Source organism: Cryptomeria japonica, chromosome 11, assembly GCF_030272615.1.
Source record: "Cryptomeria japonica chromosome 11, Sugi_1.0, whole genome shotgun sequence".
In the NCBI taxonomy this organism is placed as follows: domain Eukaryota; kingdom Viridiplantae; phylum Streptophyta; class Pinopsida; order Cupressales; family Cupressaceae; genus Cryptomeria; species Cryptomeria japonica.
The window spans coordinates 246,536,517-246,608,605 of NC_081415.1; the positions used below are offsets into that span (position 1 = coordinate 246,536,517).

The following is a 72,089-nucleotide window of genomic DNA, read 5'->3' on the forward strand; positions in this document are numbered from 1 at the left end:
AGTCGCATGATTCCTACAAAATCACTTCTTCTAATCCTCACTTAGCCTAATTAATTCTTCTAAAATCATGATTATCATTATTCCTCAATTTTAAATTCATCCACTCATCCTCTCTTCTCGTGTCACATCCTCCTAACTTTCCCACTTGTACTTTAATCACTCATTAAGCCACTTAATCAATCCCCGTAATCATTTGCACATCCCTAATCACCTTGATCCTTTCAAATAAATTCAAATTCCTTGGATCTCCCCAAGAACCCTCTTCCCAAGGAATTTTTAATTCCTTTATCCATTTAGTCTTCCCACATATCCTCTTATTTTGAAATTTTTAATTCCTTCTTCCTTCCCCCAAGGAATTTAATATTCCTTTTTCTCTTCCCAATGTACTTGGGTGCTCTTCCCCATGTACCTTGAGAGGTGTGGAGATAAGAAATGCCTTTATGACATATCTCTTGAATCTCACACCTTGTCCTCCCAATCCATGTGCTCCCTCTCAAATCGATCTCAACCCTTCATTCCAAAATCAATCCCGACCCTCCATTTTGGCCTCCTCCAATCTATAAATTGGAATCTCCTCTCCTGACAATCATTCACTTTTCATACATTCTTATGTTGTCCATTTCATCCCTCGATCCACTTCTCATCTAATCTTATGTTGTGAATTTGGAATCCAAAATCATCCATCACACCATCATAATGCCCAAATATTCTCCCATCTAGTCCATATCCATCATCATTCAAATACAATACAAATCCAACCAATCTTGTTGTGTGTGGAGAGAAATCCACATCCCAATTAAGGAGCTAATCCAAGCAAGTTAAGGAGGGGCACATCCTTGGCTTCACCAATAGCTCAATTGGAGGAACAAGAGAGAACTCTCTCTTACAAGGTATAAGAAGCTTGTTTTATACTTTATTTGGTTTTTTATATTTGTTTGGGTTTAAACTAACCATCTAACCTTGCATTGGTTTTCCCTTGCTTCAATCTTCTTTGATTTGACATCTACCATGGTGATGATTTTGGGGAATGGATACCTCTAAATCCTTTATTCTTAGGAAAAAAAGGGGTATCAACATAGGCTTCTACTTTCCTAGTAGGTGTCAAAACAAATTTGTGTATGAATGTGATCCTTTGTTTTTAGTAGTTGGTATAATTTAGCTTCTAATTTCACAAATTTTTAAGTTTTTATTTTTTAAAGGATTTTTATAAAAAAAAATTAGACACTTCTATTTTAATTCAGTATTATAAGTATAATTTTGAATTCACTTTCAAATTGTAGGTGTAGAATTGATATCACTTTTTTCAAATAAAATTTCATTTTGGTACTTAAGTAAATTTGCTTTCAATTGGTCATTTTCTATTGACTTAAGCACAAAATATCCAAATTTTACATTAACGTATTGTACAAAAGGACAAAGTCATTATTTGTTAGAGACGATTGATTTGCATTGACATTCACTCATCATTAGATCACTAAAAACATAACATCAACATTTATATGTATAAAAAGGATAAAATAAGGCACATACATTTCTACTTGACATGCATTTTGACATATTCCAAGTCATTGAATTGATCAAGGGGCTTGAATAATGTATAAGGAGGGAAGCTAGTTGACTTATCTTCCTTAAAACAAGCTCCAACAGTCCTTCTAAGCACCACCATCCTTAGATATCAAAGGTGGATGTGATTCTAGAGATCTGAAGTGGAAGATCAAAGCTATAAATGAAATTCAAATTTGTAATGCAAGATTGAAGTTGTAATTGTGAAGTTTAGAATTGTTGGTGTAGGATTCAACTAGAGCAAATTGCACATTATTTCTCAATATTTGGAGCTCCATAATTCCATGTCTCATTGTAAAACAATGAATCCAATCAATGACCATTAGTTGCCATATAGCATCCTCCTATTACATTTGAAGTTAAGTACAAATCATCCTCTTTGTTGATTTTATAGCACATTTTATTACCACTTATAGACTTACCTACTCATCTAGGTTGATCATTTATTAATTTCTTTCGTTACTTAATTAACCTAGATAGTTATTATAGAAATGCATATTTTATTTCCTTTCATTTTGGTAAACTTGTCTAATATTACACACCCTAGGTTTTGGATTTAGAGTTTGATTCTCTAATTTTATTTTTAAACTTGTGTTTTATAATTTATCTAATTCTACATCACTACCATTTAGGGATTTGTTTCTTGATTGCATATCAAGGTCTCATCTTGCTTCCTATTTCCTATTTAGGAGAAGTCATATATTGAAAACTAACATGACTTTGAGTCAAGTTGAAGATTGTGTGGTTGGGAATTTGAACACAACTACTTTTTTAAAATGAGAAATAAATCTATGATTATGATGCTACATGAATGAAATTGATAAGAAAAATATAGCTCTAGATACAAAAATGTTTTCTTTTGATCTTGCCAATTAGGATAAATGATGTTAATTCATCTACTTTGATTGATATTCTTCACAACTTGTTTTTTAATAGTCTTTATGGAATGGAAGTACTTAAAGGTATATAAAAAAAGGTAAATTCATCAATTCTTATAAATGTTGTATATCATAACACTCCTTCGAATAATATTCTTCCATTTTTCCTCCTAGCCCTTCCTTCTACTTTTGGCATGTCATATTTGTAAGAAAGCATATCAACAAGATATATCTTTTAATACAAAATAAATCCAGATCATAATCAAAAGTTTAGAGAATTCAATGTTGGTAATGATGAAGTTATGGTTCATCTGAGGAAAGAAAGGTTCCTTGTGGGGACATATAATAAGTTAAAAATAAAAAAAATTGAACATGCAAGATTGTAAAGAAACATGAGTGAGGGTATGTATATGAGGTGGGGTTACCAATTGGAATTAACATATCACCTATGCTCAACATTTTTTATTTGATAGAGTATCATGAAGGAGACATTGAAGAGGGACCAATAAAATCACAATGGAGTATTCTAGCATCTACTCTTAAGAAGGAAGAGATAGAAGAAGTCTTCGATAGTCATGTGAGTAAAAGTACAAGAAACAAGTAGTATGAAAAATATTTGTTCAACTAGAAGGGAATTCCTATAGAATATTCATCATGGTTGTCTAAGATAAAGGTTGACCATCTTGGTTTTTCTCCAAGATCAAAGATGTGACAATGTCACTTCTTAAATCACCCTAGGTGTTTGATGCAAGAGCATCTTGTGGTGTAAGGGTAATCTTGCATCACTCAAAATGAATAGTATTTTACATTTACTTTTTAGGGTTCTTTAGTGATTTTGGAGCCCATGATAACACTTACAATGTGTAGGATAATTAGAAGTTGAAAAGGCTAAAAAATATCACAAGTGTTCTTTTTAGTAATTTAACATATATGGCCATGTATAGACCTAAAAAAATTGTCCCAAATAACAAAATAAAAAATTAAAGTGAATGGTGAAAGAATCATCTCAATATCATGTACCATTTAGGAGATATTGAAGTTTTTGTCTAAAGAAATTTCTTCTATTAAGTTTCAAACTCAAATTTGAAGCCCTTAAAAGCCTTGTAAAAGCTCAAAAAGTGGACAAATGATTAATATCATTTTTATGTTGTAGGTATCTTCATGAGTTTTCCAATGATATATTATAATAGCAAATAAAATGCCCAAGTCAAAAGTTATGGCTCCCAAAACTTGTGCTACCAAAATTCAAATTTTAAATGAAAAAAAATATTATTGGGCAGGAAAATGAATAGATGGACTTCTGGGCCCAAAAATGGGGTTACACTTTTTAGAATATTCTAAGGCGGTTGTTGGTGCCAAATAAAAAGGTAAACGAGGAGTTACATAAGATAGCTCCATTGCTTTAGATTGTGGTTCCAAATTGTAGAGTTTTCTTAGAGAGTTGATTTTTATTGTAATGGATTAAGCTTGTGTGGTTATAGAATTGAAATTTTTAAATCTACAATTCCATTTTATTAGATGTGTTGTGTCATTTCCTAGAAAGTGTTTAAAATTGGTTATAAATTCTTCCATAATCTCCCATTCTTTAGTCAGTAGATGTTCTTCCATAGATTTGATTCAATCAATTATAATTTGACTTCTTTAAATCTTTCAAGCATTGTGCAAAAAAATTATATTTAAATTTCCTTATACCAACCAAGTTTTACTAGATTTTGATTTCCAAAATATTTCATCCCTTGCTAAAACCTTTAAAATTTGTGTCGTGAATTATTTTTCTAAGAAATAACAAGTCTAAAACATGTCAAAAGAATTGAATTTTTGGTTCACATATTCTAATTCTTATTTTATTCCTCTCTTCTCGTCAAATGTTTTTTCGAAAAAATGATTGTTCTACTCCGTTAATTGATTTTTAAAATAACCCTTTGCTTTAGAAGTATGTCATCTTGGACCCCTTTCTAAGTGCTTCCCTCCACCAATAATTAATTTCCTTAAAAAAAAATCCTCATAAACCACATATGTTACAACTTGAATGTGCATCTATAGGGTAGTTTATCCTCCATGATCACAAGATCCACTACAAAATGGTTATAGGCAAAAGTCAATGAATGTGCAATTCCAATAAATGAGGAGACTAAATCCAGTTGGTTGAATATAAGAACAAATGTAATATTTTATAAATATTGGTGAATTTCAATATCCTATTATTCCAAGTATATTACCATTCTTCAGTATCACATCCAAAACATTAGATTCTCTAATAAGAAACTTTTTGAACTCTAAGGATGAATTTTCCAGTTCATTCATGGATTTCTTTCCCCCCCTCATTTACATGCCCTATAATGCATACAAATATGCACATCTATATATCAACTATATACAAGTTTAGATATTTCCACTTTCCATTTATTTTTTTATTTGTATTTTATATTTTTTTTAACTTTATACAAATACATACAAATTTATGTAAGTATACATAAGTGCATATAAATGTATGTACGTATATAAAAGAAAGAAAAATAGATTGTTACACATAAGAAAAATGTTTTAAAAGATTGCAAAAAAATAATGATAAATAAATAGAAAGTAGAAAGGCCTGAACCAATAAAATGGAATGCAAGTGTGTATTTATTAACTTGATATATAGATATGCATATTTATATATATTTGGGATAATTATTCTTATATATACAAATTTCATAAATTATTAGATTGGTTTAAATCCACTTCTCTTTATATCTACTAGTTTGCATATCGCTTTGTGATTTCTAGTTACTTTTGTGATCCACTTTATTTATATCATTGTTAACCTTTTCTTTATTTTTAGGCTTGATACTTTTATATTTTGTGTATCTATGTATGTTGATGGTTTTTTTTGCACTGAAAAACTTAGGTAAAATAAACTAAGTATCTTACCTCTCTTAAAAGGAAATCAAATTTGAAAAATCAAATGTGATTATCCAAGGTTCTTTTAACGAGGTCTTCACTATGATAAGATAATTCAATGATTATGTGATTATACTATTTTCATAAGAGGCCTTAGGTTAATTAAATGGAAAACTAGTAAGGGCTTTGTATTATTTTTATTAAATAGTATGAGAACTTTAAGAAATTTTATAGATTTAGAATCTAAAAGTGATAATTATCATCAAATTTTGCAATTATAATTGATGTTTTTTTCTAAACTACTCATGATTTAAAAAGGACTTCAAAAGTAAAGAGTTAGAGAGAGAAACATTTAGAAACCCTAAGAGCAATTGCATAAAAAATTCAATGATATAATTATATAAATTCCTCAAAGAAACTAATTCATAGTTCACCAAAATATTCATAGCTACACAAAAATGGTAAATTATTCAATGGAGATAAAAAAATATATATATAGATTGTAAAAGTTCATTGAAATACTCATATATGGCATAAATTTAACATTCATAATTGAACATAAAACATAGTCATGGTTCAAACTTACCATACAACATGACTCACAATTAGTAGGTCACTAATTATGAAACCGAGAATTCATCAAATATCCTTAATCATTTCATCATCATTGCAACTAAAATTTATTTAATAGTAGAATAAGGAACCATGTGAACAATTTGAAATAGTGATAAAACACCAAAATTGATGTTTGTCTTTGCATTAATTTAAGAGTGTGATTACAACAATTTTAATTGACCTTTCTAAATGAGAATGTAATATTTTATAGGAAAGTACAACAAACCTAGGGTGCAAGGAATTTTGTTACAGATCATCCTTAGAAAAGACAATTGTTACAATCATAGCAGCACTTTGAAATGAATGAACTACTCCCAATCGACATAATTTTGGCACAAACTTTGATTTACATTTAAAAAATTGAATCAATAATAAAGCATTAAAATAGATCATCACTAGTTATACTCCTACCCTGTACTTTTTCTTTTTGATAATTCTTCATAAATGAAACAATTACTAGAGAAATGCTTTCAAGTTTAGGGTGTGGAGCAATACGAACTCTAAAATAGTATGTTTCCTAATCATTGATAAGATCATTTTAAAACCTTTCCCAATAATTTTTTATTTCTTTAAAACCTTCTATGGCCAATAGAAATACAACATCATCCAAATCACTTGTAAATATGCTTTATTTCCATATAAATGCAGTTTCCAATAATCTTTATATATTAATATCAAATTCCACATCCTTATAAATGATCACTCTAGTTAGAATACTTAAAAATTCAACACAAATCTTTAGGACACCATCAATATGATCCTTCAATATTAGAACTTCCCGTTCTACTTGGTACACAATTTTCTTTCGTACCTCATTACATGCATCTAATAATGAGGTTCTTTCATCTTATTTACTCAAAATATGTGTTCACCAATATTTCATTAGAGAGGGATGCTAACTTAATACCAAGACAAGTTGTTGGCTAATTTAAGACCAAGTCAAACAAATCATTATTTGACCAACGCAACCAAGACGCTATACTTGGTTGATTAATACCAAGTCAAGTATTGTGTCCCATCACCCTAACTTCATCAAGGCTTCTAATTTTACAAAAAACACAACATAAAACTTTTCATTAACACAATCCTCGAATAATTCATTCACATTTTTCTTTAAACTTAGAAAATCCTTCTACACTTGACTGCCTCGGTAATCACCTGGTTTCCTTGATCATCTAGTCATGCAAATCAAAGAGGCTTGGTCATAAATGATAAAATCTACTCACTAAGCCATTATTTGTGAAGAAATCTTCATTTTCGAGATTTTTTCCTTAACATGATCTCCTACAACCGATTTGATGGGCTTACCAAAGAAAACAATGGATCTTTCAAAATCATTTAAGTAGTGGATAGGAGTCCTACAATTCAACTCTAGAGTGGAGTTGGAGGTGTTTTCAAATTTAATCACATCCAAATATGACCTATCCAAGCAAGTTGCCTTAGAAGGGAAGACTTGGAGTAATACCCACCCTTTCAAAATTCCCCTTTTGTTAAAATTCACATACTTCTAAGGATCATGCCACCCAATAAAGGAGGCAAATACTTGTTTGACTAGGGCCACAAATTGACACCTAACATCCTAGTAAAGGGGACAAAATATCCTTATCGAAGTGGAGTTTTTTTTCTTTTGAGGTTAGGATCAATACCTAACCCAGAAACCCATCTTATCCCTAAAATGAAGAATAGAATGCCCTCAAATCATTTATAATTTCACAAACACTAGACACAATATCATCTAGAAAGGAGAATCTATTATTAAAAAAACCTTATGCTAACAAATTACAAAAAGTTTGTCATCTCTTACAAAATTGTAAATGCATTTATAATATTAAAATAACATTACTTTTATATATTTATTTTGTAGGCAAGTTACAAATATTATTTTAGAATAAAAATATTTATAAATATGTGTTATTTTAGAATAATATTCATACCTTCCTTACATATATAAAGCACCTATTCATATCTCTATTTATGCTATGTTCAGTATTTTAAAAGAATAAAATTGTTTGATCCATATAAATTACTTATAATGTAGTTATATCAACCCGATCTCGTACAGCCACGAAGTGCACCATTGGCTATTACCACAAAAATCAGAAAGTTATATATATAGATAAAGAAAATATTTTTCATGGCTGCCATTGCAGGAAGGCTTTTCGCTCTCGACTGTTCTTTGCAATCTGGACAATTAGCAGTCTACGCGAAGCTACTGGATCACCAATTCAATGGATATACTCTTTAATATACCCAATATAAATAGTAATGGCTGCCCTCATGATCACCAAACACAACTCACTCATGGCTTCCACAATGTCAATGACCATCTCTCATACAGGCTTAATTTTTCCCAAGGAGACTCTGGGCTCAAAATTCGCGCCTAAATGTAAGCATTTTACAGTGCAAGCCCTCCAAGAAAATAGGCCACCTGAGGTCAATACCAGCAAGAGGAATTTCCTGAGATTGGCTGTGGGTTCTGTGGGACTGGGATTATCTGCTGCCCAAAAAGCCAAGGCAGAGGAGTCTTCTACAATATCATACTCAAGATTTCTGGACTATTTAGATAAAGATCGAGTGAGAAAAATGGACATTTTCGAGAATGGAACAGTGGGTATAGTGGAATTAGTGTCTCCTGAGCTGGGGAATCGGGTACAGAGAGTCAGAGTGCAATTGCCCGGGACGAGCCCTGAATTAATCAGAAAACTGAAGGAAAAGAATATTAATTTTGCTGCCCACCCATTGCAGGAAGACATGCGGGATTTCATCCTTAATCTATTGGGCAACTTATCCTTTCCTTTAATCTTAATTGGTACTTTGTTGATATTCTCTAGGTCTCAGAGTGGTCTAGGTGGCCCCGGAGGACCAGGGTTTCCTTTGGGGTTAGGACAGTCTAAGGCAAAATTTCAGTTGGAGCCCAATACTGGTGTAACTTTTGATGATGTTGCTGGGGTTGATGAGGCCAAGCAGGATTTTAAGGAGATTGTAGAATTTTTGAAAAGGCCTGAGAAGTTTACTGCAGTGGGAGCAAGGATCCCAAAGGGGGTTTTGTTAGTGGGTCCTCCTGGAACTGGTAAAACCTTGCTGGCAAAGGCTATAGCTGGCGAAGCAGGCGTTCCCTTCTTGTCAATTTCTGGGTCGGAGTTTATAGAGATGTTTGTAGGAATAGGGGCTTCTAGGGTTCGTGACCTGTTCAAGAAGGCCAAGGAGAATGCCCCTTGTATTATATTTATTGATGAGCTTGATTCTGTGGGAAGACAGAGAGGGACTGGAATTGGTGGAGGAAATGATGAGAGGGAGCAGACCTTGAATCAGCTACTTACTGAAATGGATGGATTTGAAGGGAACACTGGAGTTATAGTCATTGCTGCCACCAATAGAGTTGATGTCCTCGATGCAGCCTTGCTTCGTCCTGGCAGGTTCGACAGACAGGTACTCTTACTACCATATTTCAAAAAAAGCCTCCAAACTAAAACCTTATTTGTTAAAATAGTTGTTTTTTTGGGAGTCTTATGGTAAATATAGTTCTGATAATTGAAAAGCAGTATTTTATATGCTATGGACTTTGGTGAATCTGCTAGATGTTGAAGTCGTCTTTCAATGTTTAGAACCACGAGTTAAATTCAGAAAACATTGACAGGCCTTTAGCTTCTGTAAAAATTACTATTTCAGTATTCGAAAGATTGCTTTTAGAATCAACTATCCATGTTTTTTAATCGACATATCCAATCACATTAGGTGATCCGTCATGAGGAAGAGGATATTGACATATGTTTAATGAGGGACAAGTTATTTCAGAGAACAGGGCAAGTCTTTAGGTTCTTTTATTGTTGCATTCCACAATTTTGACATCTTTTGAGATGAGTGGATTTGAATTTTGTTCTCAACATAGAACTCTATTTTTCTTTTTTTCAAAGTGCCTAGTAAACTTTTTAACGCGACCAGTGATGCTAGCATGACACGCCCTCTGGCCCCACATGTAACGCTTTTGACCAATAGCTATGAACCTGTGAGAACACAAATAAGGGACCTCGTCCCCATTTATCAAAGCTGAGGCTCAAACCCATGAATACATTGGATCAGCAAAGGCACAAGCCTGTCATCACAATGGCCCAGCGGGGGTTTGAACCTTGGTGGCCACAACAACAACACCACCACTTACTAACACATTACTGGAAGAACCCCAAAATAGCCTATGGAAGACTAAGAGTCACCACATAGAAATCCACTTTATTTCAAAACCACCTCCATATTAGAAGCTAACTATGGAAGACCAAGAGTCACAACTTAGAATTCCACTTTAGATATCCCTATGGAGAATTGTACTTGGGTCTCTACAATGAGAACCCAATGTTTAAACCAATTAAGCTCAACCCCTTGGACTCAATAAAGAACTCTTCGATGAAACGACAAATTTAGATTTTTCTGTTCATATGATCATTTTATAGAAATAGATAGACATTCATTAAAAAATGTAGCTGTTTCAAAGACATTCAATTCTATTAAAACAGTTAGAAGCTAAAGATGATGGTGTTAATGCTGGAAATCATCTGCCTATCACTTGTAGGTCACTGTTGATGTTCCTGATATAAATGGTCGGAAAGCCATCCTTAAGGTCCATGCAAGCAACAAGAAGCTGGGCAAAGATGTCTTACTTGATGTTGTTGCCATGAGAACACCTGGGTTCAGTGGTGCTGATCTTGCAAACCTCATGAATGAAGCAGCAATTCTTGCTGGAAGACGAGGCAACCAATATATATCAAGTAAGGAAATAGATGATGCAATAGACAGGACTGTGGCTGGTATGGAGGGCACAGCAATGACTGATGGAAAGAGCAAGAGTTTGGTGGCTTACCATGAAGTTGGACATGCAATTTGTGCGTAAGTACACAAAACTAAACATCTGTTTGTAGTCTATTGTATAGTTTTTTGTAGACCCTTCACAGATGTAAGGATAACAAACTAGGTGTCTGGAGATACTTTTGCAGTAAGGTATGATATCAGTGTGTGTTTCAGAGGCAACTAAATCTTCTTTCGGTAACTGTTACAAGGTCAGTACGATGACCCCTGGGCATGACCCAGTTCAAAAAGTTACTCTTGTGCCCCGAGGACAAGCGAGGGGTCTTACATGGTTTTTGCCTGGAGAGGACCCTAGTCTTATTACCAAGCAGCAAATTTTTGCTCGGATCGTGGGGGCTCTCGGTGGCAGAGCTGCAGAAGAAATCATATTTGGTGAACCTGAGGTCACATCAGGAGCAGCCAATGACTTGCAGCAGGCGACACAAATGGCAAAACAGGTATTTTTCTCTATTTGGAGATTGTAAAGCAATCCCAAATGCACATACAACTTGGAACAGAATTCAATTAAACACTACTTGTAGAACTGAATTCAATTAAACAATAATTGTAGCCCTGCTATTTAAATTTATCTAATTGTGAGGCATCAGATGAGCAACTTAGTAAGTTTTTCTGTAACATGCAGATGGTTACGAGGTTTGGAATGTCTGAAATTGGTCCATGGGCTTTATTGGATCCTGTAGTGCAAAGTGGTGATGTTGTTTTACGCATGATGGCAAGGAATTCCATGTCAGAGAAGCTAGCAGAAGACATTGATAAAGCTGTGAAAGGCATTTCAGATAATGCATATGAGGTGGCTAAGAGTCACATCAGGAGCAACCGGGCAGCAATGGATAAGATTGTGGAGATCTTATTAGAAAAAGAGACACTTTCAGGGGATGAGTTCAGGGCCATCCTATCTGAGTTTACAGAGATGCCAGTCAGCAGCAAGGATGTACAGGCTGCTCCTCAGCTAGCATCAGCTTGATGCATATGGCTAAAAGATTGTAAGAATATAGTGTAAGGTTATACAGCAAAGTAGGATGCAAGAAGCCTTGCATTTTCTGGATATGTATAGAGAGATTTTGTGTCTTTAGTTAGACAAGTGTGCCATTATGTACATATGTATAGAGTTTGTAACTAAATTTTATTATATATGATTTATAGAGAGCTTTGGTTCTATAATGAGGCACTAATATATTCCATGAAACACTGTACCATTCTAATCAATTATTCTTATCGATTGTGAAATGATTTGGATTGAAAATAGATGTCCGACTTCTTGTAAAAGCTAAGCGTAAGCTACAAATTTGAAATCACCCTTGCAATTACCCCTCATAGGAGATTTGCACTCAATTTATGTTGATATAAATGTCTAGAACGTATTACAAGATCAGATCTAATACAACTAATATTATTTTCAAAGAAGATACAGAAATAGATAAGAATTCTCTTTGAAAGTAAACAACCACAATAACTGATAACTCCTTATTAATTCAATATGGTTCCGATTTGAAACCATTTTAGGGTTTACATATCTGTGGAAATAATTGTAACAATTATTATTTTCAAAAAATAAAACGGAACGATAGTAAAGGGCATTGAAGGAGCGGCCACAAACTTACAAACAGTAGGCTATAAGGGAGCCACCTAACACTAGAAGAACAAATATGGAATGTAGAAGCCACCTAAATAATAGGTTGTTGAAGCTCAAGCACTATCCCTAAGTGGAATTGCTCAATGTTGGATACGGTTTTCACCCTTGAATCAGTTATCGAAACCTCCTCCAACGCTCCAACGCTCAATGACAAACGAAGAGGGTGTTTGATCAAAAATAAACCTAGATATCCTCTCTAATCTTTGACTTCGGCTTAAGTAAGCACTTGAGCACTCACTTTCCCTCCAAAATATAATTTCAAACTCTTCCTTTTGGCCTGTAAAGAACCCTTCTCACAAACCCTTGGCTAACCACTTAAAAGAAATAAAACTTGATCATATAACACAAGAGCCTCAATAATCTAGATGCTCACAAAATGACATATATGAGCCCATGAGAAATAGAAAATAGGTAAAGGAACATCTTAGAATCTTACAGGAAAAGGAGACTTATCCATCCCCCCTCCTCAATATTATTCTAAAAAATTGAAGTTTGGATGCTTAAAGATTTCAACTCCTTTCCATGTAGCATCTTTAGTGAGTAAGTTCTCCCATCACACCAAATAGTCGGTAATAGTTATATTCCTATTTCTCTTTCTCGAGTATCTAAAGTGTAGCATAATAGTGGCAACTTACTACTTGGTGGCAAGTCTTTGGAAGGCGTAGCATGCTACCCTAATGCATTTCGAATGCAATAAACGTGGAAGATGTTGTGAATTTGTTGTTCTCAAGTAGCTATAACTTGTAGGTTGTTTCTCCCATTGTTACAGTCTTATAGGGCCCATAAAATTTGGGCCTCAACTTTTTTGTTCCTTTCTTCTTCAATGAAGATTTCCTATAGAGTTTTAGCCTCAAATAAACCACATCTCTGACTTCAAATATTCTTCAAAACATTGTTAACTTGCATAGAGATTCTATTGGTTTTGAGCATGTTGAAGATGATCCTTAATAGATTTCACTATCTCTTGACTTTGCTTGATCACATGTATTGCTTCAAGTACCCTATTTTTTGTGATTACAAGTTCCACAAAAGTTAGAACATTATATAAATACAAAGTCATAAAAGGTGGCATACCCATAGACATATGGTGGGAGGTGTTATAGTAGGATTCTCCCAAATTTAGCCACTCGATTGAAGTTGTTTGTTGCCTAGAAACATAATTTCTTAAGTACCTACGATCCATTTATTTACAATCTCATTTTTTTCATCTATTTGGGGGTGGCAAATTGTGCTAGGGTGAGTTCTACACCTACCAAATGAATCAATTCTTGCTAAAAATGAATTATTAACCTATTGTACCTATCCCTAAAACTGTTCCCATGCAATTCTAATACCTCCTTGAAGAATAAATCAACAATTTGGGAAGCCTTGAAATCAAAGGACATGACATGAAAATGTGTATAATTAGTAAGTATATTTATTACAACAAAAATGCAATCTTCATCATTTACTTTGAATAACCTAGTGATATAATCCATAGATATATTTGTCATTTCTACTCTAGGGATGGGTAAGGGTTGAAGTAGTCCCATAGGACATACTTGTTTCACCATGTTTTGTTTGCAAGATGAACATTCCTTAATGTGCTTGAGCACATCCTCTTTCTTTCCTTATTGAGAAAATCTCTCTCTAATTGGTTTGTATGTTTTAAAATATCTTAGATGTCTAGCCAATGGAGTGTCATGTATGGCTCTTAAAATCTTCTCCATCATCTTTGATTTTTGGACTAAATATATATTCTCCTTATATAGAATTAGATCTCCCACCACTTTGAACCTATCACCTTATATCCTTCTATATGGTATTTGGCCCTAATGCCACTATAACTAGTGTTGAAGAAGGAAAATAAAGAAAGATTTAATTGAGACATCTATTGCAAACTAAGAAACTAAGAAGGCAAGGGGAAAAACATCTAGTTAATTTAATTAATTGTATAAAGGTCAAAAGGAGTCTTGCCTCTCCTTCCATCCCCTAGTTCTAAATGAAACTAAATGTGTAGGTTAGAATACCAGGGGACTAAAGACTCTTGAAAGACAATATACCCTTGGAGCCCTCTATAATTATAGTGATGATTTAGACTACATGTCACTTCAAAAAGTTAGGGCCATTGGATGCTTATTTTAATGTAACTTAAAATTTATTTGGAGGGATATTTTTTCTAATGAGCTTGACAAAGGAAAGTGGGTACTACTATTATTCTATCCCAAACTTAGAATTCATGTGTTGTCAATTCAAGGTAACCTCCTTATAATAGAGTTGTTTGGTTCATGAATAATAAATTTGATGTTCAATTTCATATATTCTCCCTTTTTACTCCAAATAACTATAAACATGGATGCAACATGTGGATTCAATGCTTTGCTAGTCTCCCTAAGGTTTCTTGGATAATTGGGGAAATTTTAACATGGTCGAGAATAAAGAAGATACATATGATTGAGGGTAATGATATTGCACAAAAATGTAATAAACTATGTTTCTAGTCTAAAGCTAAAATAATTATTAATTTGTTAACCCTAAATAGAAAATATAAATTCCAAGAGTAAAGATATTTGGTTTATGTAGTGCAATTTAATGATAGGCTAACAAAAGAGTATACTCTAAGATTAATAATTCTATGTCCACAAAACTTTCTATTTTATTGAGGTGTAGGTTAATAACTATGTATAGGTCGTTCCTTCCACCATGTATAACTATCAACCTATTGAAATGATCATCTAGGCTAGTGGTGCCAATAAACATGATATTAGGGGCAAAGGAAGCATTTTCAAATTGAATGTCAATTTACTAATTGATAAATATTATAATAATAGGTCCACAATTATTATAAACATTAATAAAACTATTCTCTTTTCCATATCTACCATTGAATTCTAGGATATCCCAACCCATACATAGAAAACGTTCCTAGGTATTGTGGAGAGAAAGATATCCTTAGATAGAATAAGAAGTGAAAAATTTATTGAAAAGGATTTGATAAATTTTAGGGCCTATTTCCATTCCCACAACTTTCCCCCAACCCTCCTATTCCTCTTATCTTCTTTGGAGGTTGTTGTTGGGATCCTACCTAGTGCACACTATAATGTTTAGCTTAAACCAATATAGAAAATTCAACCCCCATGAAGAAGGGTATTTTATTCAAAGAAAAGGAATGCAATTCTTATTGATTCTTCCTTTGAGGAGGAAGAGGAAACTAGTGAGGATAGATTTACCTGTAGTGATTTTGAGGAAGCCAATACTAATCAATCTTTCGAGGAGGATAAAATGAAAGACACTTTAGATAAAGATACTAAGGATGACAATGAGGAGGGAAACATTCGAAATAGGAAGGGCAAAGCCAAAATGTGGGAGGAGTTGGTCCTAGGAGCTAGGTTTCCTAGAGTCCCTAGCCCCTACTCCTACATACCTTGGAGGATTGTCGATGAAAGGTTCCATTGAAGTTATCAATAAGAATGTAGGAAAATCAACAAAATTGGTTAGGAAACTGAAAACCGCCACTTGCTCAATAATTTTTTTCATGGAAATCCATAAGCTTAATGTGAGAAGGGTCATGTGGGCTGACTTAGGTGCTTATACTTGAAGAAGAAGATAATCTAACACTAAAATATTGGGACTCTGCGTAGGAAATAAACCTTTTGAAAGTGGATAATGAAGAAAACTCATTAAGATTATGAAGCTAGAAGAGGACATCTATCAACTTTAGCATTAAGAGTTTGAAATATTTTGAGGGAAACTACAAAATGATAAAGGAAATAAGAATGGAGAAGATTTTGAAAATCCAAATGTTTCTAAGATACATAACCATGGGTAATGTGGGTAAAGAAGAAAAAAAAAAGGATGAGATAAGGGTAAAAGAAGTCTAGTTTATGAATGAGGAGTTGAAGCTCTACACTAATGTAAAGGATTGGTCTTTTCTTGTTCATGTGAATTTGGGTGGCATTTTTCTTCTTTTCTACTAGTATTTGTTGTTTGATTTATTCTATATTTTATTCTTGGGTTGGATTTTATAACCCCTTTGGGTTTGGTTCATGTTAAGAATTTAATGCAATTTTATTATTTGTTTTCTATTCTGATGTTGAAACCATTTGTTGCATAGGGTTCATGGTCCCTTCAAAAGAAACTTATTCAAAACTTTGAGTGTATTCTACAAAAGGATCACAAGGATCTTGATATCCAAAGGGCTTGATAGCTTAGAAGCATACTTTGATATTATTAAAGAGTATTGTTTCTCAAGGATCTAAGATTAGGGACAAAATGGGCTAGCTTAAGGGAGATAAGGTTCTAAATGCTTCTTCGAAAAGCTAAATTTCCAAAATGTTGGTCCTATTGTGATTGAGAGCGATCTTTCTAACATATCTAAAAATGTCAAGGAGACTTTAGATGTTTTTATAAAAATATATTCTCCTCTAAATGCAACAATAAACACGGTGAGGAGGCTAGACCATTCTATTTAAATATTGTCCCTTAGAATCTCGATAAAGATGGTGCTAATCATCTTGAGAAAGATATTACCATAGATGAGATTACTAATGTGACGATTTTTTTCAAGGATAGGAAACTCTTGGTGCTAATGGTCTACCTTGAGTTTTACAAGTCCAACATTGATTGGATATATAATGATGCCATTAAAACTAGATCCTTTAGTAAAGGTATCAATAAGGGATTATTAAAAAAAATGGGAATAAAACTCTTATCAAGATTCTAGAGATACGTATTACCTTTCTAAATGACTTTTCTATGAGTTTGACCAAATTGCTTGTAATGAGACTTTCCACTATTCTCCTTATAATAGTTTCTTTCACTCAGCCTAGTTTATCAAAGTAGTTACATATTGGAAAATCTTGTGACTAGTTGGAAAAGTTTAGAGTTGAAAATAACTACTAATTATGATGCTTGTAGTTTGTTAAATTTTAAGAAAGCCTATTATAGGATAAAATGCTTTTAAGATTTTGTAATAAATTATACAATCTTATGAATATATATTTTTTTTAAATGATGATGAACTTACCATTTCCTTAGGCAATGGTGTCATCTAGTCCCTATCCCCACTTGTCATTGCATTTGAAAAAATATCTATTAAGATATACTTCTTTAGGCCCTCCTATCAAGGGTGTCACCCTCCCAAATAATGATGAATTAATTACAATCTAATTTTTTTATGACACTACTTTATTTCCTAATTTCTTTGAGAATAACTTTTGCTATGTAATTAATATGCTTAATATTTTTTTGCATTTCAAATATCTCTTATTAATAAACCCATTGTTTTAACCTAGAAAGACTCTCCTCCTATGTGGTTTTGAAAAGTGGGATTGGGAATGCACTGGCCAAAATAAGATTTGAATAAATCTATAATCCCGTTTATTATTGACCCCCCATTATTACCCCCATAAGTAATAATGGGATTAGGGATCCAAAAATATTGAAAAAGAAATAAATGAAATGGCAAGGTTGCTTTTCAGGATGCAAATATATAAAAAAAATCCTCTCATCCTATGTCATATATTATGTCTCCACCTAGATTTTTGGGAGCTCCTAGCTTGATAAAATTCAAAAACTAATCTATGGATTTGTGTGGTCTAATGGGAAAGGTAATAGAAAGAGACATGTGGTTGATTCAAATTGTGTTTTTTAATCAAAATATAAAGGAGAATGAATTCTAAAAGATCTCAAGTTTTAATAAATATCATTGATGTATCAAATAGATCTTGAAATCATTTGAAAGATACGATTCTTGGAAGGTGCTTATTTAAAATAATATCTTTATGGTTGTTCCAAACAAATAGTATTTAGAAAGGTTTACACCCTTGTGATATAGTTAGTAGGTTTGTTGTTGAACCATTTGAGTCTATAGTTTTTTCAAAGTACATGGAGGGATTGGGAATTAAAGAGGTCTTTATTTTTTTGTCATGAACCATTTTGTAAAAAGGATATGAATTTTATCAGTATTAGTTCTATATGATGGAAAGTGAATTGCAAAAATAAACTTATTTTTTAATTGTAAGATTGTTCTAAATTTTTGACTTAAAAGACCATTCAATAATTCAATGATATATGAATTATAATAGTAAGTTGATTAAATAGGATGAGGTATATGCAAGCTTTCAATCCTTGATACACAGAGAAGAACCTTTTCCATTATATTCCAAGCCTCATAAAATGTTATGTATACTCTCACAATGAGATATAACTTTAAATTTTTTGATAACTTAACATGGATTGGTGGCTCATCCCTATCTAAGTTGCCTCCAAAGAAAAGTTACTTAGTGCCTTTTGACACTTAGGATGTCTTCTAGATTGAACAATAACTAAAAAATTAACATGTCTAATAGAGAATAAAATTTAATCCTTAATCATATTTTCTCTAGTCATAGTGAACCAAAAAAATCATGTTTTAGATGGCTTCTTATATTGAAAAAGTTTTCTATTGGGTCTATCTTCCGCAAGGCTAGATAACCTTGTACGTTTTTCTTCTATGTCATATTGATGAATCTTTTAAGACTAATTTCTTTGATTGACAACATGCTAAGAATATTTGGATTATGTTTTTTAGTAATCCACTGGGTAGGGATAATAAGTATGATATCACTTGGCATGAAATTATTTTATGTTTTACTAGAAATTTTTATAAAGAATTCAAAAAAATTGGATTTATTGTCTTCTAAAATCTTTGATATATTTGGAGGAGTAAAAATGAAGAAGTAATTGAAGGTAAAAGGAGTGTCTACATAATCTCATTGCATTTTCATTTTTCTCTCTATTTTTTAGGAGCTGATGGTTTTTAAGATGCTAAAAGAAAGTTTCTACAAACTACTTGATAATGGGCTAATTATGGTACATAAGGATGAAGTAAAATAGGTTGAGTGGTGGATAGACTTAGATATATGTGGTGGGAAATTGATGGAAGTGATGATGAGGAGGAGAAAGTTGAATACATGCATATCCATGTCTTGAATCTACCTAGTAATATTTTCCAAAAGTAAAAGATTTATGTGGAGATTAAGCTTGATATTCATTATAATTGGGGAAATACAAAAAAGAAGCTCTATGCATGGAGATAGAACAAGACCCTTGTTGCAACAAAGGTGATAATGTTGCTCCTATTGACACTTATGATACTAATAATTGTGAAACAAGAATGACATCAAATGTTGTTGGGAATAATTGGTTTATGTTATTTGTAATGGACATGGTATTTAACACTTAGGCAATTTGATTATGTGATGTGTAAAGATAGGTTATGTAACTGCTATTAGATTGTCTCCTAGGCTATTCCTTTATTGGGCTTGTGGATTCTAGTTTATGTTTTCTCACTTTTGATTCAATTTTTGTATTAGAACTATAGTTTGTAAGGCTTGTTAGGCTCATAAATACTGTAACATTTTAGTATACTATTTTTCAATATAGAAAAATTAAATACGAGTGTGAGATGTTCTTAGCTCTTGAAAATAGATGGAATATGATTGGTAATGACTTGCACAATCAATTCCTCATGGTGTAGAAAATTAAAGTGATGTGTTGGCCATCCTTGAACTTTGCAAGGACCTAGATTCTTGTGAGGGTTGATTTTGCGATTTAGTATCAATCTCACATCATGTGGAGTTGATCACAAGAGCATAATTATGATTTGGCTAATGTAGAATATTGGGATCTTGTTCCCTTTAATTCTTGCTTGTTATTAATATGTAAGAATTGATGGCATTTAGAATTGATTTGGGGAGATTGTAGAATTGTAAGGGTTCATGTTCTCCCCTATCAAAACCCTTATAACCAACTTTATGGCCTTGGGAAAGTGTTGGCAAACAAACATTCTCCCCAATCAACATCCTTATGAGCAACCTAATGGTCTTGGGATGGTTTTGGCAAATCCCAAGTATGCAAGTGATTTAGATGTAAATTTTGATGCAAGTTATATTTATTTTAATTGTCCAAATCCAAATATTCTCAAAATGCTCCTTATAACTGATTATGATATTTAAAATATCCCCTAATATGTTTTAAGTGTACACATCAAATGAATGTCTTTATATAACACATAATGAATACTAACATAAACATATACAATAAACATATAGAAGTTGATGACTCCTAATGGTTAGTGGAAAGGGTAAGAGTCAACAACGAGAGTGAGAGAGGGAAACCGAAAAGAAAAACCTCTTCGCTATAATACCCTCCATGAGAAAAAGAGGGAAAACCTCATCTCAATACGGGAGGAATTGGGCGACAAAAATTTCCGGGGTAAAGAAAAACATTATAGATCTTGGAATCTCCTTTTATTCCTTGAATGCAATCACTGTGGCTTGCTGTAACGGTATGTTAATGCCGCTTTTGATTACAAACTTCTGCTCATTCTGGATCTCATAACCTTAATGAATATGCCTTCCATAACGATCAATCGCCATTACAAATTGTACTGCTCCAAGCATCTCTATTTTATCTGCAATCATGTCATTGGCATCATCTCGAGCCAGCAAAACCCATTTGTCTCTAAAGTTTCTTGTTACAGCTATGATTCTCCCTTCTTCTCAGTCGCACCTAAACTCCAGATTTCACGATACTTGTACAGCTTCCATGGATATAAACTTTGACGCTATAAACCAGGAACTCATTTGTACGAGAGTTAAAGCCTATGGATATAAACTGGATTCATGCATTAATACGAAGTCCTTCGCTCAGGGAAAGCAAACCCACGGTCACATGCTTGTAAGCGGCGTTGTGATTGATGCGTATTTGGGTACGAAACTCATAAACCTTTATGCCAACTGCGGTGCTTTCATGGATGCTCGTCTGGTTTTCAATAAATTAAAAAAAAAAAGGAATCCCATTTTGTGGAATTCCATGATTAAAGGATACATTTTGCAGGAATATTGTGAAGAGGGTTTTGCACTGTACGATGAAATGCAGAGTATGGGTATGCAGCCTGACAATTTTACTTTTCCTTTTGTTCTCAAGGCCTGCGGGAGCCTGATTGATTTAAAACGAGGTAAGGAAGTTCACAGCAAGATAGTTAAAATGGGTTTAGATTATAATGTTTATGTAGGTAGTGCTTTGGTAGACATGTATGCAAAATGTCAGAGTTTGAAAGACGCGCGCCAAATATTTGATAAAATGTCTGAAAGAAACGTTGTGTCCTGGACTGCTATGATTTCTGGGTATGCGCAGAATGAACAGGGTGATGAGGCTTTGACTTTGTTTCGGGAGATGCAAGCAGAGCGTGTGGAAACGAATTTAGTCACAATTGTGAGTGTTCTCCCTGCAGCCGCAGTGTTTGGAAGGGGGACTCTGCAACAGGGTAGAGAGATTCATGGTTATGTAATTAGGAACGAGCTTGACTCACAGCTTACAGTGTTGAATGCTCTTTTGGATATGTATGCTAAAAGTGGAAATACACAATGTGCACGCCATGTGTTTGACAAAATGTTTGAAAGAAATGTTGTGTCATGGACTGCTATGATTTCTGGGTATGCGCAGAATGAACAGAGCGAGGAGGCTTTGAGTTTGTTTAGGAAGATGCAGATAGAGCGCGTGGAAACCAATTCAGTCACAATTGTGAGTGTTCTCCCTGCAGTCGCGGTGTCTGGAATAGGGACTCTGCAACAGGGTAGGGAGATCCATGGTTATGTAATTCGGAACGAGTTTGACTCTCAGCTTAATGTGTCAAATGCTCTTTTGGACATGTATGCTAAATGTGGGAGCATACAATGTGCAGGCCGTGTGTTTGACAAAATGTCTCAAAGAAATGTGGTTTCGTATAATGCAATGCTTGCAGGATATGTGCAGAATGGGTATGCTGATAAAGCCTTAAAGATTTTCCATCAAATGTCTTTGGAGGATGTCGAATGTGATTCAGTCACTATAACAAGCATTCTCCGTGCATGTGCTTGTTTAACAGCTTTAGAACAGGGCAAGGACATTCATAACTATACCATAAAGAAGGGATTCGGTTCAAGTGTTTCTGTGGGGAATGCCCTGATAGATATGTATTCCAAAGGTGGTGGCATAGACTATGCACGAAATGTTTTTGATGAAATGGCTGAAAGAAATGTGATCTCATGGACTGCAATTATTGCTGGCTATGGTTTGCATGGGCAAGGAAAAGATGCTCTGAAACTCTTCGATACAATGCAACAAATTGGGCTAGAGCCAAACCATATTACCTTTGTTGCAGTTTTATCTGCTTGCAGTCATGCAGGTTTAGTGGATAAAGGCCAGGAGTACTTTGGATCCATGAGCTGTGATTATAAGATTGCACCCCGAGTTGAACACTATGCATGCATGGTTGACCTTCTTGGCCGTGCTGGACGACTGGAGGAGGCATATGACATCATAAAAAATATGCCAATGGCACCTGATGCTGCAGTGTGGGGAGCCTTGCTTGGTGCCTGTACAGTCTATTCCAATACAGAACTAGGAAGGTTAGCAGCAGAACAAGTTATTGAATTAATGCCAATAAATTCTGGTTTCTATGTTTTGCTTTCTCATATCTATGCTAAGGCTGGCAAATGGGATGACGTTGCAAAGGTGAGAACACTGATGAAAGAGAGTGGGGTTAAAAAAAGTCCTGGACGCAGTTGGATTGCAATTAAGAACAATGTCCACACATTTGTTGCCGGAGATCGATCACACCCTGAGTCTGAAATGATCTATGCAGTATTAGAAAGCTTATCAAAACAGATTAAAGACATAGGATATACCCCTGATATTCAATCTGTTTTGCACGATCTAGGAGAGGATGAAAAGGAATGTGCCCTCACAAACCACAGTGAGAAGCTAGCTATTGCCTTTGGGCTTATCAAAACTAGCCCTGAGACAACTATTAGGGTAGCCAAAAACCTTAGGGTGTGTTGTGACTGTCATATTGCAATAAAGTTCATTTCAATCGTAGTTGGGAGAGAAATCATTGTGAGGGATACAAACCGTTTCCATCATTTTAAGGATGGCCATTGTTCTTGTGGGGATTATTGGTAATGTTGGTTTCAAAGTGCAATAGCCAAATTTAAATGTAACGTTAAATTTGTAATCTATGTCAGAGCATTCATTTTCAAAATTCTAAGTGTTAAGATTTATGTGCTGCTATGGGTTTGCAGATCAAGTAGGTGGAGAAAACTCTCAATGTATCTGCACCGAGAACTATAATGTAAGGTGAACTTGCATGTCAGTTGATATATATGCAATTCTTAACGTCATGTATTTGTCCACAGAGAACCAATAATAATAGCTTGGATCATGGTATATGTTTTTATTTGTTTTATGTGATTTATTAGATAGATCATTAGATTGTGTGTGTTTTAACTAATTTTCATTTTATTATATTGTCTTGTGTGTTGTGATTAACTTATTTATATTTTGTTTGTGTATTTTCATGTATTTTGCTTATTGTTTTTAGTTTAGTTCAGATTTAGAGAACTTATAAGTTGTCCTTGTTCATCAAGACCTCTCCACAAGTTCATATTGTAAAAAGATGAATTCATTTTTCGGCTCTAATCTTGAGTTTGACATTCAAACACTTTTATTGTCATTTCAAAGACTATGTTCTTCTCTCATACTTAGGAGTGTTGCATTACAATCTTGTTGCCATCAATTTTAATCGTCTAAGATCTCTAGAAAGTTTTGTATCTTTCTACCCCTCGATTTTAACAACAATCAATCACAAAACAATTTTATCAATTTTATGTGAGCTTCTAAACTTTTTATTCCTTTACTCTTACCTTGATCAACCTATATTCGATGTATTATGAATATTTTGTACAAGTTTCAAACAACCTTCTGAAATAGATGTCCATCTCAGAGCATATTGCGACCTATAGGCAACACTAGTGAGACCCAACACATGTCTTATATGTGCACTCTTTTATATTTGTAACAACCATATTTACAATTGTAATTAATTTTCAAATCATTAGAATGGTGGACTATATATATATATATATACTTTGTTTTACAAACTTATATGGCTCATCTACTTTTTGTTATGTTTTTATGATAGTGCATTTATATACATATTATATCACCTAAACTTTGTGTGAGCTTGCAAATTGCCAAACATTTACATATCTATTGATTTTTTTTCTTCTAAGTAAATTTTCTTCACCGTCCTAAATTGTTTTGTTTTCATATGTTGATATATCCTTAGGGTAGCAATAATATGATTAAAATTTTCTTCACCGTCCTAAATTGTTTTGTTTTCATATGTTGATATATGCTTAGGGTAGCTATAATATGATTAAAATTTTGCCCATTTGTTTTTTATTAGTAAAGCAACATTAACTAGGGTGTTGACCTTTAACATAGTCAAAAACTATCAACAGAAAACAAACAACATCAAGAGAGATGATGTTGGCAAAAAGAACAACAACCCAAAGGTGGATAGTAACAAACACAGTCAGGTAGGCAAGGAATTCTATCCAATAGGAGAACAAAAAGACCCCACTCAAGAGGGGGAAGAGCCACCCAAACCCCAATGAGGGGGGTTTGGGGCAGGGGAGAAGACTTCCCCTTTCGTCTGCGAGCAACCACAGTTCAGGCGATGTTGTCATTAGGTCCAGAGAGATCAACCAGAAGGGACCACGCAGGGTTACAAACATAGGTGTCAACATAGTGCTGCAACAGAAAAGCAAGAGGCTGCTGAAGAGAAACATCAGGTTGTGACGAAACAACAGTAGTAGATGCAGATCCAGGAGCAGGGGCTCGTGGTTGCAAAATAGGAGAAGCAAAAGAGGGGACCTCAGGAGATGATGCCACAAAAGGAGCAACATGAGCATCAGTAGCTGTGAGGGGCACAACATCGACATCATCCTCATGAGAGGAGCCTGCAGACGCATAGTCAAGAGAATTGACTGTTAAGTGGTTAGCAGTAGCATTCTTCTACCAGGTAGAAGCACCTTTGTGGTGTGAAATAGAGTAGTCTGAAGCAAGATGACTGGTAGAGAAGCATCTCCTGCAATGGAAGGGGAGGCCCTCAAAATCCAACAATTGAGTCCAAGGCCTATCCTACACCATAAGAACTACAATTCCCAGGAGAGGGGAGGATATGTCAATGTCCACAAGAATGTAGACAAAGGTAGTGTGGTCCATTGAGGATGTAGCTTCATCGACCTTCAGGAAATGACCAATAGAGTTACCGATAGCCTCATAACAAGAATGCTCCCAAAAATGAAGAGGGAGATTGATGAGCCTGACCCAAACTAGATGCACATTAAGTGGTTCAGTGAGAGGGTTAAAAGAAGTTGTCCAAGGCTTAACAGAGAGGGAGTGCACTCCCCAAGCCCACAACATGCCCAAAACCAAATCCCTATCAGCGGAAGAAGTGAAGGAAGCGACAAAAAAACCTTTGGCACAAGGGAAAAGCTCAATATTGTGAGCAACCAAAGGTCGCCAAGAGTCACTTACCCAGTGATGAAGGTCCAGTAGAGAAGGCCAGAGCCTAGAGAATCTGCACACAAGAGCACAATGTTGGTAGAACCCAATGTTGTCCACAAACTACCACAAGGGAGGATTTAGCATAGGGAAGAGAACGAACCCCATTCGAGGGTTGGGCAGAAATTTGGCCACACAAGAAAAGATACGTTTGCCAACAGGTTTGGGCAAAGAACCAACAACATCAACAACAATCGACAAAGCCGCATCCTTGGAGGCCAAAAAGGTGACAACATCAGTACCCACAACCGAAGAACCGGGAGGCGTGGGTGTTGCACCAGGAAAAACCCTATTGGGAACATGGGAGGCCTTAGCAACAACCACCTAAGGAGCATCAGACCAAACATCAGCAACAACATCGAACATGTCGTGCATCATAGGAGTAGAAGCCCCCACGCGAGGAGGAAGGGGACGAAAGTCCGAAGACGAGGGAATGCCCTAGACATCCACAACAGATAACATCGCAAAAGCAAAAACCACCGTCGGACCAGAGGCATCGACAACAACGTTCAAATGGAGAGAGGTGAGAGAGTCGTTGGGGAGAAGCGGGAGAGCCATTTTTATTATCATCAATTATAGAAAGCATAAACTAGAATTTTGCCCATTTGTTACTTGCATTAAACAATTGTGTTTACATATTCATTTGGACATCAAAAGGAACTTGTTGCTTGATGACTTTTGAATTTAGACTTTGAGTAGTAAATATGTTTTATTTTAAATTTCTCTTGAAGTGTTATAATTGTGAACATTCGTTGTTCATTAGAAAATATATTTTTGGCATATTTTATATATTAGCTTGTATCATAAGATGCATTACATAGTTGTCATATCATTTAGAATTAAACAAAGTCTACCCTCTAAATCCTATATTTAAAACAAAGAGTTTGCATTAGTGAAGAATCATTTAGGGAAAAAGCATTTAGTGAAACTTTGTATCTAAATATCATATATTACATTCATATATAATTATATTTATTTAGTTAAATATTTCATTAGAAGATATTATTAGATCATAAAATTTTCAAAATGATTGTGGGAAATGAGATCCTAATCTTAGGCATGTAAAATAAGATCTCAAATCTCCATGGCATATCATTAGAGTCACAAGTAAGTTCAGCGACAGTCCTAGTACGAGAGCTTAACACTTGTGGTTTATGATTCCTTTGTTGCAATGGATTTTCAAGATTGTTAAGTGTGTGTAAATGGACTAGGTTAAATGATAACCTTAAGCATAAACAGTGAAATACAAAACTAAAAACCAACATTGTAGGCCAAATATGAAAATGAGATACTTAAAAGAGCCTATAGCTACTGTATACACCTAAAAATGGTCTGAAGATAATTAATTAAATAAGAAATTATTTAATTAATCCCCCATCCTAATTTAATTGAATTCATTAGCAATTTGATTAAATTCTCCCATTCATCTACTTATTAATAAATCTAAGGATTTATTTAATAGGGTCATTTGAATAGTTCCCTTTGATTAATTAATTTCCCCCCATTTAATCAATTCTTCTAATCCCGTAATTAATTAAAACAAATCAATTTATGAGTTGTTGAAAATTAATTAGTCTTTTCCTATTATTTGAATTTTTAAATTCAAATTACCCACATGCCTCCTAACTTCTAACCACCTAACCTAATCATCCCTCTAACCTAAAACATTCCACCTAACCTTGGGTTTAACTAACCCTATCCAATCTTGCACATCCTAACCTCCTATGGTGTGGATATTCTCCCTTTGAGACACATGACACTTTGGCCACATGTCTCCTCTCTTGGACACTTGCCCTCTTATGAGAAAGGCTCCTTAACACTTGTCACCACAAAGATGACAAGTGTCCCTTCCTCCAACCTCTTCTCCAACCTCCTCCAATTTCACCCTTGATATCTTAAGATTCAATCTTGATCGTTGATTCCTACCACCTCACCCCTGGCCTTGGAAATCCTATGAAGATCTCCCATTTTGGAGCACAAAGGATCCCATCTCATTATCAATTTATGCATTGTTACTATAGGCATATCCATTCTAGCATATCCATTTGAGCATTGTTATTATAGGCAATAGCATCTTAGATCTAGCTGAATTTGATCATTTTTTAGCATAGTTGTTGAATCATGTAGCTTAATCAATCTCTTGTCTAGCTTAATTGCATCATCATCATAGCTTAATCATGCATATCATTAGCTTAATTATACTATTGGATCAATCTAGCATAATCAATCTCATCTAGCTTGCATATCAATATCATTTCAAATCCTCCGTCTAGGTGTTGTCAAGTCACTGGGATTGCTTATCTAGATCTGAGAGAAAATCCACACTCACATCTCTTAGGAGGCAATAGGTTGCTTTGTCATGGTTTATCTTTCATTTTCTTTTAATTTGATAACCATGCTTGTAATGATCTATTGAGTGTTTGTGTTGCAGCTGCAGGTACCACACTTCATAGGCACGACATTTTTGGTGCCCATCGTGGGGCCGAAAATCTCATTTTGGGCCTCTTAGCATCATCAAATTTTTAATCTAGTAGGTTTCTGGTCGAGCCTGATTCAGAATCTCGTACGAGTTCCTTTGTAGTATCGTATGAGTTTCTTTGCATACTCGTAGGAGCATGTGAGAATTCTCGTATGAGTAGGTGAGAATACTCGTATAAAATTTTTCTTATGTGTTTTCAAAACATTACATTTTAAGGTTTTCATGCTTCAATTTGGCTATTACTAATGCTAATCCTGGTCTGTTTGTGAAATTTTCTAGCAACCTAGCTAGTTTTTGCAGGACGATTGTTGAAGATTACACTTGTCAAAGCTTCATCTCATCAAAACAAACATTACTACTAATGTATCTGTTTTGCAGGTTGCCTAAGGAGAACTCAACCAAACTTTGTGTCTTCTTTAAGTTTTCTAGGCACTTATTTTGCTAATGGTAAATGAACATCTTGTTTTCTATGTTTGAGAAGTTGTCTAAAAGGTAGGAGAGTATGCTCTTGTCCATTTGGACAATCAGAAATCCCGACCCTTGAAGCGCTTCTATGTTTGAGATTTGATTAGCTTTAGCGGGTCTGTCACAGTGGGAAAAAGTAATCACCCTGTGAGAACGACCCAAGTGAGTACGGCTAGACCTAAGCTTTCCAACTCACTCTAAAAAATAGGCCTCTTGGGATTAAAGTCTAAGAGGATGGGATTATTTGAGTTTTCTCTTTTGAGATCTCTCATATCCTACATTTAGTAGGGCCTCATGGTCTCAATCACACTTGCGTGACTACTTCTTGTTTCGGTACCTTGTTGGGCTATAGGCCTCAATCGCGCTTGCACAACTGCAAGGGGTAATTTCAAATGGAAACCCTTACTACGAACCCTAAGATAGAAGCTACTCGATTCACCTCCGAAAGGGGGATAATCTTTGTGCAAGAGAGATAGTAACTCTCCCAAGACACTTGCCATATTGTGCCCCCATTAGTGTTTGGAGTCGGATAATACGACATTGAGAATCCATTGCGTGAGACTCAACGATTGTATTTTGATTAGCTATTGGGTGTGTACCTAAGTTTGCAAGCAAATATTTTTTCTCTTAGCCAACTTCCTTAGGATTTAGCGTGTTGTGCTTGAGATCACTTATCATATCACGTGTTTGTTGTGTCTACATCCCTGAAACAAAAAATCAGACATGTAAAACTAGAAAACAGAAGCAAAACATCAAACTTCAATGATCAAAAATTTGTCCAAATAAAAATTTTGTCTTTGTTCTGTCCTCAGTTGTACGAGTTTTCTAGTTTGTCATACGAAAAATCTAGTTTATCATCTGGTCCAATGAGAATTGTCATACAAGTCAGTTTAGCAAAGGATTTTTTGTTATCTTTTGTCATCTGGTTCTGTGAGAAAGCTCATACGAGTTTATACCTTTTTCGTGCGAGATTTCTAGTTTATTGTATGGGCCTATCTAAATTGTCGTACGAATTTCTGTCTCTGTCAATCTAGAGTTGTCTTCTTGCATGTCTTTTTCAGATATGTCATATTTGATTGGTCAATTTACAGTGAGCATAAACACCTAATACCTGTCATTTTGTGCTTAGATTGTCTCCTTGGTTTGCTTGGTCAAGTTATCTTCTGTCAAATCGGATTCTAGAAGTAGACACCTCAAGATTTTCAAATATTCACCTTCAACAAGTTCAAGATCTAAACATCTCAAAGTGCATTATTACCCTCTTTGATAAACTAATCACTCAAAACATAGTTTCTCATCGGGATCTATCATCCTCTATCATGGAACTACAACGTTTGGTCAGGACAACCTTGTCCCACATCGTAGGATATATTGTTCCTATTGGACTTGGATTTATCAAAATCATCATCATTGCACTCCAAAACCGAAGATCAAAAAAACTTGAAAACTTTTAAACACTTGAATTATCTCTTCGTGTCATATCACTCTATCATATCCACATTGACAATTGATCATTTATCGAAACAACTTTTAGACAACCGAATCCTTGCACAATATCTAACACACATGTATGCCCATTTTAACTAGAGCACAAAGACGGAAGATCACAAAAATGGAAATCGAAACATTTGAAATAGCTGAAGATCATAGCAACATGGAATACCAAAGCAAAATACAAGAAGAAGACATAACAAGCCAACATATCAGAGAAATCAAACAAGTCCAAAATCAAAAGGCAATTATGTCAAAACCTCACAAGGATTCAAATACATCTCCAATGAAAGGTGGCTCTTTTATGCAACTCTTAAAGAGATCCCTAAGGGATTTTGCTGAGGAAGATCAGAATCGCGCACCTATGTATAGCAATCCATAAGCAAATTGACTCTCTAAAGACATATATTCCTACACCTCTTGAAATCTTGCAAGAACCTTCCATAGCATCCTCGCCAAACAATATACCCATCAAACCTATTTCAAAGGATCATATTCAAAGCCCATCTCCTTCATATCCAAGCACTGATTCCTTGCAACATCCCCATAATGCTCATTTGCAAATTGAAGTCCTCATTCATAAAACGCTCGTTAAACGTGGCCTAATAGATGGACGAGTTGGCTTAAACATTTGTTCATTGAGTCTTGTCCTTGCTCTAGGTTATTCTGAAGAGGCAGTTGATCCCCAGAAAAAGATCACATTCAAAGCATATGATGAAGAAGAGCATTCCTCTAAAGGAATTGTGATATTACCCATAAGAGTGGGACCTTTGCAGAAAGATACAACATGCCAAGTTCTAGACTTGGACTTACCATACAACATACTCTTGGGGAGACCATGGATACATGACATACAAGCTATTCCATCAACATGTCATCAGTGCCTGAAATTTCCATACAATGGGCAGGAAATCACGATCTCTACAGATTCAAATCTATTTTAGTACTGTAGTAATCTCAAACCAGTTCAAGAGGTCATTGTTCCTCATAAAAGAGAGACATCATCTTCAAGAACACAATCCAAGGAACAATCATTTGCATCAATTTTGTCAAGCATGGAAAAACAAATGCAGTTAAGAGATCGAAGGAACGAAGAATATTCACTATCATGGAAAAACAAACAAGAGCAATTTGAAATTGAAAGGGAAGAAGAAGATGTAGGTGTCGATGTAGTTCATGCGTATGTAGGGCAAATGTTAGGAACTAGAATACTTGAATCAGAATCACATTCGGCTGACTTGGACTTAATCAAGGACAATCAAGAGCTACTTGGGAAAGGTCATTTTGATGAGAGTATCGTTCTAGACATTGAAATACATATTGAAAGCTCTGACATCTCTATCATGGCCCCTAACATTTTTTAAACATCTCAACCTGATGACCCCCTACCTCTAATCCACCTTGAACCTATGGACTGGGAAAATGAAAGACATGCCACCATTGATACCTTTCTTAAGGACCATGCCATATCCTTATATCTTAATGAAATTGAACCCACAACAACTTTCACTAGGGATTTCGCTAACGTATCTTCGAGTCAAGTGGGTGTCAAATCTCCTGGTCGCAAAAGTGAAAATCAAGAAAACAATATTAGGTCTACTGCTGAAAACCATTTATTGACAACATTAGATCAGGAAAAAGTAAAAAGAAAGGATACATCTAACGGTGAAAACCTCCTCGAGGCACCGAAAGATGGGAGATTTGACACCTTACTCAAATACTATCAAGAGAGGTCATCTATGCTGATAGAACCAACAGAGGCAGTTACCATTGGCACAATTGATCTACATCCAACAATCTCTCTATCAAAACATGTACATAAATATTTGGAACTCTTCAAAAGAAGGCAAACCAAAAGATGGTCATATGCAGACATTCTAGGGTTCGATCCAGATCATATAATACATCATCCGAATATCAATCCAGGAGTAGGCATCAATAATTGAACACAACATGGATTAGGAACAAGCATTCTATTCATCACATCACAAGGTATACAATTCCAAAAGCGTACAAATTAAGTTTTCCATGCACCAACAATACAATAGAGTATGAAGTTTTGGTTACAGGTATCAAAATGGCTATAGAATGGAACATTACACAACTTCAAGTCTTTGGAGACTCTCAGCTCATCATCAATCAAATCAATGATGATTATCAAACAAATGATGAAAAGTTAATGCCTTATAAGAAGATGGTTGATGATGTCAAAAAATATTTTGTAGAAATAACTTTTCAGAAAATTCCAAGGAATGACAACAAAGCAGCAGACACCATGGCAACACTTGCTTCTCTCCTTTAGACATAGGAAAATCAAGAGTGTTACGAATTCCTGGTGGAAGAGTTATTTTACCCTACACATTATTGTCCTGATTCCCAAACTATTTGTCACCTTGTTGGACATGATTCCTCCCGCTATGGCCAAACTTACACATACCTAAAAGATAATATCCTCCCTCCCAACTTATCAAATAATCAAAAGATAAACTTTATCTACCAATCCTCCCATTATACTCTTTTCGCGGATACCCTTTTTAAACGAGGTCTAGATGGTACTCTTTTAAGATGTCTCGAACAAGAAGAATCTGAGAAGGCCTTAAATGAAGTCCATAACAACATTTGTGGCACTCATTCAAGTGGTCTTACCCTTTCAAAAAAAATCCTATGCTTGGGCTATTATTGGCCAACTATGGAACGAGATTCTTTTCAGATAGCTAAAACATGCAAACAATGTCAGATCCATGGAAATTTAATTCATGCACCAACACAAGAACTTCACGCTTTACTCTCTTGTCTATGGATCAAAAGTAATACTGCCAATAGAAGTAGAGATACCTTCTCTGTGAGTATCATTAAAAGGGCTTATCCCAGATGAAGAACAATGAGTATCTACGTTCCAAGAGTTAGAATTGATTCATGAATGAAGACAAAATGCCTTTGATCATTTGAAGGTATATCAACAAAGAATGTGTCGCAATTACAATCACAAGGTCATACCACGAGCATTTCAAGTTGTAGAACTATTACTTAAAAAAAATCCATGCAACCAAGCAGATCAAGAAAAGAAAGGGAAGTTTGAACCAAACTGGTTAGGTCTGTTTGTGGTCACAACAGTATTTGGGTCAGGAGCATATCAACTATCAACACAGGATAGGGATCAACTCGAGGAACCCATCAATAGCATGCATCTGAAGAAGTTTTATGTCTGAAAAAGTAGAAAAATCCCAAAACAGTGCAAAAAGCAGAAAGTCCAAAAACAGTGAAAATGCAAAAAATCCAAAAACAATGCAAAAAGTAGAAAATCCAAAAACGGCGAACAAGCAGAAAATCCAAAAACAGTGAAAAAGCAGAAAATCCAAAAAATAGTGAAAAATCAGAAAATACAAAAACAACAAAAACATTGAAAAATAAGCAAAAAAATCACATATGAGAAAAAGTGCAATAAAAATAGATGGTGAAAACCTGGCAAACAGGCGCTATTTGTCAGCTAGCTCTTCCATCTATTAGTTCCTGCATCCTTCCGCTTGCATTCATTCATTTTCCATCAGCATTGTTCATATCCATAATAAACCTTTGTACATACGTAGGCATCATAGCGGATTTCTCACCATGATTTGGATCATTGGGTATATCATAATGACTTTGTTTCTAGGCTTGGGGCAAAATCTTGCAATTGGCTAGGGGTAACATTTTCGATCATTTTATGCTTAATCAAACATGAAGAACAACAATTAGACAACACTTGGCAAGTGAAACCAAGACACATCCAATGTTGAACACGAGATCAAATTGTCAACCATCAAACTATCACATGTCAGTCTAAGCACATCACACACTTTTCAATGGATGATATCTTTTGGATAATGATTTTAACATGATTGTTCAACTTTTCTATCTTGATTTTTGCTATCATGATTTCAGAGTGACTCCATGATGTCTCTGACTAGACGAACAAGGAAGGAACATGATATTTTTCTTGTCTATTATCTGTAAATTAATCATTAATATGTGCAAATTTGTCTCAGGACATGATCATCGAAGTATCACCAAAGACATTTTCGATTTGCATATAGAAATGGTTAATACTGCTTGTTTTACGCAAGCAACACTCAGGTCATTTTGGTTCAATTATACCTCGATGCTTGTGCTAACTTGCAATATCAAAATCTAGGAATATAGTGCTCAGGTTATCATGGTTTAATTATACCATCAATGTTTGCACTCACTTCCCACATTTTAAAAACAAAAGCTCAATGATGACAAAACACAATAACCCAGTAGCTCTGCATTTGCATTTACATTTAGCTTGCATTTCATTCTTGCATGGGATCCCACAAACTCATCTTATCCAAGGTTAAATCTATCGTAGGAATCATCAAGGTATCATCATAAGTGTATACACAATTAGAATGATGACTCATTTCATCTCTCTCCAGATATTGTCGACCCAACGCAAATCTTATGTTACCCCCTCAACAAAACCAACATCAACATATTTGAATCTTCCTGCAACCTGATATCAACAAAATGTCAGTTCTTTATCCAATCAACCTTATCAATTCTACCAATCGATCACATCTAAATCTATTATATCGTGTCTTATACAGGATGTATCTTTCTTGGAACCAGACGTTTTGATCAAGTCTTATACAGGATATATCGTTCCTGAAACCATACACTTTGATCATCTTTGTCTTATACAGGAGGTGTCATTCTTGAAACCAAACTAAATCTCGATCTTCTCGATCTAATCAATCAAGCTTTATCAAACATCACATCGAGAACTGCATCATCGTGATCAAATAACTCGCACTTTCATCAACCACAGTTGCAGAAATCAAATCATTTCTAATTGATAAATCAATTTCGCAAAAATTTAGACACTCCAAAAGTCATTTATCTCAATTGATCTCCCAAGGGGGCATCATCGTACCGCAATTTATCAATCAATGTCTGGGGCATCCTATCGAACCAATATCATCATCAAAATGAGATTATTCTTTGAATCAACGCGTCATCACACCTCGCTTCAAAGAGGGGCAAAATGTATACATCTAAAAATGGTCTGAAGATAATTAATTAAATAAGCAATTATTTAATTAATCCCCCTTCCTAATTCATTAGCAATTTGATTAAATTCTCCCATTCATCTACTTATTAATAAATCTAAGGATTTATTTAATAGGTTCATTTCAATAGTTCCCTTTGATTAATTAATCCTCCCCCCATCTAATCAATTCTTCTAATCCCCTAATTAATTAAAACAAATCAATTTATGAGTTGTTGAAAATTAATTAGTCTTTTCCTATTATTTGAATATTTAAATTCAAATTACCTACATGCCTCCTAACTTCTAACCACCTAACCTAACCATCCCTCTAACCTAACCCATTCCACCTAACCTTAGGTTTAACTAACCCTATTCTATCTTGCATATCCTAACCTCCTTATCCTAACCTTCTATGGTGTGGATAATCTCCCCTTGAGACACATGGCATTTTGGCCACATGTCTCCTCTCTTGAACACTTTCCCTCTTATGAGCAAGGCTCGTTGACACTTGTCACCACAGAGATGACAAGTGTCCCTTCCTCCAACCTCTTCTCCAACCTCCTCCAATTTCACCCTTGATATCTTCAGATTCAATCTTGACCGTTTATTCCTGCCACCTCACCCCTGGCCTTGGAAATCCTATAAATATCTCCCATTTTGGAGCACAAAGGATCCCATCTCATTATCAATGTATGCATTGTTACTATAGGCACATCCATTCTAGCATATACATTTGAGCATTGTTATTATAGGCAATAGCATCTTAGATCTAGCTTAATTTGATCATTTTCTAGCATAATTGTTGAATCATGTAGAGCTTAATCAATCTCTTTTCTAGCTTAACTGCATCATCATCATAGCTTAATCATACATATCATTAGCTTAATTAGACTCTTGGATCAATCTAGCATAATCAATCTCATCTAGCTTGCATATCATTATCATTTCAAATCCTCCGTCTAGGTGTAGTCAAGTCACTAGGATTGCTTATCCAGATCTGAGAGCAAATCCACACTCTTATCTCTTAGGAGGTGATAGGTCACTTTGTCATGGTTTATCTTTAATTTGCTTTTAATTTGCTAACCATGCTTGTAATGATCTATTGAGTGTTTGTGTTGCAGCTGCAGGTACCACACTTCACAGGAACAACAATTACAATCTAGAGCTAAAAGTGCCAAGAATGGGTGTTGCGCACCTTGGTCTCGTAGGTGTCCAAACTAACAAAATGGGGCAAAAATGTAGTAGGGGGTCCTATAGGCCTACCTCCCAAAAATCTAGCCAAAAAGTCTTAAACATGCATGTTGGGCACCCTAGTCTTAGGGTTTCCACTTGTTTGAAATCTAGAACTATCTATCTCAGTTTTCTCTACGCACTTGTGATTATCATTAGAGATCCAAAAGGGTAGAGATCATAATTGCTTGTATAGAAGTTGTGAATATAAGCTTTTAGCAGGCACAAACCTTCACTTGCTTAGCTTACTGTTTTGTGAATAAATGCATCCATGCTAATCTTAATTATGATGCACATTGTAAACTTGATTGCATCATTGGTCTATTTTCTTTCGTGACTGCATTTGTTTAACATATTTTTGAGATTGAATCGCTTGGTTATAGAGAACTGAGACCTACCTTGCATACCCTTTTGGTGGTATCACAAGTGGGTCTATAGAACCTCATCTTTCAGTTTTACTAAATGGAATCCATTTGCTATTGTCCAATAGTTGGTCTACAACCCAATATGGAATCAATCTAGTAAAATGAATAGTAATTACTTGAGTCTTGAATCATTGCAAGTGAGAAATGAATCTTTGTTTGAATTATCGACTCTATGCTCTTTGGGTAAGGGAATTAATTCTGAGAAGATTTGTCTTAATTTATTATGTTTTTTTGTCTTCCACTTCATTTTGTACTTAATCTAATGTTCCAGTTTGTATGCAAAGTCTGGTTTGTGTTAGGAGTTTAGATAAATCTATTACTAGCAGTAAAATGACTTAAATTTATATTACCCTGATGGTTGTTAAATTTGTTTGTCAATAGTAGTGAGATTAATGAATCAATGAGATACCAGGGTGTTTGTACTAGAGAGTTAATAAAAATCCATTTTATTATGTCGAGTAAGGGTGGTGAATATTGACTGCATATTATAGCATTTATATTATGAATCCTTGGCCAAGGTGTCGCTGCAACTAGCATGCGACCATCAATTCACTTGAACCAGATACACCACTAGCTAGAGAGTCATACGAGTTAGAGGGTACCTATAGTGTATGACCAGCTAGACTATGTAGGTTCAAAACACCAAGCTCAAATGGCTTTTAATGGTATTGTTCTATCCTTAGTTTTTACCCTCATGAAGGGTCAGACCCTTCCAATAGGAAAAGGCACGAGAGCCTTTAAGTCTATGGTTGGGCATAAAAGCCCTTGATGATGCTCTCCCTCTCCCATGTTATGCTGATATTTGCATATGTTATCAACAAGTTGTTTGTTACTATGTAATCTCTAAACTCTTCTCTTTCTTATAATTGAAAATGAATATATTCGTTTTGCCATTTAGTTTCTCTTTATGATGAAATAGTTAGTTAGCTAATTAATTGTCTCTTCTTAGTTGAAATTGAATGTTAGTTGTAAAATCTTTCACTAAATGTTTTATTAGTTTATTGTTTTTTCGTTTAAGTAAAATAGTTGTTATAGACCACATGCTCTAATGAGCATAACCTGTCAAGAGAATCTATATCATGTCAACACTCTAATCTAGAATCAAGAGCTCACAATGGCATTTAAGAATCAACATCTCCAATCACACGAAGATAACCACCTCCCGACAACAAAAATCTCACTTATAAAAACTCTCGCTATAGTGTGACATTGAACTATTCATGGTATTATGATAAGAACTCTACAAGTCCAATGGAGACACCCTAATTATTTATCTAGTAATCTATAGACTTAAAGACTCAAACACTAGATGCACCTTAACTAGATGTGCCAATCTACAATAATTAGTTAGGTTCATAGACATCATAGATAAAATCTATAAAATGTTACCAACAACATCACACTAAACAGTTGCAACTTACAACTACAAACACCTTATCGCCATCAAATTTCCCTCTTCTTTGAAAATCTTGTGGCTGCCATCATAATTAGGGCACGAAACAAACCTCACATCTCCACTATTAACATTGTCTTCGTAATCACCAGCTAATAGAATGTTGGTAACTGATGGAACCCCTCCTTGTGTTTCTTCTTCTCCAACAAAGTTAGTCCTAGCCTAAGGAGGCCTGAAGACTTTCTACTCTTTCCAATAACCAGAATGGGGATTCAAATCCACCTTTACTCTCAATTACCTGCCTCACTTTTTTATCATCAAAAGCCATCAAATCTATGATTCTCACAGTGGATTCTTACATAGGGGGCACCCCTGAATTCAACAAGCTGATCAAAACTAGAATTGCATCTTCTATAATTTCAACCATAGTTTGTAATATCCACAATCAACACATGTAAAGCCTTTGGTTGTGCACACCATGCCCTTCAACCTTGGCAGCAACAACAACTTTCATTTCTAACATTTAGTCCATGTCATTGTCAAATTCCAACATACTAAGGAATTAATCAATAATTGAATCAATGGCATCATCTAAATGATCCAAAAGCCTCTTTCGAGCAGCCATAATTCCACACAAAGACAAATTTGAATTAAGATGAACAATTCCCACTTCAATGTGCCTCTTTACTACTTAGAAGCACCCAACTCTGGGATCCAACATCCAGTCATCTTCAATCTCTATTCAATTTCTTCATAGTTTCTCCTTGGTTGTATCCACTTTTAGGTAGGGGAAAACTCTTATTAATCACTATCACATATGTTTAATTACAACAACATATATATAGATGCATATCTACATGAACTGGAAAGTCTCTCAAGAAGAAATGAAGAGACAACTGGGAGGGAAAAGAAATATAGAAGCTAAATGCTCCAACAATTGGACTTCACACCCAACAATCTCCTACTTGAATTCCAACCCATATAGCTTCGAACAATGACATTCTTTGTGTTTCCTTTCTTAACATCACATTGTAACCAACCCTAGAGAAGATTTGAATTTCACTAAAGACTATTCAACAACACTTCGAATGAGTCTTATCCAAATTCTGTCTTAATCAAAAAATTCTAACAACTGAACATCTTCTCTTACTACTTTACTAGGCACAAACTCACCCATGAATTCACAATTAGGAACACTACTTTCTGTAGATTCAAAATACACTCCTCCTTCATCCACAAAAAAACCCTTAAACACATACATGACGCGATCACCTACTCCTATGCTTCCTTTATCTGCAACCTTGAACAGAGCATCTAGAAGCTCGTCATCTTCCTCTGCTAACCCACAAAGAATCATTCCATCTGTAAGAATATACCACAAGTTGTCAACTTTGTCAAATTTTGCAATCTTCGTCTGATATGAACATAATTTCTTTGCAATTCTCCATTCCATGGACCATAGAGTTGTCTCAATATTTGAAACATTAATGTTATCCATAATGTGCAAAACATTATCGTCAAAACTTTGCTCCAGGTGGTTCCATTCCCCATTCAACGCCTTGAGCCTCAAAAACAAAGGATCCACCTTGCTCTCAAACTGCCTATCAAACATCATCTTAGATTCAAGCCGCTTCTTAATACCCGCCATCGCTCATGCAATCATAATGTTCCAGGAGACCACGCCAAGATGCAACATTTTCTCAAATATATTGTGCCCTTCGTATGCACTCCCACATTCTGCATACATGTGTATAATGTCAATTTCTACTACATCTCCACTCTAGACTTTTTCAAACCCTTGTTGTCGCTCTCTCGAGGGCAACATAGAGCTCAACACATTGTTGTCCATAACATGCTTGTCTTCTCTCGTGGACTCGTTGTTGCCATCTTCGTTGGACCTCTTAGAACGAACAATAGTTTCCAAACATAGAGCAGGGATTTCGTTCTACCTAAAAGACTCTTCTAGTTATGATTGGATCTCCTTATAGCACAAAAGCCAACATTTTCACAACAAATCATGACGTAGAGAAAAATAAGAAATTCATGCAGACAAGCCATAAAGACATAAACTTACAAACACTAGTCCTTAACCGTCATGCGCTCCTTAGATCTCACAAGCTCTAATAACAATTGTTAAATAATTAGACAAATTGAAAACTCACACATCACACACAAACATAAATATTTAACGTGGTACACTAATTTGATTATATCCAAAAAAAAAAAAAAAAACCTTTAATCTTTGTTATTCATTACCGCTTACATACATAAAAATCATACATAAAAATTTACCCTCACATATATACAATAACCTTCTTACATAAATAGAGATTGTCACTTCTATCTTTGGATGAAGGGACAAAGAACAACTCACATGGGTTGGCTCCACAAAGATGAAACTGATTTTTTTTAATTAAAAGGTTAGTATTTCTGAGTAGTACAATATTTAGATGTCAATTTGGACTCACCTGACGCTCCACATGGACCCTGGAAGGTAGAATTCGCCACTACGGTCCCTATCCCCTAATGGGAAACTCAACCTTCAGCTTGCTATTTTAGGTGCCATTAGACTTTTATCTTTAATGATGATAAAATGGTTTCACTTGATTGAATTCATCAAATTAATTTTTTAATCCCCTTCTGCATTGGTCCAGAGGAGCCCAGTGCAGAAGGAATTTGAATACAGCACTTCAGATGCCCACATTAGAGTAATTTACCGCTACATGAAAGACATGGTAGAAGTTGGAACGTCCCTTATTTTAACCAGTATGATAGTGCAGCAGCTGATTCTACACTCTAATCATTTCGAATGCTATTGAGTATTCGATTACTGACCTAGATAATGGTTAATATGCTTTCTTTGACTATCAATGGTACTTTCTTAATATTCATCGCTTATTGTGCTTTGCCAGTCTTATTTATTTTGTCTGCAACCATGTCATTGGCATTACCTCTAGCCAGAAAAACCCATTTGTCTCTAAAGTCTCTGGTTACAGCCACGGCTTCTTCTTCACAAATGCACTTAAACTACCTGTTTCTTTGTATTTCTACAGTCTCCAAGGACATAAACTCTCACACTATAACCCAGGAACTGATTTCTTCGAGAGTTGAAGCCTATGGCTATATACTGGATTCATGCATTAATGAGAAGGCCTTGGCTCAGGGAAAGCAAATCCACAGTCATATGCTTGTAAGCGGCATAGTGATTAATGCATTTTTGGGTACGAAACTCATAAACCTTTATGCCAATTGCGGTGCTTTCATGCATGCGCGTCTGATATTTGATAAATTAAAAACCAAAAGGAATCCCATTTTGTGGAATTCCATGATTAAGGAATACGTTTTACAGGATTTTTGTGAAGAGGGTTTTGCATTATATGATGAAATGCAGAAGATGGGTTTGCAGCCTGACAAGTTTACTTTTCCTTTTGTTCTTAAGGCGTGCGGCAGCCTGGTTGATTTAAAACGAGGCAAGGAAGTTCATAGCAATATAATTAGAATTGGCTTAAATAATAATGTTTATGTGGATAGTGCTTTGGTAGACATGTATGCAAAATGCCAGAGTTTTGGAGATGCACGCCGTGTATTTGACAAAATGACTGAAAGAAATGTTGTGTCCTGGACTGCCATGATTTCTGGCTACGCACAGAATGAAAAGGGTGAGGAGGCTTTGAGTTTGTTTCGGAAGATGCAGATGCAGTGTGTGGAAACCAATCCAATTACAATTGTGAGTGTTCTCCCTGCAACCGCAGTGTTTGGAATAGAGTTTCTGAAACAGGGTAGGGAGATCCATGGTTATGTAATTAGGAACGAGTTTGACTCACAGCCCTCTGTGTCAAATGCTCTTTTAGATATGTACGCTAAATGTGGAAGTATAGAATGTGCACGCCATGTGTTTGACAAAATGTGTCAAAGAGATGTGGTTTCTTATAATGCTATGCTTGCAGGGTACATGCAGAATGGCTGTGCTGATAAAGCCTTGAAAATTTTCCATCAAATGCCTTTCGAGGATGTGGGGTGTGATTCAGTCACTATCACAAGTGTGCTCCGTGCATGTGCTTGTTTGACATCTCTAGAACAGGGCATGGGCAATCATAACTACGCCACAAAGAAGGGATTCGTTTCAAGTGTTTCTGTGGGTAATGCCCTGATAGACATGTATGCCAAATGTGGTAGCATAGACTATGCAAGAAATGTTTTTGATGAAATGGCTGAAAGGAATGCGATCTCATGGACTGCAATTATTGCTGGCTATGGTTTGCATGGACAAGGAGAAGAGGCTCTTAAACTCTTTGATACAATGCAACAAATTGGGCCAGAGCCAAACCATATAACCTTCGTTGCAGTTTTATCTGCTTGCAGTCATGCAGGTTTAGTAGATAAAGGGCAGCAGTACTTTGGATGCATGAGCCATGATTATGAGGCTGCACCCCGAGTTGAACACTATGCATGTATGGTTGACCTTCTTGGCCGTGCTGGGCGACTGGAGGAGGCATATGACATTATAAAAAATATGCCTATAGCACCTGATGCTGCAGTGTGGGGAGCCTTGCTTGGTGCCTGTAGAATATATTGCAATACAAAACTAGGAAAGCTAGCTGCAGAAAAAGTTATTGAATTAATGCCAAGAAATGCTGGCTTCTATGTTTTGCTTTCTAATATCTATGCCAAGACTGGCAAGTGGGATGAAGTTGCAAAGGTGAGAAAACTAATGAAAGAGAATGGGATAATAAAAAGCCCTGGACACAGCTGGATTACAATTAAGGACACTGTCCACACATTTGTTGTTGGAGATCGATCCCACCCTGAGACTGCAATGATCTATGCAGTATTAGAAAGTTTGTCAAAACAGATTAAAGACATAGGATATACCCCTGATATTCATTCTGTTCTGCACGATCTAGGACAGGATGAAAAAGAATGTGCACTCACCAACCACAGTGAGAAGCTAGCTATTGCTTTTGGGCTTATCAAAACTTGCCCTGGGACAACTATCAGGATAGCAAAAAACCTAAGGGTGTGTTGTGATTGTCATACTGCAATAAAGTTCATTTCGATAGTAGTTGGGAGAGAAATCATTGTGAGGGATGCAAACCGTTTTCATCATTTTAAGAATGGGCACTGTTCTTGTGGGGATTATTGGTAATGGTGATTACAAAGTGCAATAGCCAAATGTTAAAATGACATCAAGTTTATAATCTATGTGAGATGTACTCATATTCCAAACACAAGTGTTCAGATTTCTGTGCTGCAATGGCTCTGCAATGCAAGTGGGTAGAGGAAGCTCAAAATATATCTACGCTGGGAATTATAAGGTAACATATACTTGCATGTCAATTAATTCATCTGCAATTTATAACCTCAAGTATTTGTTCACATACAGCCAATAATAATATCTCATCAAGCTAAGTGATGTCATTAACATTGGCTTGGATAATAGTGCAGTTACTCTCTTTTTGGTATCCATCCACTACAAGTTAGACTCACCTTGGGCTACTGAATTGGCAGAACCGGCTTATTAATGAGCTACCAAATTAACAGGAATTGGCTTGTTAATGCATTCTATGCAAAACCCTGCTAAAGTCCCAAAGGTTGGGGGAGTTCTTTTAAGTAGACAATAATTCCAATAGTAACATTTGACTACAGCTAAAAGGATAAGAATATATATCATTCTCATAATTGTTTTTGACACAGAAAACTGAAGAGAACCTTCAAAAGTATTGGAGATGTTTTGAACCTGCAAATGCATATTCATCCAGGATATTCTCATCAAATCGAAGTGGGAATCGATTAGATATGAGATGTTGAGTCAAGGACAGTGTAGGTAAAGCTAAGCTGGACCAGCAGGGTCAAGGAAAATCACTTGGTTAAGAAGGTGACTGGTGACATGGAAACATGAAACTGGCATACAAACCATTGTGTTATTGTGCAAGCAAGGTTGTAAACATGTCAACGGGTGTCTAAAGGGATCAGAAGCATCTCAAGAGTCTCAGCAGCAAGTTACAAACTTCTACCCTAAGTGTGAAGGTGAGAATGACAAATTTGCCGATTGTTACAAGTTGCTAAAGTGTCAAATACCGCCAAAAACACAAAAGGCGTAGTGAATACACAAACATTTGGTTTGTTGGAAGTGAAGATGCGAATATGTGGACAAAGAGTGGAATTTGAAGAGTTTTGGCATTTGAATTTTCTCTTTTGCTGTTTTTTTGTTCCACTTTAGTGCCATGACAGGGTAGAGGAATAGCATATATTGTGTAGAGACAAAGTTAGAAAGATTGGCTCATTTTCTGTGTTCAAAGTGTGATTATAAGTGAAATGAAGTAGGGTTTCTGATTGCAAGGCTTGATAGCAGGTGTAAAAGAGTTTGCACACATTGTAATTGCTCTAATTAGCCTTTTAGGCACTATATCATCTATATGATTGACTGAGATAATGAGAGGAGGAGCAAAATCCTCGTTCCTGCTCGAGTTTTCACCCTCTTATCTTGTTGTTGCAGTCATGTGTGTATGTTTCTTACAATTTTACATTATGTTTTTATAATTCCATTGAGTTTTCACTTTCAGCATATGGAACACATGGTACTGTAATCTGCATGCTCATTAAGGTGTTAAGACAATTTTAAAGATTGTAGAAAAGGTTGACATTGAGATATATGTACATTGGTGATCATAAGGAGACTATCTCTTATGTCTAGGGATCACAAGATAGTGACAATACATTGCAAATCTTTAGTTCATCTCCTTGAAGGGGTAAAAATTATTTTGAAGTTGTTCTTTGCTTTTTTTTACAAATCCTTGAATCTCAAAGATAAAAGCAACAAAAATCCAATGTCTTTAGAATCCCAAAGGCAGAAAGGTGAAGGATATTTCCAAGAACTACATGCCTAATTTGCTATGAACTTGGTAAAGAAATGCACTTTTGATAACAAAACTATCCAAAGGGGAGTTAATATACTAAAATGTCATCTTATAAAGATTCCAGCCCATGCCACATTGTTATACCTATTAGTTCAACCACATCAACTACATATCAATTTGGAGTTCATAACTACAAATAAAGAAACTAAACTTGGTAACCTAAATAGGATAGTTCTCCTTTCCTAAAACAGTTAGTTTAAGATCAAACTATGGTTTAAACGCTAGTTAAGATTGACCTACATTCTCACTAGTATTCTCACTCAAACTTTTTGTTTTGTATTAGTATTGGAATTCAAACATCTTTTCCTTTGAACAAGTATTAATATTGCTCAAATCATCAATAGAAACAATACATGGGAAAGCTTGAGGAATCTATTTAGAAATTTTTCTTTTTTCAAGGCGCTTATTTCAATGTTGTTAGATCTTCGTATTGACAATCTATATTGAAGATCATTGTCATGAATTCCACTTGTTTTGGATGATGTTCTTTAGATTTGGAATTTCAATCATTATTATCCGTCACAAATGCAAATTGTGATAATTTCTAGTTGTGGAAATCAACTCAAGTTATGATAAATAATGACTTCAAAATAAAGACAATTTTGTAGAAGATGTGACTATAGATTGCTTTAGTTTCACCCCTAGTTTCTAGAATACATATTTATCTTTAAATTATACCATTTTAGATAGTTGTCACAAAAGGAGACGAATTAGTAGTGTATATGTCTATGAATTGTTTGTCTATCCCTAGTATCTTCTCCCATTGATATGCGACCAAACATTTATTTTTATATTACACCATTGTAATAGTTATAAAAAAATAAGACAAGATTGTAGAGGATGTTACTATGGGTTGTTTGAGTTCCACCCTTACCATCTCATCACCCACCAAAACTTATCATATACTCCTAAGTGTATTGCATAAGAAATAATAGTTTTACTTCCTATTGTTTTTTATTAAATGGGTCAAATGGGTTTTGAATTATGTAGTAAACACCACCCAACAACAAGCTAGACAATTGCAAAATATAGCCAAAGCTACCTCACAACAACAAAAAGAACACAAACCCAAAACACAACCACAAATGAATAGGTTTTAAAAGAACTTGAAACCTTATACACTATTGCAACCAAGCCACCAACACAACAAACTAGGAAGGATGCTTACACATCCCCAAGCCCCTTCTTAGTATTTCGAGTACCCTTGACCAAGGTGTGGGAGACACAAACATGTTTAGAAAGACCTCTCTTTCTTTTTTGAACAATCTTCCATGAACCATCATCCTCCAAATGATCAAAATGAAGGAAGAGGGGAGGGCTAGCATTCATTGAAATCCTGAGCTAAGCCCTCTCAAGCATTGAAAGAGGTACCAGAAGCTATATTAAAGCTTCCAACATAACATGTTCTATAGCCTTAACTCTTAACCAAAGGGTCCAGAGGTTTATCAACCAAAATTGGGCCTTAAGAGAACAACCCATCAAGAGAAATCTTTGAAGTCTCAACAATCCTAAGTGTAGGGTCCACTGCCAACTCATCATCCTCAAAATCACCAATAGTCAAATGCTCATAGGGTGTGTTCCTCCACCAAGTTACCTCACCCTTCATGCAATGAGAGCTCAAGATATTTGAAGCAAGGTGTCCAAAAACAAAGCATCTCCTATAGTGAAAGGGAAGACCCTCATAATCAAGTGTTTGATTCCTCAATCTATCCCTAATAAGCAACTCGATATCCCTAAGAAAATCCCTAGAGGTGTCAATGTCCATAAGAATGCAAGCAAAATTAGTATGGCCAAAATTTGTTGATGAAACATCATCCCATAAAAAATGATCAAAGAGTGCTTACAATAGATTCAAAAATGAAAACTTCTCAAAATTTCTATTGTTACTTATCAAACAATAATTTTGTATTTTTATTTTTTAAATCGAAAATGCAAAACTCAATATTAAATAATCTAATCTAATCTATGTTAACAAGTACAAAGGTTGGTAAATGTCAAGTGTAAATATATATGAACTACAAAAAGAACTATAAAAATGTACTCCTCGAAATTTGATTAATCTGATGTCAAAAATGGGCTTAGAAGGTTGAGAAAATGGTCCTAGGTGAATTTTAACCCATAAAGCTTTTGTTTTTGGGTGTTGCAATCATGTGTATTAGGAATTGCTATAGGTTATGGGTTCAAGTGTCTAGGACTTCAAAGACTCTAAAACTTTGAACACTTTCTTGCCCAAAATCCTTGATGCATTCCTTTCTTGTAATTATAGGTGTGTTTCACTCTCAAGGTGAGAAACCTAGAGCTAAGATTGGGATAATATGAAAAAGGATGTGCATTAAGGAGTTTCCCTTATTCAATTCCTTAGGTAGTTTGTTTCAACCTCAACTAAGCACAAATGAAAATAGGGGGTGTGTGCAAACCTAGTGATGATGTGAAAGTGATGTATATAGAGATGTATTTATAATGACAAACCCTAGGAAGCAAGTCATGCATAAGTGGTGTATATTGTAAAGGAGACTAAAGGGGTGATGAGGATCACACAAGAAGCTTCAAAACGGAGGGGAAAATGGAAAAATTGTTTAGATATGATTATTGGAGTAATGGTTGTGGTTTAGATTATTTCTATGGTAGGGCAAAGGGAAATGACTTTTTATGAGTTTCTATGGGGGATAATGAGAGATTGAATAGAAAAAATGGAAGGGGAAGGAGATTTCTAAGATTGTGGCTTGGATGAAATAAAGGGATTTAAATCTCCTAAGTTCTACATTTTTCCCTACTCTATGATAGAGTCCTTCAAAAATACTTATGAATGGAGAGATAAATGCATATTGAATTTTCACAATGTGTGGAACCTTATAAAGGAGGAGCAAAAGAAGGTTTATACTAGGTTTTCTGGTAAATTAATATAAAAATGTAGTAAGGATTAGGGCACAAAAGGGAAACAAAAGTACTTTTTTCAAATTTGAATAAGGACTCAAATGTTAGGTACATAAGGATATGCTTGGAGATTTAAAAACTCACATTTTTAAAATTAATAGGTGTGGTGTTTCTAAGGCTAGGACTATTTGCATAATCCTTCTATGATTAGGAAAAAGTTTGTAAACAAGTCAAACAGTTATAACTCGCAAGTAAGAGGCTCAATACCAAAATGAATGAAAATTTGTAATATGGAGATTATAAAATATATATTTCTTTACCTTAATATTCATATTTCCAATGTAAAATATGCTCCTATCCTACAATGCACCCAAGAAAATAGCATAGTTATTGTGTGATAAAGAAAATAATGATACAAAATAATAATGAAACACTAAATGAAAAAAATTTGTTACATGTCAAAGTAGACACACATAACTCCAAATAACCCTCCTCTACTAAAACACTAGAGAGGGAAATATAAGAAGAAGATCCATGAAGGATCACATAATTAGAGAGAAGCTACAGATGAACTACACAATAGAATGACATCTAGGTAAAAGATGAACAACCACTAATATGTTAGAGATGGACAAAGAGATTGGTGATGTCATTTCCACTAAATAAATAGTCATGTCAAGCCAAAAATGTAAAATGGTACATGATAATGATATAGTTATGTGGTCACCACCTAACTATATGAAATTTACAACCAAAGGATAAGGAAAATCCAAGATAAAACATATTAAAAGGTGACAATGAGGACATCACTCCTAGATATGTGTGGTTGCTACCACAATGGTTAATGATACTAGGCCAATCAAACTAATAATTTTTTAATGATTGCAAATAGATAGTGTATGCGGGAAAATGCGGTGACAAAAATGAATAACTCAAATCCAAAAGACCCACACACCAATGAGACTTTTGGTGCAAGTATATGAACTGATTCAATCAGTTTAACTTCCCAAGGGGTATCCCATTGTTCTCTATCTCACAGGATCCCTAAAGTCAATGTTTTGCTCTCAGATCATTGAGCAAAGTGACTTAGGAATGACAACTCCAAGAACGAGTGATGTTTGATTTATATGCATGAATGCATTCTAAGATGTATGATATTGAAACTATGATGATTAGGCTAGCATGAAGGTGATGATATGATAAAAGATTAACAAATTATCCTAGCAATGATATACTATCCTAGCATGAATATTCTATGATATTAAAAATACTTCTAAATGTTATTATGATGATTTAACAAAGAGAGGCTAAAATGCTTAGTAAATTAGACTATAATGTAGATGCATGAAAGATTGTTGATATGAAAAATGAGGAATAAGAACTCTATTTATAGGGAAAATAGGGCAATGGATGGTTAAGATTGAATAATCTTAACAAGGGCTAGGATTGAAAGTTAATCAATCCATGTTTACAATTCTCACCAATGTAATGGTGACAATTGTCAACAAAGGGTTGCTTGAGAGGAGATGCAAGAAGCATTAAATGTCTGAGAAGACATGAAGGTTACCCTAGGAGGTAAGGGTTAAGGTTAGGTTAGGGTTATCCAATGGATACAACTTTTACCCAAGGGTAAACTCTTGTGCAAGGGTTAATAGGATAACCAAGGTTAAAGCCATGAATGCTTGATGAGACCCTTGGGTTAGATGAGGGTTAAGTTAGAGAGGAAGTCTCTAACCATGCAATAAGGTTGTTAACCATTAATGGTTAGGAAGACTTTGAGGGTTAGCTTGTTGAAGACATAAAGCCTTTAATGCATTTCAAAGACTTTGGAGGTTTTGAGAAGTGACTTCTCTTTGCTTAGGAATGTGACAATAATTAGGAGATGAATTAGGCTAAATTGGAAGTGATTAGAAGAATCTAGAAGGGGTTTAGGAGGCAAGTGGGAGATGTACAAAAATGCAAGTGGGGGGAAAAAGGATTTCAATTAAAAAAAATTTACTTTGTTTCAACAAAAATAGATGCAACTTGCATAAATACAAGTGGGGGGATTTAATAAATAAATTAGATTTATTTATTTGCTAGGATCAATTTAATTAAAAAGGGAGAAAGGGGAATTAATTAAATAAATTGTTTTATTTAATTAGAGGCTAAAAAAGGTTTAGGTGAATTTAATTAAATAAATTGAGTAATTTATTTAATCAAATAGATGAAAATGAAGAAATTAATTAAATAGAATTTAATTAATAAGAGGAATGGAGTTAAAATAAATATTAAATATTTATTTAGGAAAGTGGTCAAATTTATACGTCTACAGATAGTGTATATAGTACACCCCCTTAAATTGATTGATAAAAGGAGAAATCCAAGATCAATTTAAAATAAATACTGAAGGGGAGCAAATAAAATATCAAGGTGGTAAAGTAGGTAGAACAATAAGGAGATGCCCCCAAATGATGAAGAACATTGACCCATGTAAGAAGTTAATGTGCAATATGTGGGATAAGAGTTGTTAACAAAATGAGCATGAGAGAGTAATAAGAAAATATAGGAAAAGGGAGCATATAAACTAAGGTGATGCCCCTACCCTAGGAATAAAGACAAGATGCCCCCAAGAAGAAGACAAGCATAATAAAATAAGACAAATTAAAGACATCACAATTATCATAAAGATGATATTCTATCATGTAAAAGTATAAGGTCATAATATATGATATATGCATAAGAAATAAGGATAAGGGAGATGTAGATGTATAGATAGTTAAATAGTAATATTTCAATATAAGTGAATTAGAGAGAGAGAGAGAGAGATGCCCATGTGGGACAATAAAAGATAACATAATGAAATAGGCATTATGTGTGTGATAGATGTAATGGAGGGAATTTGTCACCTCAAGGATGATCAATCCTCAAGGAAAAATTGTCCTTCCAATTATCTTTGTGAATTGGCACTAAGATGAGCGAGGGGATAACAAAATTACGTAGGGAGGGTCAGACACCCGAGAGGTGTCTCTGAGTGGCTCTGCGGAGCCACGGTCCTCGGGACGAGTGCGCAGAGCTGGGACACCAGCACGACGTGTTATCGTCCTGTACAGATGGAGCGCAGAGTCCGAGCAAAAAGCTCTGGACACACTGATAGATATTATAAAACAATTAAATAATATTGAAACTTATGAAAAACATGGATTACGAAACAAAATAAGGAAAATACTAAAGAGTAAGAAAATCTCACAACTAGTCCATGCTATGAGGCCTCCCACAAGATAATCTCCTCTTCCTGAAGTTGTACCTACACACATGCAAGAGAGAAAATGTTGGGGGTTGTGTTTTGGAGCCTACCTAAGTCAGACCCCCATTTTAGTGTTTCCATCTCCACGGACAACCCAAGAAAGCCACAGGAAAGATAAATGATAGAGAGAATAACAATACAATATGAGATTGGAAATGAAAGTGATAAATGTGCAAGAGGTAGAGGATTATGATAACTCCCCTATCATGAATAGAGATCGGAATGATTGGAAACGCTTGGAATGGTGTGCTTGGAATGCTTGGTGATGCTGCAACAATGGTGGGATGGCCTCCAGTTTTCTCCAAGAGCTCAACCTGCAAAAACTAGTTACCAAATTGCAAAAAGATCCCTCCAAATGCTTCCCAAGTGAGAGATATAGACCCAAGAAGGAATTCAGACATTGGTGGACGCGTACAGATTCGTTACAATTTCTTCTGGGAGCAAGCGTAACACTCAAATGGCCACCTTCGGACTATCAGATTTGCAGGACGCTAGCACGCTGACTTCATTCCTGAAAGTGATAGATTGGCAGAGTTGGTAATGCTTCAGCTAGAGTTGACAAGGATGGCCTAAGTGGACAAAAGGACAAGATGGTGGATCTTGACCTCCGATGACATGGAGAAAAAGCGCCATTTGTCACATTAATTACAAGGGAAAATATTTTTGATATTACATTTTGCCCCCACTTTAGCGAGCATGCCCTTGTCAAGGGATGCGAAGCTAAAGTAGAGAAAGATATAGAGAGAGAACAGTCATGATAGGGAGGCAAATTTTTCATTGATCAAATGAAGTTGCCCTCAACGAATGACGTTAAGATTTGGAATACATATTGGTACTTGGTTCATTGCAAACACGCTAGTTGCAGACTACCCTGATGGATGGTAAGGTAAAGAAATGGAAAAGATAGTGCAATAGAAACAAACCTTGCTTTGGAGGAAAGCCCATGGCTACGGAAAGATATGCGATAAGTGGTCGCCATTGGTATAAGATACGTCGGTATGAGTAGCAAGATGCATTATGCTATATAGCCATATGGTAGGGCGAGATGATATGCCGGTATGGATAACCATACGATAGGGCAGATAAAGATAAATATTGTCGGCATGGGTAGAAATACGTTAGATAGCCATGCGATAGGGAAGATAAAGATAGATTTGCCAGCATGGGCGGCGACGTGCTAGATAGCCATGCGATAGGGCAAATAAATTTGGTAAGTAGTAGATTGGCCCCTACCAAGGCAAACAAGAGAGATATGAGTCGAGAATGGCTTGGCCCCCATGTAGATAATCTTTGGAAAAGATCAAGTGGTTTTGCCCCCACCTAGGTGATCTTGGAAAAGAATAAAGATTAAGTGGTTTGGCCCCCACCTAGGTAAACATGAAAAAGCAACTTGGCAAAGGAAACTGATACAAGAGCTAAAAGATAAAATACAAATATGATGGCCCCCCCTTAGAATGATATGCGTGGAAGGCATGTCATTTTAAGGAGAAGAGGAGTTGTGGCATGTCAACATAACGAGATGTTTCTATGGAATGCCACCAATGGATAGTGACACATAAATGTCCACAACATAAAAAGATGAAATGCAATAGGACAAGGAGATCTGATAGTTTGGCATCAGAACCCATAGCAGTGTCAAAAGGATATATAGGATCACTGCGAGATGGGTGTATCGTCATACTGCTAAATTTATTGGATCTAAAGAAGAGCACATGAAGACAAAGAAAAAAATTAAAATTTGGGTCAACATGGGAGAAGGCAGAGGATGCCCCTAATGCTTTGCATCGTTCTTGAATGTCAAAAAGCAAGATATGACAAATAGAAGAAAGAGGTAAACAAACAGAGGAATGTGGATGACAAAATCCCCTGTATCCGAGAACCTACAGAGTAACTTGGGTCCTTCAAGAGAGCACAAAGGATAAAAACAATCAACCTCCCATATCCAAGTACGTACGGAGTGACCTGGGTCCTCTGGGAGGGAACAAACAGAAACAACGAGAATGGGGGAACACAATCACACGTATATGCAAGCAGATGCAGATGAAAGATAAAATTCCTAATGATTGGCCCTTAGGAGGGGATCATACTTCAAAAGGTCATCGTCATCGAGGAGAGCCTCGTCCTCCCAATCTAGTTCATAAGGGAAAGGCGAAATAGCTCGAAGAGGAACAAAGGCAAGAGAAGCACTAGATGCCTCGCTCGCAGCGAGAGCAAGGGACGAGGCGACATCAACATCGATGTCCACAAGCTCAGAGGAGGTGAGAGTCAATAACCGTGTAAAGATTGAAGACAAGGATAGAATCTCCTCCAACGAGTCGAACATACAAGCTTCCGCAGAGGAGGCAAGTGACTCGCTCCGAGAAGATGAAAGAAGAATGGGACTGCCAGCCTCTAGAAGAGGGGAAATGACAAACTCGAGAGAAGGCGGGGCCTTCTTGATCACACAAACAGAAACAAGAAAACAAGAAGGAACTGAGGCAGGCAGAGGAAGGGATGAGGAACATACCTGCAAATACTTGCATCGTCGGAACTTTGCGATAGTGCCATGCTCAAACTTGTGTTTACACGGGATAGGAGTGTCAGGCCTCCTATCAATCGTAGCAGGCTGAAGGACCCCAAGAAAACTTGGATGCTAGAGTGGTGGCGAAGCAGGTGGGGTAGACAAAGTTGCACTAGGCACCACCTACATATGTGCCATGTTAAGGGGTCGGGACAAAGGAGGCATGTCCGACAAAGAAGTGATAAGAGGCAACTCTAAAGGAGCAATGAAAACCTGCACCTGTTTGGAGGGAGGTTGATTGAAAGCCCTGGAAGCAATAGGGAGCGAGACCAAAACAAGTACAGAGACAGGAGCAATCGAGGAAATAGGCTCCAAAACAATAGCGCTAGGTGTCGCATCGACACTAGCGGATTGTACGGAAGCGTCGCGATCTCAATCTCGGGCCCGTCGAAAGCGTTTACACTAACACACACATTGATTCCAATAGAGGTAAGGACCACCAACTGAAGTCGGAGAGGATTCAAAAGCATCGTGTTCTATAGGAGAGGCCTCCGGAATTGTTTCAAGGATGGGAGAAGGCCTAACCGAGGAGACAGGAGGTGCATCTTGGAGAGGCACCACATCCATGTTAGGGTTTCAAGTAGATCCAAAGAAAATATGAACTAACAATTATATGCAGATTTAAATATAAAAGATAAAGAAATAAAACAGGACACAGATAACACAAAGATTTAACGTGGTTCACCCAGAATGGGTTACGTCCACCATACATAGCCATCCAATCTTTCTTATTATCCAGGAAAAATAGTACATCAACCTTACAATGTCTTAAGTATCCCAACCGCTTATAACATGCGTTTTTAGGGCAACAAACAAAGTCGGCCCTTTTAGGGTTTTATTACAAAGAATGATACGTGCTGAGTGTACAGTATTTTGCTGATCAGTCGCCACATACAAACAATCTCCCACTTGAAGACTGATCAGGCTCCACACCAACACAATCTCCCACTTGGAGACTAATACTAGACAACACCACTCTACTTGCAGCATCCACTGGATAAAACACTTGGACTTGACTGGTATAAATTCCACACTTATCAATCAAGAAGACCAACAGAAACTGATGATGAAATCAGCTTCTCATGTGGAACTGCCTTCGTGAACATATCAGCAGGATTCTCACTTGTGTGAATCTTCTCAAGCCGTAACTGACCCTCCTCCAAAACAGTGTGGATGAAGTGGTACCTGAGCTGAATGTCCTTTGTCCTTGAATGAAAAGCATAGTTCTTTGCAAGATGAATGGCACTCTGGCTATCAGTATACAATGGGCAATCCTCCTGTGTCTGACCCAATTCCTCCAAAAAACATTCTAACCAAATCATCTCCTTGCTAGCTTCTGTAGCAACAACATACTCAGCTTCAGTGGTTGAAAGTGCAACAACCTTTTGCAGCCTAGAAATCCAACTGACTGCAGTTCCCCCTATAGTAAAAACATACCCTGTAATACTCCTCCGTGAATCAATATCACCTGTCAAATCAAAGTCAACGAACCCACTCAGAGCAGCATTAGATCCTTTGAAACATAATGCCTTCGTAGTAGTTCCTTTCAAATACCGAAGAATCCATTTCACAGCATTACAATGTTCCATACCCGGATTACTCATAAACCTTCTCACAACTCCCACTGCATGTGCAATATCTGGCCTTGTGCAAACCGTTGCATACATCAGATTGCCAACAGCTGATGAATATGGGATGTTAGACATTTTGTTTACCTCTTCCTGTGCCTTTGGGCACATCTCCTTAGTCAATTTGAAATGACTAGCCAAAGGTGTACTAACTGCTTCTTCATCCTACATGTTAAATCTTTTCAACACCTTCTTTATATATTCGCTTTGGGACAAATTCAAGGTTCTATTTTTCCTGTCCCGTGTAATCCTCATATAGAGAATTTGCTTAGCTGCACCCAAATCCTTCATAGAAAATGACCTGGCTAATTTCTGTTTAAGATCATTTATATGTTGCATGTTAGACCTAACAACAAGCATGTCATCAACATAAAGCAATAGGATAATATAACTGCAATTATCCAATCTCTTAAAATATACACAATGATCAGAATGACATCTATGATAACCGTGTTCAGCCATGAAACTATCAAATTTTAAATACCATTGTCGGGGTGCTTGCTTTAGGCCATACAAACTTTTCTTCAACCTGCACACCAAGTTCTCCTTACCTTTGACCTCATATCCCTGTGGTTGCAGCATGTAAATTTCCTCCTCCAAATCTCCATGGAGAAAAGTTGTTTTGACATCTAATTGTTCAAGATGTAAATCATTTGTAGCCACAAGACTAAGTACAGTTCTAATTGAAGTCATTTTTACAACTGGAGAAAATATTTCATCATAATCTATACCCTTTTTCTATGTAAAAACTTTTACCACAAGTCTGGCCTTATATCTTTTCTGGCCTCCTTCCTCCTCCTTCAGCCGATAAACCCATTTGTTAGGCAAGGCTCTTTTTTCTACAGGTAAAGGGACTAAGTCCCAAGTCTTATTTTTCATCAAGGAGTCCATCTCCTCTTTCATTCCTAGCTCCCACTGTTGTTTGGCATCCACCTGCATTGCTTCTTCATATTCTTCTGGTTCACCAGAATCAGTTAATAAAATAGAATATAAAGAAGGAGAAAATCTTTCAGGGGGTCTACTTGACCTTGTAGAACGTCTAACACTTGCAGGAGTTTGTGGGACAATCTGTTGTTGTTGAGCATCAGGTACCTGTGGCATTTCATTTTCAAGAATCTCATCCAACACCACATATTCTTGTTTGTCATGTTCATGCTTCTTTTCCTGCATCTATTCTTTATACATAACCTTATCATTGAATATAACATCTCTACTTCTAATTATTTTCTTATTTTCAAAATCCCATAACCGATAGCCATATTCATCTATCCCATATCCAATGAAGGTACATTTATGAGATTTAGCATCAAGCTTGGTTAAATTTTCTTTATCAATATGGACAAAAGCTTCACAACCAAAGGTTTTTAGAAAAGAATAATTTACCTTTTTACTAGTCCATGCCTCCTCTGGAATACCACCATCCAAAGGGGTTGAAGGTCCTCTATTTATGAAAAAGACAACAATATGTACATCATCTACCCAAAAATGTAAGGGCAATCCAGCATGCAATCTCAAGCTCTTCGCGCATTCCATGATAGTCCTATTCATTCTCTCTGACACACCATTTTCTTGTGGAGTTCCCTCGAACTGTCTTCTGCTTTCGAATCCCATTTAAAGAGCAGTAATCTTCAAATATTTTGCTACAATACTCACCTCCATTATCCAATCTGAGACACTTCAACTTTTTTCCTGTCTCATTCTCAACCAAAGCTTTCCATTTCTTAAAAGTTTCAAAAACATCTGATTTTTGTTTTAGGAAATATACCCATGTTTTTCTGGTTGAGTCATCAATAAAAATAACATAATAACAAGAACCACCAAGAGATGATACCTGAGCCGGTCCCCATACATCTGAATGCACAAGTTCTAACTTCTCACTCTTCTTCTCTTTCCCAACCTGGAGAAATCTGACTCTTTTTTGTTTACCATAAACATAGTTTTCATAGAACTCTAAATCAATCTTCTTTAGTCCTGGCAATAGATTTTTGGAGTGAAGGATTTTCATCCCTTTCTCAGTCATGTGCCCAAGCCTATGGTGCCACATTATCGAATCTCTTCTTGCAACATCTATTGTTGTCGTCCCTGCAGTAACTTTATCTGTAGCAGCTAGGGTAGAGTAAGTGTTACTGGTACACAGATATAATGTGCCTACCTTCGCACCTTTAGCTACTACTAATGGTCCTTTACTGACCTTCCAGATACTATCTAAGAAGGTAACTATGCAACCTTCACTACCTAGTTGCCCTGCAGAAATTAAATTTCTTCTTAAATTAGGAACATGTCTTACCTCATGCAGAAACCAGTCATTTCCATTCTGCAACTTGATCTTTATCTTTCCTTTTCCAACAATTTGACAGGGATCATCATCACCCAAATATACTTGTCCAAAATCACCTTGAACATAATCTAGAAAATATTTTCTATGGGGTGTAGCATGAAATGAAGCCCCAAAATCTATTACCCAGGAATCATTAACATTATCCAAATATAAGATTAAAGCATCTTGTAAAGTGTTACTTGCAATATTAGCTTCCTTACTGTCATTTTCATTTTTGTCTTCTTCTTTGTTTTTCCGAGACCAACAGTCTTTCTTTAGATGACCAGGCTTTCCGCAGTACCAGCAATTTTTCTTTCCTCTAGATTGAGAGCATCATTTCTTTGACTTCCCTCGTGACTTCTCATTCCAAGGGCCTTTTCCTCTTTCCTTTGATCTTCCTCTATTCTCCACATTCAAAACACTACTTGATGATGTTAGAGTCTCACCTGTGCTTTTCCTTTGCATTTTGTCGCTTAGGATAACACCAACAATATCATCAAATACCAAAGTATTTTTACCAGAGACAGAGTTACTTACAGCCATAACCAAGCTATTCCAACTTTCTGGAAAATAAAATAAAATCAAGAGAGCCCTAACCTCTTCTGCAAAGGTAATTTTTACTGCAGACAATTGACTGGTAATTGTATTAAATTCATTTAAGTGCTCTGCTATAGATCCTCCCTCACTCATTTTCAAATTAAACAAACGCTTCATAAGAAATACCTTGTTCGAAGTTGAGGGTTTCTCATACAACTTAGCCAATGTCGCCATCAAATCTACAGTCATTTTTGCTTCTGTTATATTGAATGCTACTGATAGTGCAAGGCACAATCGAATGGATTCCAGTGCCTTTCTATCTAAAATGTCCCACTCTTCATTTGACATTGTGGTCGCTTTCTTTGCCTTTCCTTCCAACGGCCGCCACAAATCCTTTTGATACAGGTAATCCTCCATCTGCATTTTCCATAACTGATAATTCTGGCCGTTAAACTTTTTGACCTTGAATTTGGAATCCTCCATTGCTCCCACTCAAATCTGAAAGTCCTGCCAATTTACAGAAAACCTCGCTCTGATACCAATTGTTAAGGTTTCAAGTAGATTCGAAGCAAATATGAACTAACAATTATATGTAGATTTAAATATAAAAGATAAAGAAATAAAACAGGATACAGATAACACAGAGATTTAATGTGATTCACCAAGAATGGGTTACGTCCACCATACACAGCCATCCAATCTTTCTTATTATCTAGCAAAAATAGTACATCAATCTTACAATGCCTTAAGCATCCCTGCCGGTTATAACATGCATTTTTAGGGCAACAAACAAAGTCGGCCTTTTTAGGGTTTTATTACGAAGAAGGATATGTGCTGAGTGTACAGTATTTTGCTGATAAGTCACCACATATCAACAATCCACAGCAACGGGCGCCCAACCTCATTTTGCTCAAGGAGCTGTCGGACAAACAAAGGGTGTCGACATAGGTTGTGACGAAGGGACACGAGAAGAGCGCTTCCTTTTCTCATAACAAGAGGGCTGAGGAATATCGGCCATGATGGGGAGCTTGAAGGGCAGGCAGGCCATGGACTTTGACAGCATGGGTGCCTTTCCCTTGCTTGAGCTGGGCATAGTCACATGAACAACATACACCATTGGAGGTTGTGCAGTCCTAGGCAGACGCAGAGGTCTATTTGGGGGAGCAGGCTTAGTTTTGACCCCTGATGATGAGGAGACATGAGGCACTACCCACTCAAAGACTAGAATCGATGGAGGAGAGGTCGATGCAGCAGGTGGCAATGAAACACTAGGTTGCAGAGATGTAGGGGTTGACTCCCTCATTTTATATTGATAATAAGCGTGATACATTAAATCACCATGAGGAATCATGGGTCCCACTGGAGCAAGCCAAAAGTGGTGCAACGAAAAATCCTAATAGACAATCAAGGGTCGATATCCAGCGTGTCTTGGATGACATGCACCATGCCCTCATGGGGAAACTTGATACATTTGTGCACAACCGAGGTGATTGCTTCCATAGCAATCACCCAAGGAATGTCAAGCTTAACTCAGAAGAGGTCTGATTCGGGAATGATGATGAACATAGAGGACGTCACCTTAGGTCCTATCAGGATCATCAAGGTGATACTACTCAAGAGGCGAATAAAGAATCTATCATGCGTCCTCAAAGTTGCGCAACATTCATCATATGTCGGTCTATGTCAGTCGTTCACGAAGAGGGTCTTCTTTGTGATAACATCAACTCTGCTAGATGGTCAACCATCACACCTGTGATAGTTTGACTGTTCAACTTGGCAAGGATGTATAGAGGAGGAGGCTCTCCGCAATACAAGTCATCTAGAGGGGTAAATGACAAGGATGAGTCAGATACTTTTCCCTTCTGGGTAGGAGGTGAGGTAATGATGGTGATGGTAATCATGTTCATATATGGACCATCATCCGAAGAAGGATCTGATGCAGAGATAAAGTTTTCTGAATGCAGGGGGAAAGGATCAGTATAAATCTACAAGTCATTGTTGGTTTTATCAACAAACTTGTTTGATTTGTGCTTTCGTGCATCTACCTTGATTGCACCACTGTCGATGTGGTCTTGGATAACATGTCGAAGATGATAACATCGCTCAGTGTCGTGACCAGGCACATGATGATAATGACAAAACTTCGAACCATCATACCGACACAGATAAGACCAACTATTAGACAACAATTTTATTTCTGGAAGGATAATAAGGTTGTCTTTCAACAACCATTGCATTATGCTTAAGTAGGAATCATTCAGCTTAGTGAAGACTATTTTGTTATGGGGATTACGCAATAGCCATCGGAGGAATAGCCACAACATTAGCAATGACTTTATTCTTTCGAGACCCATATATGGTCGTACCTACAAAGGATCCAATGCGAGGGATCGAAGAAGTATCTCTGAGATGTGACATAGTGTGTTGGTAATTGGTGAGAGTAGAGCACATGTTAGCAAAATTCTGATATCGGTTAAGAGATAGTTTCTTCCTCAATGTCGGCTACAGATTATCGATAAACATCCTTTGTAGATCACTATCTGGTAGGGCAAAGGGGATCTTGGTCGAGATAGCTTGATATCTCGAAATAAAATTAGTGATCTTTTCATTGGGCTTTTGTTTACAATGTACAAGGTCAATGATAGTCACTCTGCTACCAATTTTTTCCTGAAACCGTTTAAGGAAAAGATCCATAAGCTGATCAAAGGTACGAATAGAGTGGTCAAGTAAGGAGCTATACCATTCTAACATTTTCCCCTTGAGGGAGCACGAGAACAGTTTCAACAACACAAAATCTAGACTATGGTAGTCACTACACATAGTCATGAAGGAATCTATATGCATGTTCAGGTCTCCATCACCATTGAACCTATCAAACTTCAGGGACAGTAGCAGTTGGAAGGATAGTATTCAAGATGGTAATGTCAACTAGGGGACTCTTATAGTAATACGCAGACACAGATGATTGACCAAAGGTAGAGGCTAAGTTCGTCACTTGCAACTACAACTGCCCCATGTTCTGTAAGATTATATTTAGGATAGGATTAGAAGGCGGAGGAGGTGGAGGTGGGCTAGATCTGCCACAACCTCCACTAAAACCTCCAGAAGGACCAGTGCTAGCGCTGATTACTGAAACCTGAGCATCAGCGGAGGTTGAGCTACTATCCATGCATGTGTAGCCCAAAGGAGTGAGTGAAGCACTAACACTAGGTATGGTGGAGTCCACCATGTGTGCACCCAGGCTTAGAATTCTGACCCTAACCTAGGAACTAAAAGGATCGCATTGATTATCTATAGGGGTGTATTCGCCAGGGGCACATGGCTTTTAACAATCATGGACAAAGTCCTCAACATATCCAAGCCTCTCTTGTGGGAGATTAACATATCTCTCAAGGTACCTACGAAATTCTTGACCTGGGGGAGAACATTCTCTCTGTTCAAGAAACCCTCAAAATCTCTTAGATTTTGCACCAACATATTGATCTTCTCAAAGTTTACAGTGACCGCAAAATCATGATCGATCACAAGAGGGGAAGAAGGGGTAGAACTCCTAGGAGAGTTAGGTTGCGAATTAGAAGGAGAAATCCCCCCAGTCCAAATAGATTTCAAACTGTGAGAGTTCAAGAACTCATTGGGATCAGATGATTGCCCACCCTGCATGGTGTTGGGTAGAGGAGGACTGTAACGATCGGGGGTAAAACTTCGCCTGGACGACCTCCTAACTACGACTCTTATTTCATTATGAGTCGTAAATCTCATAGACAAGCCACATGGCGTTCAGGACCACACTACAGGGACACAGAAAGTTAGAGTTGGTTTTAAATGATAAACAGAAAAGTGTAGAAATTTAAACTAAATGCAAATGAAAATTTTGTTGTTTTTTATTTTCCTCTCTCTTTTTTTTTTAGATAGTTTTCAAATTTTTGAACTTTTGAAATTTAAAAAGATTAAATACACCTAAGTGAAGTGAAAATCAAGTAACACAAAGACAAGCATGTTTCACATTGGGTTCACCAAAATGTAATGGAGGGAATTTGTCACCTCAAGGATGACAAATCCTCAAGGACAAATTGTCCTTCCAATTACCTCTATGAAATGGCGCTAAGATGAGCCAGCGGATAATAGAATTACGTTGGGAGGGTCAGACACCCGAGAGGTGTCTCTGAGAGGCTCTACGGAGCCTCGGTCCTCGGGACAAGCGCACAGAACTAGGACATCAGCGCGACGTGTTGTTGTCCTATACGGACGAAGCATAGAGTACGAGCAGAAAGTTCTAGACACGCTGACAAAACTTATAAAATAGCTAAATAATATTGAAACTTATGAAAAACATGGATTACGAAACAGAATAAGGAAAATACTAAAGAGTAAGAAAATCTCACAACCAGTCCACGCTATGAGGCCTCCCACAAGATAATCTCCTCTTCATGAAGTTGTGCCTACACACATGCAAGAGAAAATTTTGGGGGTTGTGTTTTGGAGCCTGCCTAAGCCGGACCCCCATTTTAGTGTTTCCACCTCCATAGACAACCCAAGAAAGCCACAGGAAAGATAGACGATAAAGAGAATAACAATGCAATATGAGATTGGAAATGAAAGTGATAAACATGCAACATGTAGAGGATTAAGATAACTCCCCTATCACAAACGAAGATCAGAATGCTTGGAAACGCTTGGAATGCTTGGTGATGCTGCAACAATGGTGGGATGGCTTGAAGTTTTCTCCAAGAGCTCAACCTACAAAAACTAGTTACCAAATTGCCAAAAGATACCTTCAAATGCTTCTGAAGTGAGAGGTATAGACCCAGGAAGGAATTCAGACGTTAGTGAGTGTGTACAGAGGCGTTATAATTTCTTTTGGGCACAAGCGTAACGCTCAAACGGCCACCTACAGACTATTAGATTCGTGAAATGCTAGTGCATCGCGCTGACATCTTCGTGTCGCGCCTTCATCCCTGAAGGTGACAGATTGGAAGAGTTGGTAACACTTTGGCCAGAGCTGACAAGGATGGCCTAAGTAGACAAAAGCACAAGATGACGGATCTTGACCTCCGATGACATGGAGAAAAATCGCCATTTGTCACATTAATTACAAGGGACAATATTTTTGATATTATAATATAAAATGGATGTAGGTGCAAGAAATTTTCTATGAAGCATAAAAATAGTAAGGCAAAAAGAAATAAAGTGGAAACAACATGAGGATGGTACAAAGAATGTGAAAATAGCAAAAATGAAGATAATAGAGCACAAAGGGTTCCATGAGAGAAAAGTTAGTCTTAATAGGATATCAAAATATTAAGATATTGAATCTAGGATCATCATCCAATGTTATCATACAACAATAAAGACATGGGAGGAAAAAGTTGGGAAACACAATACAAGGACATGTGCATGGAAATATGTGGCCAAAAGGGGGCCAAAAGTGGCATTTTCTTTTGAATCAATAAAATCTAATCTTGGATGAGAAATTGAAAATAGACACAGTCATAATTTAAGGAAATGACAAGAAAATTATTTGTAATTCCCATAATCTTCTTTCTAAACTACAATTTTAAAAAAATTGTGGAGATTAAGAGATTGAAATAAGGGGAGCATACAAAGTGCTTCTATTTTTTAGAGAAATATAACATAGTGCGTAGTGTGCTCCCCTTAGAATGTTGACCTTTTTTAAAGTATTTTAGAAATTGCTTCAGTGGAAAATTAGCTAGCATCATGTAGTTTATGCCTATTTTTTTGCTAGTTTTTTAATCAATATAATTTTTAATTAATTTTCAAATTGGACATATCTTGAAAACTAAAAAAGTTGAGCATGCTCCACCCCACCCCTTTTTCTAAATATCTAAACATCATTTTAATGTCTATAAAATAGAGTGTAGAATCTGTAGCGTCGTAAATTGTGAAGAGGGGAAAAGAATAGTGAGGAGGATTTAATTAGCAAACCATGCAAATCAATCATAGAAACATATGAAATTGAAAGACATAATTTGAATCACACAAAAACAAGAATGAGATGCATATACCTCACAAACCTTATACCTTCTCTTTCGGATGGAGCTTGATGAAGTGAAGGCGCCCTTCGATGATGCTCCACTTGATGTGCTCTTCTTGCTTCCTTGATGTGGATGGCTCACCAATGTTGTGCACAAATGAGATGGATCTTGAGGATGATAAGGATGAGATGATCAAGTATGGATGGGAGATGATTTTGACATGGTAAGGGTGCTAAGATGACTTTTCTAGGCTCAAATTAGCAGCATAAGATTACTAAACTTGGAGATGGTGAATGAAGGGATGGAGTCCTCAATTTATAGGAAAAGGAGAGGAAGAATGGATGGCTAGGATGGATTCAAGATGAAGGGCTAGGATTTCTTGTGAGCTCACACAAGGCCCAAGAGAGGGTGTGGAGACCAAGAGATGTGCCTTAAAGGCATTTCTTGTCTCCACACTCCTCAAGGTGCATTGGGAAGACTTCCCAATGTGCCTTGAGAAGAGCAAGGGATGAGACATTCCTTGAAGAATGGGGAGGAGGAATTTAAAAATCTCCAAAAAAGGATGATCATGGGGATTGGAGGAATAAGAGGGAATTAAAAATTTCTTGGGAGAGGAGATGCCTAGAGGAATGTGAGATTTTGAAAATCTCACATTCACCTAGGAAAAGAGCATTTAAAGCTAGTGGTTGGATGGAAGGGACAAGGAGTTGACTTTGTGGATAATCATGATGATTAGCCACTAACAACTCATTAGGAGGGGGATTAGAGGAAAGATTAGATGGGATAGGATTTGTAGGAGGATTTGACTAGGAGAGAGAATGAGTGGAGGGAATTAAAAATTAGAAGAATAAGGTTAAGTGAGTTTACGGAATTTCTAGAAGAATTTATTAGGTTAATGATGGACTAGGAATATGATTTGTAGGAATCATGTGGGTTAACTAATTAATTGAAATTAATTAGCTAAGAGGAAGATTTGTGAGGATTTAATTTTTAGAAAAATAAAGAAAGGACATAAATCAATCACATACTATAGTGACAATATTAATTATAATTAATTATTATTGAAGAGACTTTGAATTAACATAATTAATTAATTAATTATGTGAGGAATTAAAAATAATTTAAATAATTATTTTTAAGTGTCTACATTTTGCCCCTCTTTTACGCAGCGACAAATTTGGCGATGTGTAGAAGATAGAAGAGGACAAGGATGCCCCAGCGTAAAGCGTGGGAGGTGCATGCCCCCTCGAGAATTTTTTCGGAAAAAATGTGAAAAATTCTTGAAAATAAAGGAAGAAGAATTTGGATGGAAGAGGTAAGCAAGGAAGAAATATGAAGCAGTCGTGAAGAATTTGGAAAGAAGAATAGGAGATGTGAGACCGCGGAGAGAAATGGGTCCTCACAAGGACCCCTATAAGCCATAATGGGCCCAATGAGGGGTCATTGTTACACACAAGCCTTGGAGCCACTCAAAGCAAAGAAGATGAGAAGGGGAGATGGACCGCATTCCTGTTCCTGATCATCGGGCCAAGAGGATACAACGATTCGACCGACCGACGAGCTATGTACCACCGGTGAGTAGGACTATCCCTCTTTTGAATTTTTTTATTTTGAGTAAGTTTTAGGGCTAGAAATAGGGGTCAAGATTAGGCGAGGCGCTCACGCTGATCTTTGTTTCAGCGCGGGCGCTCGCATAGGGTTGGTTAGAATAGGGGGTTTTGGGAGGGGAATTGGGGGATCAACGCAGCTGCTTGTGCTTTGACGCAGGCACTCGTGCTTTAGCACGAGCACCCAAGGGATTATGCGGGCGCTCACGTTAACGGGCCCGGGAGGGGGGCAAAAGAGGGAAGGGTTTTCTCTGTTGGCGCGAGCGCATGGTAAATCAGCGCGTGCGCCTGGGATGAGTGGAAATGCAAATTTGGCTTAGAATTTTGGAATGGAGGAAGGGTATGGTTGGTTCCGGAGGTCAGGAGGGGGTTTCGAGATGTGAAAGTAATGATTTGGTGTAATGGATGCAGGTGGAGAGGGGACCACTAGCCTCGAGAGAGCATTGGCCTGCGACGATGAGCCTGTACCATGAGCTAGGCCGCGATGAGCTAAAGGTTCTAGATGCGCTGGGATTGCATTATGTAGGCAGGTGGCCTAGGATACTGGCACATACTACTATGATGACTGTGCTAGTGGAGAGGTGGGAAAGTCAATATAACACCTTTCGTTTGTCGACTGGAGAGGCCACAGTCACCTTGTTAGATGTTTGGAGGATCTTGAAGATCCCCATTCGTGGCGTGATCCCTAAGTATCAGTTGGATGCAGCTGATTTTTATCTACGGGAGATGTGCGAGTATGAGACGTCGCTGATGTTAGATAGGAGCAGGATGCACCTAGGCCGGGCGATGGGTGTTCGTCAGATTCCTTGATTGGTGTTGGTGATTTGCGGCTTCCTGAGTGGGCAAATCATTCCGAATTTGGGCGGACATGGATTCCCTCTAGGGTGGAGCGGATGTGTTTACTTCATGGTTCATTATGGTATTCAGTATGCATGGGGGTCAACGATGCTAGCCTAGTTGTATCATGACATGCATCTGGTGGTTTATAGGGAGTATGCCAGTTTATCTGTTGGGGTCACACTCTTACACATCAGGGCGTGGGAGCATATTGTGGTGACTCGGCCAATGGGGGTACAGGACAGGCGGCCACGGCTACCGTTTGTGGACAAATACATGGGACTGTTGCACTATAAACAGACAGCATCCGTGTGGTTCTGGAGGAAGATTTTGGATGAGCTAGCGCAGTTCACCTGAAGACCATTTTTGGGATGTGAGCGATGGAGGGATGACTGGTAGCTTCATTGGGCGGGAGTGGAGATGTTGATATTCGGGAGATCAGTCTATATCATGGAGTCCTATGCTCAATTCAGGGTAGCTTGATAGCTTGGACAAATACATGATATAGTGGGGGATATTCTAGTGTATCCTCAGATTACACGGGAGGTGAGGTATTGGAGGCCTACAACGAGTCCCTTGGAGGGTCAGACGAGCTTCCAGATAGCATTTCACATACTCTGGGATGAGCGGATGGGGGCAGGGGAGGATCCATGCATGACAGGTGGTTACAGGAGCTGGTGGGAGGGGCACTTGCCAGTGCGGCTTACCATTCCTAGAGTTTTGGATGATGAGGAGTTGCAGCCAGGGGTTGATCGGGTGGTGGGTGGGGAGGATGATGGCCCAGGAGAGAGAGTTGTGGTTCATGCAGGGTGTGGTGTGGGTGGATAGTAGAGGAGAGTTCAAGTTGTGTGGAGGAGGGATCTAGAGGAGGGGGAGGTAGAGGGAGTGGATGCCTCAGTAGGAGAGGATGTGGAGGATGCAGTTGGTGAGGGAGGGGAGGTTGTACCTATGGATGTCCCTGAGGCACAGGTAGAGGAGAGGAGAGGGGTGTCGCAGGCTGATTTTGACCGTGTTCAGTAGGAGCGGGATACCTGTAGAGTGAGGCTTCATTCAGTGGAGGATGAGCTACAGGTAGAGAGGGCTTAGAGGGAGAGCATTGGGGCAAAGGTGGAGCCGTTGACATGGGAGATAGTTGATCTGACAAAGAGTCTGCATACTGCCAGGACAAAGGTAGATGCCTTGAGGGCGGAGGGGGAGGAGGCTGAGAGGATGTTGGAGGAGGCCCGAACAGGTACTGCCATTACAGGGCTCCAGGATTCTCTTCGTCAGCAGGATGTCGAGTTAGAGGGATTACAGGCTAGAGTGCAGAGGGCAGAGGCAGATGTGACATGACTGCGGGGGGAGAGGGATGCAGCCCACCAAGCATTGGTCCTGTAGGATTGGCGCAGATATTTTCTGATAGCATGCAGCAGCGGGAGAGGGCGGAGAGGTCAGCCCAAGAGGCACAGTATTATAGGGGGCTATATCACGTAGTAGTGCCTACAGGACAACGAGCAACCTCGTACATAGAGAGTGTGCGGTCTCACAGGACCCATAGTCAGCGACCGACTCAAAGTCAGCAGACAGAGGGATCAGTGGGTTTTTGGCCACCAGCAAGGAGAGTAGGAGGATCAGGTGGGGGAGGTATAACTGAGGGGGGTGGAGAGACGGGAGGGGAGAGCTAGCTCCTTGTTTTGCTTGTGTATTATATTTTGACCCTTTGGGGCGATCATTGTATCATGACAGACATATTTTCCTATTTATATATATATATATATATATGATTTGATTGGTGATAGATGATGTATAGCCTTTATTGTGATGGATTCTTTTTGTTTTTTCTTATGATGCCATATGTGGATGCACTTATGGGTATGTTATGCTGACTTATTTGTGATGCAAAGTGGATGCTTATACATGTATGTTTATGATGTGTTGCTGACATGTTTTTGGATGCAGGATGAGTGATTTTATACTTTATGTATATATGCTAATGTGTGATGGATTCCTAGCTGTGAAATGATTTATGATGCAATCTAAATGTTTTGTGAGAAAATGACTATCTAAATGAAATAAGTAATGCAATCTATATGATGTGAATGAGTAATACAAAGAGGGAATATGCCAATAATAACACAATGATCTTAGATAGAAGAATATGGAATAGATGGGAAATGGGAGAAATTGAGAACTCCATGGGATTTATTGAGTTTAGGATTTTATGGAATGATAGTAAGATTTTGTGCACAACAAATGTGGAGAGCCAACCTAGTTTGATATTGCCTTGGGTGACTTGCACCATTGATTATAGAAATTAGGATGCCATGAGAAACCCAAGGCGTGGACTGACTCTCAGATAAATGAGAATTCCTTACACACAACTATGCAAATGTTAAGAAACACTGATACAAACTTGTGGGTACGTGCAAGGAAACCCTCAAACACACCGATAACTCTTGTACACGAGAAGGTAAGTGTTGACAAACACTAATACCAGGTCGTCGATTTATACAAGAGAGATCCAAAACATGCCATGCTATGAAAAATATGCCCCAATATGCGCCTATTGTAACAAACCTAGATATGGCAAATCCAGACAGTCCTAGATAGTTGCAGTCGCAAGGCAAAATATGCAAGTCTAAATGAAAAGATCCAACAAAATCTAACAAGTCAATTATTTTGTGACCAAACGATACCTCTTGCCAAGAGTAGGACTAGGATGGAGGATTAGGTTGCCATGTGAGGGAAGGAATCATCCCTAGGGCAAAGTGGACTTGTGGATTTAGGAAAGTGGTTTTATGGTTTTGGAGAGTGATTTGCGGACTTGGGATTTTTTCTCAAGACTTCTTGAGGCTCACAGAAAGGCACAAAAGCTCAGTTTAATGGGACATTCCTTGTTCATGATTTAGGCAAAGACTCATCATCATGCGCGTGTTTTATTGGGAGGTGGAAGGGAAGGAATGCTGTGAATGGGAGGACTAGATGGCAGGTGTTTTGCAGTGTCGACCCAATAGACAATGGATCTGGTTATTTACCTTGGCGCCTGAATGGAGGTTTTCACCAAGGTACTTGTCCATAGCGCTACAAAGTGGTTTTCACTGATGGACAAATTTGTTTTTTTTTTATATCTTTTTCTGATTTTTTTTTATTTTTATTTTTTTGTGTCACGAGGCACCTGTTTGCCAGGTTTTCACCAAAGTGACACTTTTTTTCAGTCTCTTTTTCTTTTTTTTTTGTATTTTTCTCGATTTTTTTTTTTTTTGATTTTTTCTACAATTTAAGACTTTCTGAGGACTAGGCATAAAATCTTTTGAGGTGCATGATATTCATTGGATCATCCAGAGGATCGCCTTTAGGAGTAGCCAAATTGATAAGCTCATGATCCATACTTTGTTGTGATTACATATGGTTCAAGCCAATTAGGCTCGAACTTGCCTTTCTTTTCTCTTTCTTGGAGGTTTTTCTGATTTTCCATGAGGACAAGATCACCAATTTGGAATTCTCGGGTTTTGACTTTGTTGTGATAACTCATGCGCAAATGGTTCTGATATACCTGGAGATGGTTCAAGGCCTTGAGGCGCCTTTCATCTAACAATTCTAGCTCTTGTAAGCGGGAAATTCTATATTCCTCCTCTAGTAGGATATTTTACAGCGATACCCTTAGAGAGGGGATCTCAATCTCAAGGGGAAGGATGGCTTCAGAGCCAAAGACTAGGGAATAAGGAGTGACGTCTGTGGGGTACGGATGGAGGTGCGGTAGGCCCACAAAGCGGGATGGAGTTGGAGGTGCCAATCATGGCCAGCTTCATTGACTGTCTTTTTGAGGATTTTGATTAGGGTTTTATTAGAAGCCTCAGCTTGGCCATTGCCTTGGGGGTAATATGGGGTGGAAAAGCGATGTTGGATGTTGAATTTTTGGCAAAGTTCTTTGACATCCTGGTTTTTGAACTGTCTGCCATTATCCGTGATGATAGCTTTTGGAATGCCATATCGGCAGATCAGGTAGTTCAGGATGAATTTGGATATCTGCTTACCAGTGGTAAAAGTAAGAGGGATAGCCTCTACCCACTTGGTAAAATACTTGGTGGTGGTGATAATGAATTTATGTCCATTGGAAGATGGAGGGTGAATTTTCCCAATGAGATCGAGCCCCCACTGCGAGAAGGGCCATGGTGTAATAAATGGCTGCAATTCTTGTGATGGTGCATGAATCTTGTCGCCCTATTGCTGGCAAGGGATGCATTTCTTCACATAGTTATATGCATCTACTTCCATTTTAGGCCAATAGTATCATGTTCTCAAAAGTTTTTTAGCCAATGTGAACCCACTTGAGTGTGCCCCATAGATGCTCTCGTGTACTTTGCGTAATGCCCATTCCGCTTCTTGTTTATCTAAACACCTTAGGAGGGAACCGTCAAAATGCCTTCTGAATAGGGTGTCTCCAAGGATGGTGTAACGAGCACATCGGTGAATGAATGTTTGTTGCTGGGTTTTGGTAAGATGTGGGGGAATGGTGTTGTCTTTGAGGAAAGCAAAGGTTTCTTGGTACCAAGGGGACTTAGGACCAACGAGAACACACACCATTTCAGACTCTGGTAGGTCATATGTCGGTATAAACAATTGCTCAACCAAGAACTCGCACTTATGACTGTGTGATGGCATTTGAAGGAGGGACCCAATGGTGACCAGTGCATCTGCAACCTTGTTGTTTGTTTGTGGGATTTGATCAAACTTGATTGTTGTGAAATGTTGCTTAAGATCTTCAACCATTATACGGTAGGGAAGGAGTTTATCATCTTTTGTCTGGTACTCATCATTGACTTGTTTTATGACAAGCTGGGAATCGGCATAGACTTGTAATTCCTTTATTTTTCAGTGGATAGCCAAGCGCAAACCTGTGATGAGTGCCTCGTATTCTACTATGTTACTGGTACATGCAAAGGCTATCTTGTATGATTTTGGGATGTCATCTCCTTGAGGTGTGATCAATAATATTCCCGCCCTCGATCCATTTTGGGTGTAGGAGCCATCAAAGTACAATCGCCATGTGGAGGATGTGGTAACAGTCATAATGAACTCATCTAGTAATTCTGTGAGAAGAGGATGGTCTCCTGGTAGTGGAGCTTCAGCCAATTGATCTGTAATGACTTGTCCCTTGATTGCCTTTATGTCCACATAT

At 36.9% G+C, this 72,089-nt stretch overlaps 2 protein-coding genes across 2 annotated transcripts; both read left to right on the forward strand.

Moving 5' to 3' along the window:
- Positions 1 to 8,056: 8,056 nt before the first annotated feature.
- LOC131040148 (ATP-dependent zinc metalloprotease FTSH 2, chloroplastic) lies at positions 8,057 to 11,957 on the forward strand. The gene is made up of 4 exons (XM_057973002.2): positions 8,057 to 9,368; positions 10,504 to 10,817; positions 10,993 to 11,233; positions 11,419 to 11,957. Exons 1-4 carry the CDS (start codon positions 8,205 to 8,207, stop codon positions 11,758 to 11,760), a joined length of 2,061 nt encoding a protein of 686 aa, XP_057828985.1. The 5' UTR covers positions 8,057 to 8,204; the 3' UTR covers positions 11,761 to 11,957.
- An 8,573-nt stretch (positions 11,958 to 20,530) lies between these two features.
- On the forward strand, positions 20,531 to 44,849 carry LOC131040127 (uncharacterized). Its single transcript, XM_057972985.2, has 4 exons — positions 20,531 to 23,390; positions 24,680 to 24,812; positions 41,030 to 41,110; positions 41,215 to 44,849. The coding sequence occupies exons 1-4, from the start codon at positions 20,872 to 20,874 to the stop codon at positions 43,519 to 43,521; spliced, it is 5,040 nt and encodes a 1,679-aa protein (XP_057828968.1). The 5' UTR covers positions 20,531 to 20,871; the 3' UTR covers positions 43,522 to 44,849.
- The last annotated feature ends 27,240 nt before the right edge of the window (positions 44,850 to 72,089 follow it).

Coding starts and splice junctions, on each gene's coding strand:
- LOC131040148 (XM_057973002.2), top strand. CDS start 8,205: ATGGCTGCCCTCATGATCACCAAACACAACTCACTCATGGCTTCCACA. Junction 9,369..10,503: donor CTGGCAGGTTCGACAGACAG/GTACTCTTACTA, acceptor TATCACTTGTAG/GTCACTGTTGATGTTCCTGA. Junction 10,818..10,992: donor GTTGGACATGCAATTTGTGC/GTAAGTACACAA, acceptor TTACAAGGTCAG/TACGATGACCCCTGGGCATG.
- LOC131040127 (XM_057972985.2), top strand. CDS start 20,872: ATGTCATTGGCATCATCTCGAGCCAGCAAAACCCATTTGTCTCTAAAG. Junction 24,813..41,029: donor ATAGTAACAAACACAGTCAG/GTAGGCAAGGAA, acceptor GCATTGGTCCAG/AGGAGCCCAGTGCAGAAGGA. Junction 41,111..41,214: donor ACCGCTACATGAAAGACATG/GTAGAAGTTGGA, acceptor TTACTGACCTAG/ATAATGGTTAATATGCTTTC.